The following is a 72,089-nucleotide window of genomic DNA, read 5'->3' as shown; positions in this document are numbered from 1 at the left end:
AGGAAACAATTCAAAGCTTACCAGGAACTTCTTATCTTATCCTCATTTAATTTTCCACCGATTGTCCCTGGCTTAGCTCTGCCAGGCTGGTCTGATAGGGTGTTTGGGGACCTGCTTAGCTCTGCCAGGCTGGTCTGATAGGGTGTTTGGGGACCTGCTTAGCTCTGCCAGGCTGGTCTGATAGGGTGTTTGGGGACCTGCTTAGCTCTGCCAGGCTGGTCTGATAGGGTGTTTGGGGACCTGCTTAGCTCTGCCAGGCTGGTCTGATAGGGTGTTTGGGGACCTGCTTAGCTCTGCCAGGCTGGTCTGATAGGGTGTTTGGGGACCTGCTTAGCTCTGCCAGGCTGGTCTGATAGGGTGTTTGGGGACCTGCTTAGCTCTGCCAGGCTGATCTGATAGGGTGTTTGGGGACCCCCTGCTGGCCAGTGATAGCCCATATGGCCCCCCTGCCTTCAGAGAGTCTGGGTGCATCTCAAATGGAATCCTATTCCCTATAGCCCTCAAACTCAACTCTAGACCTCCAAGCCAGTTCCACAGCATTTATTTCATTGTTCCCCTCTAATCAGGGACTGATTTAGACCTGGGACATCAGGTGGGTGCAATGGATTATCAGGTAGAACAGAAGACCTCATAGTGTAAGTGTTGAATACCCCTGCCCTATAGTGCACTGCTTTTGACCAGAGTCCTATGGGCCCTGGTCAAAAGTAGTGCACTATATAGGGAATAGGGTGCCATTTGGGACGCAGACAGTATCAGCTCTTTAAGTGGTGTAAGTGACGTTACTGATGTTCTTCTAGATGCTGTCTTTCTCCTTAATGTTGTTGTTGTTATAACAACACGGGTCTGTTCTCTCTCGGTCTCTGTGCGTGCAGAGCTGATTGGCAGCTTGTTCCGTGTAACAGCCATATCACTCCAAGAGGACAACCACCTGCCGATTACATTCTGAAGAGCACTGGATCACTAATGTTAGTCCATTTACATAGAGGACCATGCTTAAAATACACAAGGGAGAGTCTAGATATACCACTACCTCTCTTTATCTGAGATTGAATCACAGATCCCCATGGGACAGCTAATTGGTGAACAGTGTTATTCTAATTTCCCTCGTTAAGAAACGTCAATTGGCTTAAGAACAATTCATTAAATAATGTTACAAAAACTGGGAGTAATGTGTTAATTATTAAAATATAAAAATACCCTATATTTAAAACCACTGTCTGGATGTATAATGGTAAGATTAAACTACATTCCTATAAAATAGTGTTCACAGCGTGAAATGAAATATAATCGGAATTATTAGATACTCTGAATACCGTATATTAATTCAAAGCACAGGAAGCGTGTTTCCTCGACTAATCGTAGAAGCTGGACACAGGATTTGATTGAACAAAGACAGTAATTCAATTGATAGATATTCGAGACACGAGTCAGGAGGAGAACCAAAAGGAAGAGTGTTTAACTCTCTAACGATACAGTGTATGAACCACAGGAGGCTGCTGAGGGGAGGACGGCTCATAATATTTATTTTAATTTTTTTGTATTTAAAATATATATATATATATATATTTTGTCATTTAGCAGACGCTCTTATCCAGAGCGACTTACAGTTAGTGAGTGCATACATTATTTTTATATTTTTCATACTGGCCTCCCATGGGAATCGAACCCACAACCCTGGCGTTGCAAACGCCATGCTCTACCAACTGAGCTACATCCCTGCCGGCCATTCCCTCCCCTACCCTGGATAATGCTGGGCCAATTGTGCGCATAATGGCTGCAACAGAGAGAATGGAATGGCATCAAACACATGGAAACAATGCATCTGATGTACAGTGGGGAAAAAAGTATTTAGTCAGCCACCAATTGTGCAAGTTCTCCCACTTAAAAAGATGAGAATGGCCTGTAATTTTCCTCATAGGTACACGTCAACTATGACAGACAAATTGAGGAAAGAAAATCCAGAAAATCACATTGTAGGATTTTTTATGAATTTATTTGCAAATTATGGTGGAAAATAAGTATTTGGTCACCTACAAACAAGCAAGATTAATGGCTCTCAGTCTCAGGTCTGCTGTAACTTCTTCTTTAAGAGGCTCCTCTGTCCTCCACTCGTTACCTGTATTAATGGCACCAGTTTGAACTTGTTATCAGTATAAAAGACACCTGTCCACAACCTCAAACAGTCACACTCCAAACTCCACTATGGCCAAGACCAAAGAACAAAATTGTAGACCTGCACCAGGCTGGGAAGACTGAATCTGCAATAGGTAAGCAGCTTGGTTTGAAGAAATCAACTGTGGGAGCAATTATTAGGAAATGGAAGACATACAAGACCACTGATAATCTCCCTCGATCTGGGGCTCCATGCAAGATCTCACCCCGTGGGGTCAAAATGATCACAAGAACGGTGAGCAAAAATCCCAGAACAACACAGGGGGACCTAGTGAATGACCTGCAGAGAGCTGGGACCAAAGTAACAAAGCCTACCATCAGTAACACACTACGCCGCCAGGGACTCAGATCCTGCAGTGCCAGACGTGTCCCCCTGCTTAAGCCAGTACATGTCCAGGCCCGTCTGAAGTTTGCTAGAGTGCATTTGGATGATCCAGAAGAGGATTGGGAGAATGTCATATGGTCAGATGAAACCAAAATAGAACTTTTTGGTAAAAACTCAACTCGTCGTGTTTGGAGGACAAAGAATGCTGAGTTGCATCCAAAGAACACCATACCTACTGTGAAGCATGGGGGTGGAAACATCATGCTTTGGGGCTGTTTTTCTGCAAAGGGACCAGGACGACTGATCCGTGTAAAGGAAAGAATGAATGGGGCCATGTATCGTGAGATTTTGAGTGAAAACCTCCTTCCATCAGCAAGGGCATTGAAGATGAAACGTGGCTGGGTCTTTCAGCATGACAATGATCCCAAACACACCGCCTGGGCAACGAAGGAGTGGCTTCGTAAGAAGCATTTCAAGGTCCTGGAGTGGCCTAGCCAGTCTCCAGATCTAAACCCTATAGAAAATCTTTGGAGGGAGTTGAAAGTCCGTGTTGCCCAGCGACAGCCCCAAAACATCACTGCTCTAGAGGAGATCTGCATGGAGGAATGGGCCAAAATACCAGCAACAGTGTGTGAAAACCTTGTGAAGACTTACAGAAAATGTTTGACCTGTGTCATTGCCAACAAAGGGTATATAACAAAGTATTGAGAAACTTTTGTTATTGACCAAATACTTATTTTCCACCATAATTTGCAAATAAATTCATTAAAAATCCTACAATGTGATTTTCTGGATTATTTTTTCTCATTTTGTCTGTCATAGTTGACGTGTACCTATGATGAAAATTACAGGCCTCTCTCATCTTTTTAAGTGGGAGAACTTGCACAATTGGTGGCTGACTAAATGCTTTTTTCCCCACTGTATTTCATACCATTCCACATATACCGCTCTAGCCATTACCACGAGCCTGTCCTCCCCACCAACCTCTTGTGGTATGAATGTAATCAAGAAAAAACTATCTCCATGTCCTTCAGTTAGACAACTTTAAAAGACCTTTAAGATATCGTGCCTTGTGTTTCATTCCCAGGCACACAGCCAGACATGCATCCCCATATTAATCAGGCAGCAGCCTCTCTTATGAGGGAGAAGGATTAACCTATCACTGTCTGGAGACTGAGGCGGATGATGTGGGTGCTGTGGTGAGGCTGCTGACGGGTCTAGGAGAGGGGCTTACGTCTGGGTCACCTTCATTAGGAACCAAACGGAAGAAAATGGACTGAAACAATGAGGGATTATGCCTGAACATACCCAATAAGAAACTCTATTTTTCTTCTTCTAATGAATACGACCATGGGTTCCTTGTTTTGGGGGGAGTGGGGTGTGGGGGTTGGTTGGTATGACCTTTGACACCCTCCCCCTCTCGTTCCCTATTGCGTCAGCATCAGAGTAGAGGAGAGAGGAGCGTGGGGAGCGTAGTGGGTCCAGGGTGGTGCCCTGTCCCTCTCTGAGGGAGGCGGTGAGTGCGTCTATCCCTTTACTGCGTCATCGATGCACAATCACACGACAGGATGCGAAAGCTCCGCTCCGGGGACCAAGGGGCCGGCCCTCCCACTCCGGGTATATAAGGGTCACTCCTGCACCTTCAGGAGAAGTTTCCCTCTGTGTGTTCAGCCTGTACGCCCTCTACTGTATCCTACAGTCCTCCTCTTCTCCTCTACTGTTCTCCGACTGTTGAGCTCAGCCTGTGTGGACCGACTGAAGGTAAGTGAACTTCGCGTGGCTATTTATTTTTCTAATTTGTCTGCTGTGAGTTCACTGTGGTCAGTAAATAAGCTTAATGGACACTTGGAGCACGGTACTAATTCCATGGAACAATGGGTTCTATACAACTGAAGTTCTGGGTTTAAGTTCAGGTCAATGAGTGGAATAATTAGATTGGGTTCCAGTCAGTTATGTGAGGATGTTATTGTGTTTTTCATATGAAATCTGTCTTTAATTAATTTATTGACATTCATTCACTCTACATACAGTTTGAGAATTGATGGTGTCCTGACTCCTGTCTAATATCTGGTGTATTATCGCTGCTGGAGATGCTTTACTTCTGATTGACGTCCCTCTAGATTTGTTTTAATTCTATACAACCCAGAGAGTTCTTGTTTGTTAAATCTACATGAATTATTCACTAGTCCGTTGGTGGTGTGGTGGTGTGAAATCACAGACTCCTTCACCCTGGAGAGTACTTTTCCATGGCTCTTTAAACAGAGAAGAGTCAGTTTCTTTCTGCCTCTGAGGCATCTTGAGGTAGAAAAGTAAATTCTCCTGACTGGAAGCTGAAGAAGCCTAATTGTGTTGGTCCTTTCCTCCAGGATTATATTTCGACAGGAAAGACTCATCCATCAGTAGTACTACCCCACAACTTAGATGGATGGTCAATCCATATTGAGTGGGAAAGGGCACTTTGTTTTAGTTTTAACAAAATGTATTGTTTTGGATAATTGCCTTCTACCCCTGTGCTGAGTAATGCAACAAAAAGGTTTCAGCTGTGTCATGAGAAAAATATCATATGGTATTCCTTGATATGCTGGCATTGTTACCATTTCACATGAAAATTAGATAGAGAGAGATGGACGGAACATCAGAAAATATTAGCATTAAGCAAAAAACATTAATTAACACCTCTGCATAGATCTGTATTAAATGTGAATCTCTCTTTCTGTGCCTCCTCTCTCAGCAATGAATGCAGTTATCTGTGTATGTGTACTGCTGTCTGCGCTCTCTGGCAGCAGTTTGGGGCGCCTGTCGCACTCGCAGGATGAGGGAAAGCCTGAGCCCCCCCAGCTCGACAGCGTTATGTCTCCCCAACACACACGCCACACCCGCTCAGTGCCCCCCAGTGGCCAGCTCACCCCCTTCTCCAAACCGGCAGAGGACGAGGCAGAGGACAGCCGCACCAATCTGCGTGAACTACTGGCAAGATTGGTATCCAGGAAAGGTAAGACGTAAGATCTGTTAAACGTTTCTTAATTAAAGTAAAATAGAACATTGTTAAAGGTGAATACATTTCATATTCTAGGGTTGTATGTTATCACAATCCCAGTATCCCTCACTCATGAACTAAGTCACGAATTATATTAAGTCATCTATTTAGGCACCTTATTCTCTATGTAGTGCACTATTTTGAACAGGGCACATAGGGCTCTGAACAAAAGTAGTGCACAGGACAGTGACATTGTATGGGTTTTGGATTGGCATCATCTCCACTCTGATAGCTTTCCCATCTCTATAGTTAAAGCACCTTTCCTCTGGGAGGGAAGAGAAGTCCCACAGTAGGAGACAGACAGCCAGGGAGGAGATAGTTGATAGAGGGAATTATCCAGACTGAGAGGAGACCTCCAGTGGTTTTCATCATGTAACAGAGATGAAAAAACATGACATCGTTAGAGAAAGAAAGCCTCCCCCCATCCTTCCTCTCTCTTCGTGCTTCCTCCTCTGTCATCATCCATCTCTCTGGCTGTTGTCACAATCTACTGATGGCTTTGTCACGCTGCTGTTGACCTGCCCTGCTCAAACTGGAGTTTTTGAGTTTTATAAAGAATCAAATGAATTGCTATATTTTGTCATTTTTAATGGACCTCCACAAAAGTTGAGTGTGGGTTAATGCGGTTTGTAGATGATATCATTAACTCGTCTGAAGAGTGCCAGAACATTTACACACATATAAGAATAAACATTTACACACAGAGAAGTAAATGCCAAAGCATGGAACAGTCAGTATCTCCAGTGGATTGCTAATGACTGACCGCCATCAGTCCCTGGGATGATGCTGAGCGGATGTTGCTGAATGGTTCCATTAGATAAGCTAGCTGATGCTGATTTAGTCAATTAACAAGTGTTAATTTGTTTAAATCCAATAGGTCTTCCCTGAACCCTGAAACAAAAAATGGTTAAGAAACACTGTCTTAGTCAGCCATACGTAACATTATATTATATTATTATGTACCATCAATACACTTTCCATGTTATGTTCTGATCCAACATATCAAGAAGTTGTGTTATCATGATCCTGATCAGTCATAAGGACGGGATGCATTCCAGGAATAATTATATTATATTCTTTCATCTAATGATACATAATGATAATCATTTTAAACCAACAGAAAGACTCCAGTGCCCGATATAGTACAGATGATATGTGATGTCTGTCTCTGTTCCAGACATAGAGATATACATTATACCCATATACAGTGGGGAAAAAAAGTATTTAGTCAGCCACCAATTGTGCAAGTTCTCCCACTTAAAAAGATGAGAGAGGCCTGTAATTTTCATCATAAGTACACGTCAACTATGACAGACAAAATGAGATTTTTTTCTCTCCAGAAAATCACATTGTAGGATTTTTTATGAATTTATTTGCAAATTATGGTGGAAAATAAGTATTTGGTCAATAACAAAAGTTTCTCAATACTTTGTTATATACCCTTTGTTGGCAATGACACAGGTCAAACGTTTTCTGTAAGTCTTCACAAGGTTTTCACACACTGTTGCTGGTATTTTGGCCCATTCCTCCATGCAGATATCCTCTAGAGCAGTGATGTTTTGGGGCTGTCGCTGGGTAACACGGACTTTCAACTCCCTCCAAAGGTTTTCTATGGGGTTGAGATCTGGAGACTGGCTAGGTCACTCCAGGATCTTGAAATGCTTCTTACGAAGCCACTCCTTCGTTGCCCGGGCGGTGTGTTTGGGATCATTGTCATGCTGAAAGACCCAGCCACGTTTCATCTTCAATGCCCTTGCTGATGGAAGGAGGTTTTCACTCAAAATCTCACAATACATGGCCCCATTCATTCTTTCCTTTACACGGATCAGTCGTCCTGGTCCCTTTGCAGAAAAACAGCCCCAAAGCATGATGTTTCCACCCCCATGCTTCACAGTAGGTATGGTGTTCTTTGGATGCAACTCAGCATTCTTTGTCCTCCAAACATGACGAGTTGAGTTTTTACCAAAAAGTTATATTTTGGTTTCATCTGACCATATGACATTCTCCCAATCCTCTTCTGGATCATCCAAATGCACTCTAGCAAACTTCAGACGGGCCTGGACATGTACTGGCTTAAGCAGGGGGACACGTCTTGCACTGCAGGATTTGAGTCCCTGGCGGCGTAGTGTATTACTGATGGTAGGCTTTGTTACTTTGGTCCCAGCTCTCTGCAGGTCATTCACTAGGTCCCCCCGTGTTGTTCTGGGATTTTTGCTCACCGTTCTTGTGATCATTTTGACCCCACGGGGTGAGATATTGCGTGGAGCCCCAGATCGAGGGAGATTATCAGTGGTCTTGTATGTCTTCCATTTCCTAATAATTGCTCCCACAGTTTATTTCTTCAAACCAAGCTGCTTACCTATTGCAGATTCAGTCTTCCCAGCCTGGTGCAGGTCTACAATTTTGTTTCTGGTGTCCTTTGACAGCTCTTTGGTCTTGGCCATAGTGGAGTTTGGAGTGTGACTGTTTGAGGTTGTGGACAGGTGTCTTTTATACTGATAACAAGTTCAAACAGGTGCCATTAATACAGGTAACGAGTGGAGGACAGAGGAGCCTCTTAAAGAAGAAGTTACAGGTCTGTGAGAGCCAGAAATCTTGCTTGTTTGTAGGTGACCAAATACTTATTTTCCACCATAATTTGCAAATAAATTCATAAAAAATCCTACAATGTGATTTTCTGGAGAAACAAAATCTCAATTTGTCTGTCATAGTTGACGTGTACCTATGATGAAAATTACAGGCCTCTCATCTTTTTAAGTGGGAGAACTTGCACAATTGGTGGCTGACTAAATACTTTTTTTCCCCACTGTATTTGGCTAAGGTGTATGTAAACTTCTGACTTCAACTGTACATTATAATTAATATATATATATATATATATATATATATATATATATATATATATATATATATATATATACACATATATACATATACACACACATAGAATTAAAAAAAATATTATACCCATATACATTAGAATATATATATTATACACATATAAATTACATTAGAATATAATGTTCTGTATTTAAAGGGGCAATCTGGGATTCAAACAACGCAAAACCGCCACTTCTTTGGTAAACAGCTGAGGGATTGGGCTGGAGAAATGTAACCCCTCAAATTATCTGGTTCCAGGATCATTCCAGAGGAGCTCGTCCCTGAGCAGCAGAGCCAGCGGTCCGGGTCCCAGCCACAAGATAAAGGACAGAGACTACCTGGGCTGGATGGACTTCGGACGCCGCAGTGCAGAGGAGTACGAGGAATACTCCTCATAGAAACAGACGCACCACTACTAAATTCATCTCAATTATCACAATGTCATCATTGGAAAACAAAAAATCATTGTCCCCAAAAGCTATATTTATTATGACGTATTTGATGTAAATGTGTTTGTAAAACTGATATGAAGCAATATATATATACACAGTACGTATACAGATTTTTGAAGAAAACAAACAAAAGTTTCATGCTTTTCTTACATGTACCCTACACAAAGACCGATGTCCTTAAAAACAGAGAGAGATCTAATCAGACAGATTTTGTAGTAGAATAAACCAAGCCTGAATAATACACACACATCCTTTTCCATAGTGTTTCCAAACACTATGGCCTTGGGTTCATTTTAGTCCTAAGTGCCATGCAGTCTAGTGCATTCAGTGGGCTCACGGCTTGCTCTATTTGTCACTTACAAATAATGTTACATAACATCTCATCTGACTCATATTTGCTCTCCTATTATGCTGGATCACAGTTGCCACACATTGTTTGCAGCTCTAGTCATCACTGAGCCACAGAGATGCAGCAACATACAGCAAGATCTTCCTCTTAATGCAGAAGGTACAGAGAGGTTAGACAGTGAGAGACTACAGTGGGTGTATTAGCAGCACTTAATGAAATGTAGGTCTGAAAGTTATACCTCCCTGAGCATCTTGTCTTCTTATAGACCCACTGTACCTACAGCAGCCGAGCACATCACTCTGACAGCATTAAAGAGCAAGAGCATTTTTCTTAACGAGCCGTCCTCCAAAATCTACTTTTTCAGACACACGGTCTTAGGGGGTGATTGTAGCGGCAATAACAGAGGCAATATCACATCTCAGTCACTAAATAGAAAAACCAGAACACAGAGGAGACAAATAAAGCTTGGGTTTTTACATCAGACAACGCACGCAGCTTAACAAATATTGGATGGAGTACCACTTGGGTGTACTGGAGAGACAATGGCATGGCTTGGATTGCACTGTTGTGAGCATAAAGCTTGGCTAGAGCTGCACTAATGCTAGCACAGGTGTCCCTCAATGAGCTGATTTAATTATCTGAGACAGGTGTTTGTTGTGGGATGGGAGGCAGGAGGGGAGGAGAAGGGGAGGCGGAGGATGAGGGGAGGAGAGGATGAGGGGATGAGGGGAGGAGGAGAGAAGGAGGATGAGGGGAGAAGGAGGGGATGAGGAGAGGATGACGGGATGAGGGGAGAAGGAGAGGAGGAGGATGAGGGGAGGAGGGGATGAGGAGAGGATGAGGGGATGAGGGAAGAAGGAGAGGAGGAGGATGAGGGGAGAAGGAGGGGATGAGGTGAGGATGAGGGGATGTGGAGGATGAGGGGAGAAGGAGGAGAGGAGGATAGGAGGAGAGGATGAGGGGAGGAGGGGAGGAGGAGGATGAGGGTAGAAGGAGGGGATGAGGAGAGGAGGAGAGGATGAGGATGAGGTGGGAGTAGGGAGGGATCTGTTGCACAATAAAGCATTGCAATAAAATACAGAAAAACATGAAATGTCTGCTGCTGCTGGGGCAATGACATGTATTGTTGCCCATTTACAACAGACCGTGGCTGACTGCTGGGTCCACATTAGGCTCAATGAGATGTTAGAAGGTTGAGCTGGTGATGGGGTGAGACCCCACAGGGAGACAGTGATTTGACAGATCTAGAGAGAGATGGCAGGTACGGGGGATTTAGGCTACTAAAGATTATGTAGGACCATTAAACATTTTTGAAAACTTGTGTAGAGCCCAAAAAGGATGAATAATTTCAGTAGGTATGTCAATCAAAAATGTTTTGGCATCAACATTGTCTTTTGAAAACTATGATAAATGTACAGTAACAGTCAAAAGATTGGACACACCTACTCATTCAATGGTTTTTCTTTATTTTTTACTATTTTCTACATTGTAGAATAATAGTGAAGACATCAAAACTACGAAATAACACATATGGAATCATGTAGTAACCAAAAAAGTGTTAAACAAATCAAAATATATTTTATATTTGAGATTCTTCAAATAGCCACACTTTGCCTTGATGACAGCTTTGCACACTCTTGGCATTCTCTCAACCAGCTTCACCTGGAATTCTTTTCAAACAGTCTTAAAGGAGTTCCCACATATGCTGAGCACTTGTTGGCTGCTTTTCCTTCACTCTGCCGTCCGACTCATCCCAAAACATCTCAATTGGATTGAGGTCAGGGGATTGTGGAGGCCAGGTCATCTGACCAATTTGTAAGTCGCTCTGGATAAGAGCGTCTGCTAAATGACTTAAATGTAAATGTAAATGATGCAGCACTCCATCACTCTCCTTCTTGGTAAAATAGCCCTTACATAGCCTGGAGGTGTGTTGGGTCATTGTCCTGTTGAAAAACAAATGATAGTTCCACTAAGCTCACACCAGATGGGATGGTGTATCGCTGCAGAATGCTGTGGTAGCTATGCTGGTTAAGTGTGCCTTGAATTCTAAATAAATCACATACAATGTCACGAGCAAAGCACCCCCACACCATAACACCTCCTCCTCCATGCTTTACAGTGGGAAATACACATGCAGAGATTATCCGTTCACCCACACCACGTCTCACAAAGACACTGCGGATGGAACCAAAAATCTCCAATTTGGACTCCAGACCAAAGGACAAATTTCCACCGGTCTAATGTCCATTGCTCATGTTTCTTGGCCCAAGCAGGTCTCTTCTTCTTATTGGTGTCCTTTAGTAGTGGTTTCTTTGCAGCAAATCAACCATGAAGGCCTGATTCACTGTCCCCTCTGAACAGTTGATGTTGAGATCTGTCTGTTACTTGAACTCTGTGAAGCATTTATTTGGGCTGCAATTTCTGAGGCTGGTAACTCTATTGAACTTATCCTCTGCAGCAGAGGTAACTCTGGGTCTTCCATTCTTGTGGCAGTCCTCATGAGAGCCAGTTTCATCATAGCGCTTGATGGTTTTTGCGAATGCATCATCTTAAAGTAATGATGGACTGTCGTTTCTCTTTGCTTATTTGAGCTGTTCTTGCCATAATATGGACTTGGTCTTTTACCAAATAGGGCTATCTTCTGTATACCCCCCCCCCCCCACCTTGTCACAACACAACTAATTGGCTCAAATGCATTAAGAAGGAAAGAAATTCCACAAATTAACTTTTAAGAAGGCACACCTGTTAATTGAAATGCATTCCAGGTGACTACCTCATGAAGCTGGTTGAGAGAGTGCCAAGAGTGTGCAAAGCTGTCAAGACAAAAGGGTGGCTACTTTGAAGAATCTCAAATATAAAATATATTTGGATGTGTTTAACACTTTTTTGGTTACTACATGATTCCATATGTGTTATTTCATAGTTTTGATGTCTTCACTATTATTCTACAATGTAGAAAATAGTAAAAAATAATGAGTAGGTGTGTCCAAACTTTTGACTGGTACTGTAAGTCAAAGGTCAATTTGATCATCAGTCGGTTTGTAAGACACCAAAAATATAACAAAGAAAATGTGAACAGGTTGAACAGAATGACAGCTCCAGCATATTTAATTGAACGACCTTATAATAATGCAAATTTACATAAATAATTAATTAATTTGGGGGGGTGCTTGTATTTGTCCTTTTACACACAAGTGGGTAATGGAGATGTTTTTTTTGTTGCATATCCCAACTCCCCCTAAGACACCTGCAGGGAGTGGGATCCTGGCCAGGGTTGCCATTGTACAGCGCCCCTAGAGCAATTAGGGGTAAGTGCCTTGTTGAAGGGCACAGCGGCAGATAATTTCTCTCACCTTGTCGGCTCCGGTATTCGAACCAACAACATTTCGGTTACTGGCCCAACGCTTTAACCTCGAGGCTACCAGTTACGTTCTCTCATTTATGAATATCAAGTGGATTGTTTTTCCCCGTGGTGTGATCATGCCATATGTGCCCACTCATTACGAACAAAAGAGAGGACTTCCTTGAACATGGAGAAAAGGGCACTGAAAGAGCACTTAGGGGAACATTGCCAGCTGAATGAGTAGTGGGTTTATTTCTGCTGCTCGTCTGCCGTAATAGACCCTCAACACAATGCACTTTGTTCCAACAATGCTGAAATGCTCAAATAGTCATCTAATTGCATTAAACGGAGACCAAGATCTTTCACATGTGAACACGTGCTGTAGCTAGGTCCATATTGTCGTCATATGGCTGTGTGGGCACCAGTATGGTGAAACAGCATGTACGCTACTGTTGTCAAGTACATTTCTTAAAAAACGGTTCATTATCCTGACTTTTAATGATTAGTGCTCCAAGCATTATGTGTCATTACTTTGTCTTTAGTGAACTCCAACCAACAATAAATAGATGGATAAATAAAAGACATGAAGGCAAGCAGGTCATATCAATTGTTTTATTGATACGCCTTTTCTGCAAATAGGTGCTCTTGAAAATCCGGAACACAAAAACCCAGCTTGTTTTTAGACCAGTGTTCTGACCACTTCATTGCCTGAACAACATTTTTGTCCCTTATATATATATATATATTCTAGTTTATTAAAAAATAGTTAACATGGCTAAATTCATTGCATACATACCATTTACAATGTACACGTACTATAATAATAGTTCCCTTTGTGGTTGAAATGCAGTAAAACCCATCATTTAAATCAACATAGACATATGGACATAATATTTTCTGCTGTTAATCAATACATTCAAAGGATATTCAGGTTACACACAATGTCAGCGCGGACAAATCTCTACTTTTGTCAGAAGTAAATGATAAATAACAGGTGTGTCTTCTTCATTTCAACACATACACTGCAGCTCTCTCAAAATACAGATATCCAAGATCTAACGATATCTCATCTTCTCTGCAGTTCAAGTTAAAACCCCTACGAGGAGGATATCCTCAAAACACATTTGTAGTTAAACTGCTCATAGCAGGGTGGAATCTATTAGAGGAAGGCAGACCACACAATGGACAGACAGGTCAGTCAGTCAAACAACAATGAAACTATGTAAAGGATGAGGCACTAGGACGTATCCCTCCGTCTCTGCGTTTCACAACTTCATTTACAGTACAGTGGCTTTAGTTTAAAGCTAACAGTTCAGTCACCAAAGCTTTTTATCACAGAGAAAAACAATTGAAACTTGTATAATTTTTCTCTCATACAAGTCAATGGCGTCCCTCCCAGAGAACTCTCGTACACTGGTTTTGTATTGGGAGACAGCAGTTAGTGGGCTCTGGTTGAAATGTCCTGTATATCTGATTATCACTTTAACCAAATGACTCAAGTCTTTCTTAGACTATCTAGGCCTATAGGTCAATCTTTCAACAACTTTATACACACAAGTTCACATACTCACACTGCACACAAATGTCTAGAAATAATGTTGGTCTGTTACAATAAAGTGATTTTGTTTTCAAGTTCAAACCATAGCCTATTCATTCACGGCAAACATCCATGCATTCCTCTTAGCTTCAAGTGTGGCTCCTTCCCAGTCTTTATTTGGATAAAACGTTGAGGTGAATAACATGATGTGTTGTTGCCCAGTATTGTGCTAGCTAGTAGTTTGCATACCGTACCTCCAACATTTCATGGATGCCACTGAAAACCCTTAAATACCACTTAAGGTGCGTTCGTTGGTACTGTTTGCCACTCATTGGCTAATTAACAGGAAGATAATGTTTTTTTGTCTACATGTATACATTTAGACCTGGGAATAAAAAAAATAGATTTTTTAAATGAGTTTACCTGGGCTTGGAACCGCTCCTTTTTCTAAACAGATAACAGGTGCTACAGTACATGTTCTTCAGCCTACCGATCTGCCTGGCCAATCAGAAACAGAAAGAATAATACATCATGGTACTATTTACTGAGAGTTGTAAGGAGAGAGACAAAGAGAGAGAAAGAGAAGCAGAAGAGAGAGAGAAAGAAAAAGAGAGAGATAACGGAAGACAAAATAATTATCATTGATACAAAATGCACTGTACAAAGAAAGGGCATCTCTTTCAGGCACAGAGTTGATTTGTCACGGAAACGGGGGCCTCATACAGCAGCTATATATACATTCAACTCAAGGAAACCTTCATTCACTCATCATTGAGACTAGTCTGTCTGGGGAGCTTGGAGGAAGAAGCAAGGAGCATGTCTGTGGGGCTGTGGGGCCCTGGGCCCTTCATTGCCATGCCGGCCCCTACCATGGCTGGGTAGCTGCGGTTGCGGCGGATGCCTGCGTTCAGAGCGGGGCCGAGGCCCCCTATTGGACTGGCCACCACAGAGGGGCCGAAGTGGGAAGGGCAGTGGAGGCCGCTGAGGGGCCCCAGCATGGTGGGCCCCGTGGCCCCTGATAAAGAGGGGCTGGCCCCAGCCACGCTGAAGCGCTTCAGCTTGTCCACCAGCTTCAGGTTGTGGACGCTGACGTCAATCTGACACTCGCTGTCCGCTGACTCACTGCTCTGGGCCTCCGCCCTCACCTCCTTCAGGATGGAGCTGGCCGGCTTCGACGCCAGGAAGTTGTCATAGGGCAGGGCACTGGGGCTGAGGTCGAAGGGGCCGCTGGGTTTGGAGCGGAGGGAGTGGTGGGTTGGGGAGTTGGGCGGCGTGGAGGGTAGAGTGTCGGGGGGCCGAGGCGGTAGGAGCAACGGTGCCCCCCCAGTGGGGATGGAGGTGCTACAGTCTGCCCGGTCCCAGCTCTGAGGGTTGTAGACTGCTGCAGAGATGCCTCGCTCCTGGAGGAGCCGCACAAGACCTCCACTAGTGCTCATGGTCTTGGTGGAGTCTCTCAGGTTGGTGAAGGACTCGGCCGCCAGGCTGAGGCGGCGCGGGGTGCAGGGGGTGGAGCAGGGGGTGGATCTGACGCTGCTGCTGCTGGTCACGACGCAGGAGGCAGTAGGGCCCGACATAAGGCTGAAAGAGGGAGATGGAGAAGCACACACAGACAGTCACACACACATACTGCTATACAGTCAGCTATACAGTCAGCTATACAGTTAGCTATACTGCTATACAGTCAGCAACACAGTCAGCTATACTTCTATACAGTCAGCTATACAGCCAGCTATACTGCTACACAGTCAACTATACTGCTCTACAGTCGGCTATAAAGTCAGCTATACAGTCAGCTATACTGCTATACAGTCAGCAACACAGTCAGCTATACTTCTATACAGTCAGCTATACTGCTATACTGTGAGCTATACAGTCATCTATTCAGTCAGCTATACAGTCAGCTATACAGTCAGCTATACTGCTATACAGTCAGATATACAGTCAGCTATACTGCTATACAGTCAGCCATACAGTCAGCTATACTGCAACACAGTCAGCTATACTGCCAGCTATACAGTCAGATATACAGTCAGCTATGCTGCTCCAGTCAGCTATACTGCTATACAGTCAGCTATACAGTCAGCTATACAGTCAGCTATACAGTCAGCTATACAGTCAGCTATACAGCTACACAGTCAGATATACAGTCAGCTATACTGCTATATGGTCATCTATACAGTCAGATATAAGGTCAGCTATACTGCTATACAGTCAGCTATACTGTTATACAGTCAGATATACAGTCAGCTATACTGCTATACAGTCAGCTATACAGTCAGCTATACTGCTATATGGTCATCTATACAGTCAGATATAAGGTCAGCTATACTGCTATACAGTCAGATATACTGTTATACAGTCAGATATACAGTCAGCTATACTGCTATACAGTCAGCTATACAGTCAGCTATACAGTCAGCTACACTGCTATACAGTCAGTTATACTGCTATACAGTCAGTTATACAGTCAGCTATACAGTCAGCTATACAGTCAGTTATACAGTCAGCTATACAGTCAGCTATACTGCTATACAGTTAACTATACAGTCAGCCATACTGCTATACAGTCAGCCATAAAGTCTGCCATACAGCAATACAGTCAGCTATACTGTCAGCTATACAATCAACTATACAGCTATACATTCAGCTACACTGCTATACAGTCAGCTATGCAACTATACAGTCAGCTGTACTGCTATACAGTCAGATATTACAGTCAGCTATACAGTCAGCTATACTCCTCAGCTATGACAGACACAGCCAGTCAAGCTATACTGATGATTCAAGCTTTAATATTACTTGCTATTGATAACATCCACATGACAATATTTTATAAGAGTCAACACAGATGGAGTTAAAAGACCCCTCATTAGCTCCTTCTAGAGCCTTGACCACACAATAGCTATACAATAGGTTGATTTTAGTATGATCATTACTGATCATCAATGTTAGTTCCCTTTTTTAGTACACACACTGATGCAGACTAGTACAATAGAGAGGGACTTCCTGCTACAATGTACATGAACTAATCAATCACTGTCTATATCAATATCAGATCAAATACAAAATCTAATTTTATAATATTAATATTGAAATCTCACTGACCATTAAATTAATAAACAGACAAATCAATGAGACACTGACAAGGTTTTCTGAATGTTAACCCAAACACATGCAATTTCAACCCCAGATACCATTTCCTGGAAAACCACCAAAGGAAATTTGCTAATCAATTAGTATCAGAGACGCAGTGCTAACACACGTATACAAACCAGTGTCATGAACACTGTTCCAAACAAAGTTAAGTAAGCAATGAACACCCACAAGCTTAGCATCAATCATCAGACCACAATCAAGTTGTATTGTATGAATCAATGCCAGGGTCAGGACCAATCATTATATTATGCAAGACATTTTGATCTGATTGTCATTGATTAGAGTGTCTCAGCCCTTTGGTGAGGAGCGGTTCTAGATGTGTTTGACTGACAGTTGACAGGAGGGGGTTAGAGGGCTTAGAGATTGAAGGAAGCGGGATAGTTAGGAGACAGCGAGGCAGGAACACCCCCAAACTACTGAGTCAGACCCTGGACCCCCTACAACGAGGCCATGCTCCTAGTCATGTGACAGGTCTCACCCACGGGGCGGGAGGGGGCGTGGCTCAGTCAGCCCTAAGTCAGCCCTCAGAACAACATGATAGAGCGGCTTCCTCTTCCTCATCACATGACCTGGAGGGGAGGGGGGCAAGTCAACACAATTCAATCAACTTTAGTTATCCAAGAGGGGCAATAATAGCTGTCAGACAGCGGGTATGTGCTGAACACAGTATGGCTCAGCCAGGGCAAAGGAAAACGTACTTGTGAATGAAATCATGACTAACTTACTTTTTACATCAATATTAATTCATTTTTTAAATCGGAGTCAGTATTTCCTTCAGCAATATGGGCTGATTATTATCCTCTCTGTATTATCACCCTCAGCCCAACGCTGAAAGCCAAGGTTTCCATTGTCTGCAGTGATAGTGGTTCAGACAGACACTGCCACCTAGTGGCTACAGGGGTGCACTACAGTGTCAGGATGCATCCCAAATGGTACCCTATTCCCTATATACACTGTAGTGCACTTCTTTTGACCAGGGCCCATAGTGGATAGGGAAGCCATTTGGGACTCCACCAGTGTGGGGTAGAAGGGTTGTCTAACCTGGGGGTGACTCTGGTCAGCTCGTCTGATGGGTGCATGATCCGACAGGTGGTGAAGGTATAGGTGGAGCTGGTGTTGGACATACATTTACCAGGGTAGTGGGCTGTAGACAGGGAGAGAAGGGGAGAGAGGGAGAGAAGGGGAGAGAGGGAGAGAAGGGGAGAGAGGGAGAGAAGGGGAGAGAGGGAGAGAAGGGGAGAGAGGGAGAGAAGGAGAGAGTGGAGGGAGGGAGGGTTATTACTGGGAACAGAGGTACACATTTTTTTTAAACATAAAACTTCAAATCCAACACTCAAAGACACAGAGTGGATGGTTTAAAGCTGCTTCAATTGCAAAGATGAAACCGCTGTATTTTAGCCTGAAGATGCCGTTTTAAACCACTGAAAACATTTGATAGGCAGATAAAGGAATGACATATGACAGTTAATGAACAATGATTTCAGCAGATTCCTAACATCCCAGGCATGAATTAGTGTTCCACTCTACCATAGGGATTCTCCATAGGGAACACAATGCAGGGTTAAACTAAAAACACTGCAGATAAGTGGTGTGTTGACTGTTTGGAGCTGTGTGTGGACTCTGCAGTGTTGACTCAGAAGTGGTGTGTTGACTGGTTGTTTGGAGCTTTGTGTTGACTCTGCAGTGTTGACTGTTTGGAGATGTGTGGTGTGTGGACAGTGATGACTGTTTGGAGCTGTATGTGGACTCTGCAGTGTTGACTGTTTGGAGCTGTATGTGGACTCTGCAGTGTTGACTGTTTGGAGCTGTATGTGGACTCTGCAGTGTTGACTGTTTGGAGCTGTATGTGGACTCTGCAGTGTTGACTGTTTGGAGCTGTATGTGGACTCTGCAGTGATGACTGTTTGGAGCTGTGTGTGGACTCTGCAGCTCAATGTCAAAGGCAGGAGCTGAGGTGACATTCACACCACTTCACCCCATAATGATTCCTAGGAAACAGGGTCATGGACAGAACATTTGTCCCAAATGGCACCCTATTTGCTACGTAGTATACTACTTTTGACCAGAGCACTATGGGCCAAGGTCAAAAGTAGTGCACTATATAGGGAATAGGGTGCCATTTGGGACGCAGTCCCAGAGCCCCTATCTTTGACGGCAGTAGTGTCATGTGAGTTTCTGGGCAGCTGTGAGCATGGTGTTGTTAATAGATCACGGTCATCTGATACCACCACACCCAAACCACAGTGACCTGGACACTGGCCATAGGTTGTACATACTCAATCTGGAGTGTGTGACATTCGTATATGTAGGTTTATACTACGTCACTACATTACTATGTAGGTTTACACTAACACAGGACATCTCTAATAATTGGCTTTTTGAGTGAACTTCATGCCTTTGAGATTAAGAATGCTGTGATGGAAGATATTAACAAAATCACGACTTTCTCAGGAGTGACAATGATGATGATTTGACACCAGATTGGACACAAATTACTTGAGTGGCCGGAAGGGGTGATCAGAACTGGATTATTTAAATTAATCTGAATTCGTAAGGAAGGAAGGATCTTGAGATTTTAGGAAAAGTGTGAATGTGTGAGGTGGAGATTAAAGATGACACTGAAATAAATACAACTCAATATACTCAAAAGGGGCATGACAGTAGGACACCTCAGGATGAGGTGGGTGTGTCTGGACACGTCTGGATGAGGTGGGTGTGTCTGGACACGTCTGGATGAGGTGGGTGTGCCTGGAGATGTGTGCATGAGCGTGGAGGGATCGGGGGCCGACGGACAGGCAGGGAGGGGATGGCAATGGCCAATGAATGCCCCAACATCCTGTGGTAGAAGGGTGGGTTAGGGACGTCTGGTGCCTGTGTGACCCATTTAGAAGGCTCCCTCACCGGACAACCCATCAGCGGCTGCAGCCTGATCCTGGTTCTCCTGGTTCTCGCTGTCTGTAGGTGCGGGCGACAACAGTGGTGTGCTGCCTGGGCCCAATGTCTCGCCCTCTTCCCTGGCTTCTCCATCACCTCCAACCCCACCCTCTGGAAGGCTGTTGTTGATGGCTCTGCCGCTGCAGGTGGAGGAGCAGGAGGAGGAGCGGGTACGGAGGCCCTGCCGGCTGAGGATGGCGATGCCACTACAGCCTGAGGTAGAGAGGCTGTGGACAGACAGGTCGTCTGACTCCTCCACTACCTCAAAGTCCTCCTCCTCAAAGTCAGTGAACTGGTAGATGTGCTCCAGGTCTAGTTCCAGAGGACGGAAGCCCTTGGTGACCACACCAGGCCGCGTGTCCAGGATCCCACCCAGGTTGGGCTGGGCCAGCTGCTGCCACTGGTGCAGGGTGGCTGAGCCTGGGAGGGAGGGAGGGAAAATATCAAACGTTAAACACACATCTGCATTTGTTTTTGCTGCATTTCTATATAGGCTTCTATGTTAAATGGGTTTCTATGGTAATGGGTTTCTATGGTAATGCATCATAATATAGGTTTCTATGTTAAATGGGTTTCTATGGTAATGCGTCATAATATAGGCTTCTATGGTAATGGGTTTCTATGGTAATGCATCATAATATAGGCTTATATGGTAATGCATCATAATATAGGCTTCTATGTTAAATGGGTTTCTATGGTAATGCATCATAATATAGGCTTATATGTTAAATGGGTTTCTATGGTAATGCATCATAATATAGGCTTCTATGTTAAATGGGTTTCTATGGTAATGCATCATAATATAGGTTTCTATGTTAAATGGGTTTCTATGGTAATGCATCATAATATAGGCTTCTATGTTAAATGGGTTTCTATGGTAATGCGTCATAATATAGGCTTCTATGTTAAATGGGTTTCTATGGTAATGCATCATAATATAGGCTTATATGGTAATGCATCATAATATAGGCTTCTATGTTAAATGGGTTTCTATGGTAATGCATCATAATATAGGCTTATATGGTAATGCATCATAATATAGGCTTCTATGTTAAATGGGTTTCTATGGTAATGCATCATAATATAGGCTTCTATGTTAAATGGGTTTCTATGGTAATGCGTCATAATATAGGTTTCTATGTTAAATGGGTTTCTATGGTAATGCATCATAATATAGGCTTCTATGTTAAATGGGTTTCTATGGTAATGCGTCATAATATAGGCTTCTATGTTAAATGGGTTTCTATGGTAATGCATCATAATATAGGCTTATATGGTAATGCATCATAATATAGTCTTCTATGTTAAATGGGTTTCTATGGTAATGCATCATAATATAGGCTTCTATGTTAAATGGGTTTCTATGATAATGCATCATAATATAGGCTTCTATGTTAAATGGGTTTCTATGCTAATGCATCATAATATAGTATTCTATGTTAAATGGGTTTCTATGGTAATGCATCATAATATAGGCTTCTATGTTAAATGGGTTTCTATGGTAATGCATCATAATATAGGCTTCTATGTTAAATGGGTTTCTATGGTAATGCATCATAATATAGGCTTCTATGTTAAATGGGTTTCTATGGTAATGCGTCATAATATAGGCTTCTATGTTAAATGGGTTTCTATGGTAATGCATCATAATATAGGCTTATATGGTAATGCATCATAATATAGTCTATGTTAAATGGGTTTCTATGGTAATGCATCATAATATAGGCTTCTATGTTAAATGGGTTTCTATGATAATGCATCATAATATAGGCTGCTTCTATGTTAAATGGGTTTCTATGCTAATGCATCATAATATAGTATTCTATGTTAAATGGGTTTCTATGGTAATGCATCATAATATAGGCTTCTATGTTAAATGGGTTTCTATGGTAATGCGTCATAATATAGGTTTCTATGTTAAATGGGTTTCTATGGTAATGCATCATAATATAGGCTTCTATGTTAAATGGGTTTCTATGGTAATGCATCATAATATAGGCTTCTATGTTAAATGGGTTTCTATGATAATGCATCATAATATAGGCTTCTATGTTAAATGGGTTTCTATGCTAATGCATCATAATATAGTCTTCTATGTTAAATGGGTTTCTATGGTAATGCGTCATAATATAGGCTTCTATGTTAAATGGGTTTCTATGGTAATGCGTATAATATATCAGCTGCTATCATACATCATAAGATGGCTGGAGAAACGTAACAGAAATGGCCTTCCCTCTCTAGACCACTGATATAAATCTGGATGTGAACAGATACGGTAGAACATGAAGGGTGTTTAAGGGCATCTAAATATAGCCCCTTTACATTGCTCTCTACACATCCACATGCATACTCTATGAATCCAGGGAGGTCAGGGGTATCCATGTCCAACAACATGACTCTACTTTAGTAGTAGCGTTCCCTCCTTTCTAACAGACAGAGCTGCCTTTGTATGGCAGTTCATCCTGTAGGTCGTAAACCAAGTGACATCACCATTCAACTATTCCACATTGGGTTGAATTGAGCTAAATCTCAATGGGAAAGCCTGAGAAGAACAGTTAAGGGAAAGGCAGTGTAACTACACAGTAGGTCTGGTCTATGTGTGGAGAGGGGTGACGATTTGGACTTCAACATGCATTGATGGGAGTTGTGGAAGAGGTTGCCTTCACCCAGCTTTCACCCAATTCTAGGGTGTTTACACCAAGTTATATTATCTCACTTGCAAGTAAGATATCAGTGTGTATCGCCACTTCTAGCAGTGGTTTCTGAAATGTACCTTTATTTCAAGTCAAATCTGTGGTTCTCCCTGTCCCTTATCAATCAGATAGAGGAGTAAAGTCTTTCAAAAGGTTAGGTACAGGCAAATATGAACATAAAGAGAGAAAATTAGTAGATTTAATTGGAAGAGCTAATAATGTAATAAGATGCACTGTACCTACCGTCTCAAGTCCAAACAGACTGATAATGCCATGCAAATGACTGACTGGCGTCAAAATAAAATTGGTCGATTTTATTGGAAGAGCTACAGTTGAAGTCGGAAGTTTACATACGCTTAGGTTAGAGTCATTAAAACTCGTTTTTCAACCACTCCACAAATGTCTTGTTAACAAACTATAGTTTTGGCAAGTCAGTTAGGACATCTACTTTGTGCATGACACAAGTAATTTTTCCAACAATTGTCTACAGACAGATTATTTCACTGTATCACAATTCCAGTGGTTCAGAAGTTTACATACACTAAGTTGACTGTGCCTTTAAACAGCTTGGAAAATTCCAGAAAATGATGTCATGGCTTTAGAAGCTTCTGATAGGCTAATTGACATCATTTGAGTCAATTGGAGGTGTACCTGTGGATGTATTTCAAGGCCTATCTTCAAACTCAGTGCCTCTTTGCTTGACATCATGGGAAAATCAACAGAAATCAGCCAAGACCTCAGAAGAAAAAAAAATTGTAGACCTCCACAAGTCTGGTTCATCCTTGGGAGCAATTTCCAAACGCCTGAAGGTACCACGTTCATCTGTACAAACAATAGTACGCAAGTATAAACACCATGGGACCACGCAGTCGTCATACCGCTCAGGAAGGAGACATGTTCTGTCTCCTAGAGATTAACATACTTTGGTGCGAAAAGTGCAAATAAATCCCAGAACAACAGCAAAGGACCTTGTGAAGATGCTGGAGGAAACAGATACAAAAGTATCTATATCCACAGTAAAACGAGTCCTATATCAACATAACCTGAAAGGCCGCTCAGCAAGGAAGAAGCCACTGCTCCAAAACGGTCATAAAAAAGCCAGACTACGGTTTGCAACTGCACATGGGGACAACGATCGTACTTTTTGGAGAAATGTCCTCTGGTCTGATGAAACAAAAATAGAACTGTTTGGCCATAATGACCATCGTTATGTTTGGAGGAAAAAGGGGGTACTTGCAAGCCGAAGAACCCCATCCCAACCGTGAGGCACGGGGGTGGCAGCATCATGCTGTGGGGGTGCTTTGCTGCAGGAGGGACTGGTGCACTTCACAAAAAAGATGGCATCATGAGGAAGGAAAATTATGTGGATATATTGAAGCAACATCTCAAGACATCAGTCAGGAAGTTAAAGCTTGGTCGCAAATTAGTCTTCCAAATGGACAATGACCCCAAGCATACTTCCAAAGTTGTGGCAAAATGGCTTAAGGACAACAAAGTCAAGGTATTGGAGTGGCCATCACAAAGCCCTGACCTCAATCCTATAGAAAATGTATGGGCACAACTTAAAAAACGTGTGCGAGCAAGGAGGCCTACAAACCTGACTCAGTTACACCAGCTCTATCAGGACGAATGGGCCAAAATTCACCCAACCTATTGTGGGAAGCTTGTGGAAGGCTACCCGAAACGTTTGAGCCAAGTTAAACAATTTAAAGGCAATGCTACTACTATTATTCTGACATTTCACATTCTTAAAATAAAGTGGTGATCCTAACTGACCTAAGACAGGGAATTTTTACTAGGATTAAATGTCAGGAATTGTGAAAAACTGAGTTGAAATGTATTTGGCTAAGGTGTACGTAAACTTCCGACTTCAACTGTATATAAAACAAGCTGATAGAAGGTCAACAGAAACTGAAATTAATGAACACAGAATAGACAAGACACCAACTGAAAGAGACATGCGTAAGAAAGAAAAGGGTTGAAATTAGATGCACTGTACCTAACGTCTCAAGTCCAAACAGATTGATAATGTAATAAGATGCACTGTACCTAACGTCTCAAGTCCAAACAGATTGATAATGTAATAAGATGCACTGTACCTAACGTCTCAAGTCCAGATTGATAATGTAATAAGATGCACTGTACCTAACGTCTCAATTCCAAACAGACTGATAATGCCATGCAAATGACTGACTGGCGTCAAAAGATGCATAAAACATGTAGCAAAAAGAAGCAATAATTAGATTTGAACTAAATCTTAGTGTATATTATTATAGTGTAATGATAATGTAATAACAGTGTAATAATGTAATGAACAGGCAAGGTAAAGTGTTGATTCATTGTGCATGTTAATGGTGTTGTCACCAGGTGGCACTAGAGACCCAGATTAGATACTGTACTACTGTATAACCTGACCGTGGCCACGTCCCAAATGCCACCCTACATCCCTATATGGTGCACTACTTTTGACCAGGGCCCCTTGATCTCTGGTGATATTTCAATCAACCATTAAATCTGACTAAAAACATGTCAAAAACAACATTAGGAAAATAAATATATTTAGTATTTTAGCATAGGAAAATACTCTATGTAAGAAACATTTTGGTTAAACGTGTGCTTCATACCTGTAATATAACTGCGTCTATCAATTCAAACTAACACAGTTTCCAACTTGTATTTCAAACAGTTTCTTTCAGGTTCTTTCAGGAGATAACACAAATATGCAGCGAATCTCTTTTTAACTGCTTTTTGCGGATGCCTGATATGTTTGGAGATCATTTCACATGGACATTAGAGTAATGTGATCCCTCCTTGATAAAACATAGGATGAGTAGCACAGGGCCTCAATGTTGTTGTGGAAAAGACCAGCGACAGGTCTGGATTTGCTTTGCATGATGATAACATTGTAGGCTAAACTAATGTGTCAGGCAGGGCTAGTGGCAGTGGGCTGTTCTGACTCTAAGTCTGACTCTAAGGGCTCAGGCACACCAATACAGTTTGCTGGAACTTGGCTCCTCTGAACGTAATTTGCGAACCGAGTGCGTACCGATTTTACATGTAGAATCACTTAAAGATTTTAGTCAGACGTCTACAGCGGGTGGTCCCTAAAACACAGCACGCTGAACGACCGGCATACGAAAGCTAGATCCACATTAGGTACGATGTATGTGAGCCTCAACTCTAACTGTAGATCTGGAACCAGCAGCAGGGCTGGGTGTGTCTGAAGTAGGAGGAGTACTGAGAGGCTGCACTCGTCATGGTGCATTAGCTCCCACAGCGTGTCAACCAGCAGCAGGGTGAGAGGTCGCGGGGGTGGTGGGGGGAGTCACCTTCCAGTGGCTTGACGATCTGCAGCTTCTCCGGCAGGTAGGAGCGGGAGCAGAAGGAGTACCCAGACCAGACGGAAGAGGGGTGTGTTCCTCCCAGGGACATGATGCTCTCTGTGGGGGTCATACTGCCGCTGTACACCTCTCCCTTCTCCACCAGCCCCTGGAGCTTCCGATCCCTCTCCTCCTCGAAGAAGCGGCGCTCGCTCAGGCAGTTGTCCCGCCGCAGGGAGAGACGTCGGAGGGCTGCTTCCAGATCCTGAGAGCCCGGCGTTCCAGGGGTCCCTGGTTTCTTGTTGGAGTCATCCACACTGGTGGAGGGGGGGGGGGGGGGGGGGGGGGGTACATAGTATTTATTTATTAAATCTAGTCCTATTCAATGCTACAAGTCTAACAAAAGGTCCTATAACTGGTCTGCTGTATGACAGGCTCTGGTCCTTTACATAACAAAGTGCATAGCAACAAGACATGCTGATGACATCAACAAAACAAAAAAACGAGTCAACCGTTGTTATATGCGGTTGGCATTCCTAATAACCAATGGTCACTTGACATCAACACAAGAAGTTTTCACTTTCCAAGCATTTTTTATGAAGTGCCACAACATAATCAGTTCAACTGCAGTTACATGAGAAAGTACTGTTTGGCTTTATTGTACTGTGGTTGCTTTTGGGAACTAGTAAAGGCACACTTCCTCCTCTCCCTCTTGGTTTACCTAGCAAAGCCATGGACATTGCTGGCAGTGTTGTTGTATAGCCTGCAAAGTGCTTAGTAACCCTAACCCTGATCTATTCAAATTCCAACGATAGCAGACATGCATTCAGGAAACCATGTGCGCCATCTTGGTTTACACTGTTTATGCTCTGATAGACTTTACTGGACAACTACATGGATGGGACGACCTCTGAGCTGTTGTTACAGCCAGAACCTTACTAGATCAAGAAGAGAGAGAATGCGGGATAGAGAGAAATAAAGAGAAAGAGACAGGAAGAGGAGAGAGAGAAGTACAGAGGGCAGGGAGAGAGACAGACAGGTAGGGAGAGAGAGAAGTACAGAGGGCAGGGAGAGAGAGACAGACAGGTAGGGAGAGAGAGAAGTACAGAGGGCAGGGAGAGAGAGACAGACAGGTAGGGAGAGAGAGAAGTACAGAGGGCAGGGAGAGAGAGACAGACAGGTAGGGAGAGAGAGAAGTACAGAGGGCAGGGAGAGAGAGACAGACAGGTAGGGAGAGAGAGAAGTACAGAGGGCAGGGAGAGAGAGACAGACAGGTAGGGAGAGAGAGAAGTACAGAGGGCAGGGAGAGAGAGACAGACAGGTAGGGAGAGAGAGAAGTACAGAGGGCAGGGAGAGAGAGACAGACGGGTTGGGAGAGAGAGAAGTACAGAGGGCAGGGAGAGAGAGACAGACGGGTAGGGAGAGAGAGAAGTACAGAGGGCAGGGAGAGAGAGACAGACAGGTAGGGAGAGAGAGAAGTACAGAGGGCAGGGAGAGAGAGACAGACAGGTAGGGAGAGAGAGAAGTACAGAGGGCAGGGAGAGAGAGACAGACAGGTAGGGAGAGAGAGAAGTACAGAGGGCAGGGAGAGAGAGACAGGTAGGGAGAGAGAGAAGTACAGAGGGCAGGGAGAGAGAGAGACAGGAAGAGGAGAGAGAAATACTTCATGTTCAGCGAGAAAGAGAGAGTTCACATTCAGCGAGAGTTCTCATTTAGAGAGTTCACATTCAGAGAGCTCACATTTAGAGAGAGAGTGAGTTAGTTCACATTCAACAAGAGAGTTCACATTCAACAAGAGAGTTCACATTCAACAAGAGAGTTCACATTCAACAAGAGAGTTCACATTCAACAAGAGAGAAAGAGAGATTTCAAAGTGAAAGAGAGCCAGACAGCCAGTAGAGTCATGGCTCAGTCCCAGCACCTGTGGTCAGGCGTCTCCAGTATGAAGCTGTTGGTGCGGTTGTCTATGAGGATGCTCCCCATATCTCCTCCGTACAGGCTGGAGCGGGGCGTGGACAGGCAGCTGGAGCGGCCCGAGTTCAGACAGGACGACCGGTTGGAGCCGGGGATGTTCATGGGAGACGGGGCCAGAGAGGAGCGCTGACGCATCAGGTTAACGTTTTTCACGGTCTCAAACACACGCTTGGGGTGCAACCTACACACACACACACACATACCATGGACACACACACGGACACAATATCAGCGTAGCTCTAAAATGGGGTTAGGGTTAGATGTACTACAGTAGATATTGGTATTGAATAGAGATATTAGTATTGGATGAGGGTCTACTTCTGCTCTTCCACTTCCGGGTCATCCATAGCCAGCTCCTTCCTCATGGTGCCCTCAATCTCAGCAGCTAGAGAGTCCTGGGAGGACAGACAGACAGACAGACAATAGTAATGAGTACTATGTGACTAGTCTCTGAAGCCCCAGACCTAGGGCAGCAACAGCACGAGGTTAGGTCTGCGATTAATGACGGATTCTCTTGGTAACTTCGAAAAGGGGGGAGTCCTCTTCAGACAGACCACTCTCCCAACAAATCACGAGGCAGACATGCCAGAATGTAACGATTGGAAACCAAAGTTTGCAGGCAAAACCTTTGCAGTGGTTTAAGTGAAGGTAGTTGATGCAAACTAACCACTTGCATATATTTTTTTTATTTAACCTTTATTTAACCAGGTAAGCCAGTTGAGAACAAGTTCTCATTTACAACTGCGACCTGGCCAAGATAAAGCAAAGCAGTGCGATAAAAACAACAACACAGAGTTACATATGGGGTAAAACAAAACATAAAGTCAAAAATACAACAGAAAATATATATACAGTGTGTGCAAATGTAGCAAGTTATGGAGGTAAGGCAATAAATAGACTATAGTGCAAAATAATTACAATTAGTATTAACACTGGAATGATAGATGTGCAAGAGATGATGTGCAAATAGAGATACTGGGGTGCAAATTAGCAAAATAAATAACAATATAGGGATGAGGTAGTTGGGTGGGCTAATTTCAGATGGGCTGTGTACAGGTGCAGTGATCGGTAAGGTGCTCTGACAACTGATGCTTAAAGTTAGTGAGGGAGATAAGTGTCTCCAGCTTCAGAGATTTTTGCAATTTGTTCCAGTCATTGGCAGCAGAGAACTGGAAGGAATGGCGGCCAAAGGAGGTGTTGGCTTTGGGGATGACCAGTGAGATATACCTGCTGGAGCACATACTACGGGTGGGCGTAAATGCACTCATTAAAAATCACCATCTTTCTAGCTACTTATTTGTGTCCGGGGGATGTTTACGCTAGGACAACAAGCGGATGAGGCAGTGACGTAAGAAAGCTGGATGTCCCAACTCTGCCCTTCTCTCTATACCAAACTGACGTTGTATATGTCCAGCCGTGTTAAGCTGGAACATTGGTGCATTCTAGAGCAGGGCACTCCAACCCCATTCCTGGAGAGCTACCGCCCTGTAGGTTTTCACTCCAACCCTGTTCTTGGAGAGCTACCGCCCTGTAGGTTTTCACTCCAACCCTGTTCCTGGAGAGTACTGTCTTGTAGGTTTTCACTCCAACCCCGTTCCTGGAGAGCTACCGCCCTGTAGGTTTTCACTCCAACCCCGTTCCTGGAGAGCTACCGCCCTGTAGGTTTTCACTCCAACCCTGTTCCTGGAGAGTACTGTCTTGTAGGTTTTCACTCCAACCCCGTTCCTGGAGAGCTACCGCCCTGTAGGTTTTCACTCCAACCCCGTTCCTGGAGAGCTACCGCCCTGTAGGTTTTCACTCCAACCCTAATCTATCACACCTGATTCTAATAATTATCTGGTTGATAAGCAGAACCAGGTTAGTTACAACTGGGGTTGGAGTGAAAACCTACAGGAGGGTATCTCTCCAGGAACAGGGTTGGAGTGAAAACCTACAGGAGGGTATCTCTCCAGGAACAGGGTTGGAGTGAAAACCTACAGGAGGGTATCTCTCCAGGAACAGGGTTTGTGTGAAAACCTACAGGAGGGTTTCTCTCCAGGAACAGGATTGGAGACCCATGTTATAGAGAGACTATGTGACTGAATTGAATCTAGACACACATGGGTTAATTTGTTAGAGAATCTTCTGGGTCCCAAAACACAGCCGATTGATTCGGGACAAACAAAACAAGACAGGATCCATCACACAGACATAACAGGTTTACTATGGGAACCAACCCCAACCTGTTAATCCTACTGTAAACACCTCAAAACATGACTTCTCTCTACAGGGTCAATACCAGCCATCTCCTTCTCCCGGCAGACCACGTTCACTACAGCTAGACGCTAACACAGATAAGGTGTCTACCGCTCTCTGTGACTGTCTTTATGTTACAGTTACGTCACAGTTCTGGGGCAGGGCACGGCAGTTACGACGTGGCAAAGGCTGGGCCTGGGGCCAGGACATTAGGGTTACCTCCCTGCTCCTCACTGGTGGTGAGTGGCAACACATCATGCAGTCAGAGATGCAATAGACAGGGTCTCCACTCACCCCGTCGGCATAAACCATGCTGTTAACATCTGAGGAACGGGGTTGAAAACAAAACCTGATGAAAGGAAATCTCTCTGTATGTATACTGTTCATTGTCTGAAGAAGTTTTGCACCTGTGAATTCAGTTCTCCTTGACCTTGTACCCAGAGCCCATCCTCTTAGCTTTAGTGTTTTCAACAAACAGAATCTCTCTCTCTCTCCTCACCATAGGGAACAGGAAGTGTTGAAGTGTACTGAGGGGCAGCGTCTTATTACTCTGACTCCCTGTGTGTGTGTGTCTCACCATAGGGAACAGGAAGTGTTGAAGTGTACTGAGGGGCAGCGTTTTATTACTCTGACTCCCTGTGTGTGTGTGTCTCACCATAGGGAACAGGCCCAGGGAGTGGAAGCGTCGGGGTGTACTGAGGGGCAGTGATTTATTACTCTGACTCCCTGTGTGTGTGTGTCTCACCATAGGGAACAGGCCCAGGGAGTGGAAGCGTCGGGGTGTACTGAGAGGCAGTGATTTATTACTCTGACTCCCTGTGTGTGTGTGTCTCACCATAGGGAACAGGAAGTGTTGAAGTGTACTGAGGGGCAGCGTTTTATTACTCTGACTCCCTGTGTGTGTGTGTCTCACCATAGGGAACAGGCCCAGGGAGTGGAAGCGTCGGGGTGTACTGAGGGGCAGTGATTTATTACTCTGACTCCCTGTGTGTGTGTGTCTCACCATAGGGAACAGGCCCAGGGAGTGGAAGCGTCGGGGTGTACTGAGGGGCAGTGATTTATTCCGGAGGTTCTTCAGCTCTTCCTGGGCCTCATGGAGCATCTCCATACACTCTGCATATTTATCCTCCAACTCCCTCAGCTAGAGGAGGGGAGAGAGGAGAGAGAGCGAGAGAAGAGGAGCGAGAGAGATGAGGAAATGCTCAGAAAACGATATGGACTATATCACCATTCTAGATAATGTTAGTGACAGTGGTAATCATATGCTGTTGAAACAACCGGGGGACATCAAACACTATTCTATTTCAATTTGGTTAGCGATTGTATTGTATTGAATTATATAACCCAACTTCCACCAGCTGACGCAATAATGCACGTGTCAAACTCATTCCACGGAGGGCCGAATGTCTGCAGGTTTTCACTCCTCCCTTAAGGTCACTGATTAGTTAGGAACTCCCCTCACCTGGTTGTCTAGATTTAATGGAAAGGGAAAACAAATAGCAGCAGACACTAGGCCCTGCATGGAATGACTTGACACCCCTGAAATAATGGAAAACATCACTAGCGTGGTAATTGGGTCTCGTTAGGCAGTGCTTATTGTCCTCTGGGTAATTGATTAATGAGGCCTTACTGTACCTCAGCAGTGAGCTGGCGCTGGGCATCTTTGGCAGCCCCTAGATGCTGGGTGAGCTCCTCATTTTCCACTGCATACTGCGGAACATAAATGACTTAGTCTCTTAGGGTTATAGGCTCACACACGTCATCATAGACACACAGATAACAGCTATAAGACTAGTTGTGTTCCAGGTCGTCTTCTTTGCAGCTGTGCATCTCTGAAGATGGCTATATTATGAATATGGTTCTACTTCTCCAGGCGTTGTGATATCAGAAGAATCTGCAGAGCTGGACAGTAAGAAAGGCGACCTGGAACATGTCCATTGGCTTGGACCGTAGCAGGCAGTCTGGGTTATTACTGGCCTGGCCACTCACAGACTTGGACTTCTTCTGCAGGTCTACGATCTGGGACAGGAGGTGTGTGATCTCCTCCTGCTGGCGAGATGCGTCATCCGTCTTCCTCGCCAGCTCCTCCGCCAGGGTGGACATCTGGTGGTTGGCATCTCCTAGTGGGCACACGGGGCGAAATAAATGACATGAGCATCCACCATGAATCAATGTTGTTGACCTCTCCTAGGCCTCCTCCGTGGCAACACTTAGCGGCTAAATTTAGCTCCACTGAGATACATGAGGTTAACTGCCTAGGTAGGTGTAAGTAATATCTCCACCTAGTTCCCTCCATATTGCTTTCACATATCCAGTCCTATCAGATGTGTGAAGGGGAGTGAACGAGGGCAGAGGGGAGGGAACATCCTTATTGGAATGAAACACAGCCCTGTTTTGCTTTCTCGCAGGGAGACCAGGGGACGTGAGATGTGAACCGTGTGTGTGTGAACCGTGTGTGTGTGTGTGTGTGTGTGTGTGTGTGTTACTCACTCAGCTCTTTGACAACGTCGTTGACCAGCTGCTGTTCCTTCTCCTCGTACTCCTCTGTCTCAGTCTCCAGGTGACTGGCCTGGTGGGGGATGACAGGATGCAGCCACGCGTCATCATCAACATCATCATTTTCATTATCACACAGCAGGAGAGCTTGGTGTAAAGTATTGGCAACAGTACTTATTCCAGTCCTATTACCACTGGTACCTCTGGTTTACTATGAAAATACTCTACTGAATCTTTCTGGTAATGTCTGAAGTTATTCAATCAAATTCGCTAATTCTTGCTAACATCATGGTGTTTGTTATAATGAACTCCCATGTGACCAAGTAATAAGTATTTCATTATGCTGTTATGTAGTTTCTTTATTAGGTGACTATAAAATAAAGTGTTACCAAGTTTCCATCTCTTCACTGTCTTTAAGGTTTAGTCAATGTTTAGCAAGGTACAGTGTTGAGTGAATGGTATAAAATAAATCCCCCAGACTGTGTGATCTTAACCCCAGGGTTCAGAGCCATGATCGGTCCCCATAGCAGTGACATTAATATCTGATGAGCTCTCCTTCACAGTATGGTCAGTAGGACACAGAATGACACAGAGGGTTAGTTAGCTACATGACTTTACCTCTGATCTAAGAGAGATGTTCTCTGCCTCCAGGTCTTTGAGTTTCTTCTGCAGTGAGTCCAGGGGGAAGTAACTTGGCACCAACAGTGTGGAGTCATTGTGGCGGATGCTGTGTGGACGAGACACGGCGGCCGGTCGGTCAGTGACAAGAGACATAGTCTATGTTCCAAATGGTATCCTACTCCTTACCAATTGAACTACTTTTGACCACCAGGGCCCGTAGTTCAACATGTAGTGCACTACGTTTGACCAGAGCACTATTGGCCCTGGTCAAAAGTAGTGGATTACATAGGGAATAGGGTGCCATTTGGGACAAAGCCATACATTTGTAAGAACAGGGCATCATATCGCCCAAGGAGAAATTACTGGGCAGAGCTGGCAGAGGTTTAACATGATATACAGACCAGACTGGGAACATCTGCATAATTTAGACAACAAGGATAGATGGAACAGTCAATCAATGTTTTACCACCAGCGTAATAGGATGCCTGGTAGTGTCTGCCATTATGACACTAGTGGGAACGCCACTGTCTTGGTTTTCACCCGACTGCTCTGTATTTGAGGGGTAAGTGAAACAGGTCAGTTTGTGTATTTTCCTCCTGAGAGAGAGAACCAACCCCAGCCTACTGCCTCAGTCTGTCACACAGGGTCACAGTACCTCTGGAAAAAAGAGGGGTTTTTTCTAGACAAACGAATCAAAGGCTTTTATTCATCTTAAAGAAAACAGGCTTGAAGCCGTCCTTAAGCAGGAGACACAAAACATATCAAGTAGCTACCCTTTGGATGGACTTGTAGGACCAGTGAAATAAGAGCTTAAAGGCCCAGTGCAGTCAAAAACATGATCTTCTTGTGTTTTATATATATTTCCACACTAGGTTGGAATAATACTGTGAAATTGTGAAAATTATGATAATGCCCTTTTAGTGTAAGAGCTGTTTGAAAAGACCGCCTGAAATTTCAGCCTATTTTGGTGGGATGAAGTTTTAAATTTGTTATTAGACCAATAAGAGAGTTCCAAACCTCTCTGCCCATAACAGATCGTTTTCAGTTTCTCTCTCCCCACTCAGACCACTCCCAGACAGTCCTAGCTAAATTCTTGCCTGAGAAATTGCTCTTTGCTAAGTAGCCATTTTTGTTTCTTTTGACCATTTTAATTGAAAACAAATCACAGTAAGGTACTTAACTGTTCCCCAGAAATGATTTGATATCGAGATAGAAAACGTCTGCATTGGACCTTTAACTTGAATTGTTATACCAGTGTAAAAGGGGTGTAGCTACAATTGGGAGAAATAAGGGAAGCGAGACCTTACAGTACTGTAGGGACTAACCCCACCAGGACCACATACAGCAGTCACCTCCTCTAGCTAAATGCTTTCTCCTGAGTAACCTGAGCAATAGAGCATAGTGGGGGTATACTGACAACGGCAAAATGAAGGAGTTTTGCTTTAAGAGGAAAAAGTGGATGAGATGAGTGGAGGGGAACAGGGCCAGTTCTAGCCTTTAGCATAACAACGACCATAGGAGTTGGCTATAAACCACAAACAGCTCTCGGAACCAGGCTAATCTCACAGGCTATACAGTCCAAACAGATCTGGGACCAGGCTATGACTGAAGTGGGAGAGGAAGAGTGTAGGCCGGGATGACAGATAGACTCACGGGGTAGAGGTGGACGAATCTCCTTCACTCTCCTCTGCTGCACTAGTGTAGAACTGGAGAAGCTCATCTTTCATTGACAGATCATGGCGCAGCTGAGAAACCTGCAGAGGGAGAGAGGGTGACAGAGAGGGTGAGAAGGGAGAGAGATGAGAGAGGGAGATGAGCGAGAGAGAGGGAGAGAGATGAGAGAGGGAGAGAGATGAGCGAGAGAGAGGGAGAGAGATGAGAGAGGGAGAGAGATGAGAGAGGGAAAGAGATGAGAGAGGGAAAGAGATGAGAGAGGGAGAGAAGGGGACAGAGGGAGAGAGATGAGAGAGGGAGAGAGATGAGAGAGGGAGAGAGATGAGAGAGGGAGAGAGATGGGAGATGGAGAGAGAGGGACAGAGAGGGAGAGAAATTAGAGATAGTGAGAGAGAGGAGAGAGATAAAACATATTCTCCTGGTCCTGAGAGAGAAAAGCACATGTGCACATACACAAGATACACACACACACACACACACACACACACCTCCTCTCGAATGTGCTCCACTTGCTCCTCCAGGAATCCATTTCTCTCACTGAGGGTTTTGTTCTTCTTCAGCAGTGACTGGCCGATGCGGGCGGCGAGCTCCAAGTCCCGTTCTTTCTGCAGGGGAGGCAGAGTAGGCTGGTTAGAGGGTCTGAGTATCATACATCATGATCTAGGAATCAGGTAAAAGGGAAACAGTTGCTACTGTATGACAATGTTTGACATGTTCTATGACGTGGTTAACTTGGCATGGCAGAGAGACAGTCAAATCTGCTCTGACAATATTCAGACCTATCATCCAAACAGAGAGAGCATTGTAAATGAAAGTGCTCTAAGTGATAAGCCATGTTTTCTTACCTCTTCAAGCAGACGTGTAACAGCATCTATGTCATTGTACGTCTTAGTCATCTGGCCCACTCTTTCAGCACATAGAACTGTAGAGACAACAGAGAGGACAGAGAGAGTTAACAGCTGTAGAGAGAGAACAGAGAGGAGAGAGAGAGAGAGGAGAAACAGTTAGCTGTAGAGAGAACTGAGAGCTTTGGCAATGTTAACATACGTTTCCCATGCCAATAAAGCACTTAAATTGAATTGAAACTTAATTGAATTGAGAGGAGAAACACAGTAAACAGCTGGGCTTTATCTGAGTTCAGCCATGTACTGAACACTCTAAAAATTAGGGGTTCAACAAGGGTTCTTCTAAGATCCTCAAAGTTCTTTGAAGAACCTTAGGGTTCTTGGCACTGAAAATGTATCCCAAAAGGTTCTTCCAAGAACCCCATAGGAGGTGGGGTTCATCGAGGAACCTCATTAGGATTCAAGGAGAGGAAACGTGTTTGTAAGGTTCCTCAAAACCCTCTCCTCGTTTCCCTCTGAGGTTTTGAGAAATCGGAGAGACGACAGGAGAGGAGATGAGGAATCCAGGAAAGATGATTAAGACAGAGGAAGTGACAAGTGAGATGGTTCGGACTCTGACCTCACCTGAACCCCACCCCACCACAGCTGAGCTGATAACAGCACGTTGCCAAGGGGCAGTGTCATTCTCTGTTAATACAATGCTATGCTATTCCCAGCTGATCCACTGCAAAAACATGACTTAAAGTGTTTTCTGTATCCATATATAGCACTCAACCCTGAGCCTATTTCTAAGCAAACTGTTTATATTTCTACATATACAGTACCAGTCCAAAGTTTGGACACACCTACTCATTCAAGGGTTTTTCTTAATTTTTTACTATTTTCTACATTGTAGAATAATAGTGAAGACATCAAAACTATGAAATAACACATATGGAATCATGTAGTAACCAAAAAAGTGTTAAACAAATCCAAATATATTTTATATTTGAGATTCTTCAAATAGCCACCCTTTGCCTTGATGACAGCTTTGCACACTCTATAAAATATATTTGGATTTGTTTAACACTTTTTTGGTTACTACATGATTCCATATGTGTTATTTCATAGTTTTGATGTCTTCACTATTATTCTACAATGTAGAAAATAGTAAAAATAAAGAAAAACCCTTGAATGAGTAGGTGTGTCCAAACTTTGGACTGGTACTGTATGTACAGTGAGGGAAAAAAGTATTTGATCCCCTGCTGATTTGGTACGTTTGCCCACTGACAAAGAAATGATCAGTCTATAATTTTAAATGGTAGGTTTATTTGAACAGTGAGAGACAGAATAACAACAACAAAATCCAGAAAAACGCATGTCAAAAATGTTATAAATTGATTTGCATTTTAAATGGGGGAAATAAGTATTTGACCCCCTCTCAATCAGAAAGATTTCTGGCTCCCTGGTGTTTTTTATACAGGTAACGAGCTGAGATTAGGAGCACACTCTTAAAGGGAGTGCTCCTAATCTCAGCTTGTTACCTGTATAAAAGACACCTGTCCACAGAAGCAATCAATCAGATTCCAAACTCTCCACCATGGCCAAGACCAAAGAGCTCTCCAAGGATGTCAGGGACAAGATTGTAGACCTACACAAGGCTGGAATGGGCTACAAGACCATCGCCAAGCAGCTTGGTGAGAAGGTGACAACAGTTGGTGTGATTATTCGCAAATGGAAGAAACACAAAATACCTGTCAATCTCCCTCTGCCTGGGGCTCCATGCAAGATCTCACCTTGTGGAGTTGCGATGATCATGAGAACAGTGAGGAATCAGCCCAGAACTACACGGGAGGATCTTGTCAATGATCTCAAGGCAGCTGGGATCATAGTCACCAAGAAAACAATTGGTAACACACTACGTCGTGAAGGACTGAAATCCTGCAGCGCCCGCAAGGTCCCCCTGCTCAAGAAAGCACATATACATGCCCGTCTGAAGTTAGCCAATGAACATCTGAATGATTCAGAGGAGAACTGGGTGAAAGTGTTGTGTTCAGATGAGATCAAAATTGAGCTCTTTGGCATCAACTCAACTCACCGTGTTTGGAGGAGGAGGAATGCTGCCTATGACCCCAAGAACACCATCCCCACCATCGAACATGGAGGTGGAAACATTATGCTTTGGGGGTGTTTTTCTGCTAAGGGGACAGGACAACTTCACCGCATCAAAGGGACGATGGACGGGGCCATGTACCGTCAAATCTTGGGAGAGAACCTCCTTCCCTCAGCCAGGGCATTGAAAATGGGTTGTAGATGGGTATTCCAGCATGACAATGACCCAAAACACACGGCCAAGGCAACAAAGGAGTGGCTCAAGAAGAAGCACATTAAGGTCCTGGAGTGGCCTAGCCAGTCTCCAGACCTTAATCCCATAGAAAAAATGTGGAGGGGGCTGAAGGTTCGAGTTGCCAAACGTCAGCCTCGAAACCTTAATGACTTGGAAAAGATCTGCAAAGAGGAGTGGGACAAAATCCCTCCTGAGATGTGTGCAAACCTGGTGGCCAACTACAAGAAATGTCTGACCTCTGATTGCCAACAACGGTTTTGCCACCAAGTACTACGTCATGTTTTGTAGAGGGGTCAAATACTTATTTCCCTCATTAAAATGCAAATCAATTTATAAAAATTTTGACATGCGTTTTTCTGGATTTTGTTGTTGTTATTCTGTCTCTAACTGTTCAAATAAACCTACCATTAAAATTATAGACTGATCATTTCTTTGTCAGTGGGCAAAGGTACAAAATCAGCAAGGGATCAAATACTTTTTTCCCTCACTGTATGTATGCTGTCACGGTTCAGACAGACGACCAGAGGACCACAATTGCGTCACACCAGAAAGTTTATTAAAACTTAAGGGAAAAGGGAAGTAGGGAGTGAATGAAGGCTCCAGGGGTAACAGGGATGCCGTCCAATGTGCTGGGTCTGTGCCCCCCCCAGTGGCAGCGATGCGTCCTATGAAGCCGGTGGTGGGTGGTCCAGAAGTCCTGGGGGGGGGAGACACAGACACAACAGGGCGGAATGAAACAAGGCAGCAGTACAGTTCAAGGGAAATCCAAAATACGTAGTAGCAAGGCAGAAGGCTGGTCAGAGTTACCGGGATTGAAGAGTAGTCAGGAGTCGTAATGGCAGAAGCAGGTCTGGATCTCCTGGGGCAGAAGAGTATCCAAAAATCAGGCAGGTCCGGGGTCACAAAACCAGGGTGAGCCAGAAGCGCGAGCAAACAGGTTCCGGGTGTGAGCTTTGCAGACGATCTGACACCGGAGAGCTGAAAGACAGGGCCTTAAATACTGGGAGAGGTAGTGGGTAATGCAGCGCAGCTGGCAGAGTAATTAGAGCAGAGCAGAGCAGGGACAGGTGGAGCTAGTTAGGCTGAGTAGAGAGAGTGGTGAGCAGAGTGGAAGAAAATTAAGGTGGTAACCCGGTGGAGTGAGAGGCTCATGACAGAACCCCCCCCCCAAGGGACGGCCCCAGAAGTCCCAAGAGCAACACCACGCCGGGCGGGAGGAGGGGAGCCGGAGGAGGGCTAGAACTCCTCCGAACGGTCCGAGTGAACGTCCTCATCCTCGGAGGAAGCCGGAGGGCCGTGGTCGGGAGATGGGACAGGTCCCGAGACAGGATCAGGCACAGGACAGGAAGCCGAGCGGGCAGGACGGTTAGGGACCCCTCTGGGGCGGCCCCTACGGATTGCAGGTTGATCAGGATGCCGTTGGTGGAAAGCGGTGATGAGAGTCCTATCCACAATCCGACTAGCTGGCACCCAGGTCCTTTCCTCAGGTCCATAGCCCTCCCAGTCAATGAGGTACTGGAGACCCCTACCCCTCCGTCTGGACCGAAGCAGGCGGCGGACGGTGTAAACCAGACCACCATCGACGAGCCGTGGAGGAGGAGGACAAGGCGCAGCAGGGACCAGCGGACTCTCATGGATGGGCTTAATCTTAGACACATGGAAAGTGGGGTGCACCCTCAGGGAATTAGGCAGTTGGAGCCGGACAGCAGTTGGGCTAATCACTCTTATGATAGGGAATGGGCCAATGAACCGAGGTGCCAGCTTCTGCGACTCCACCCTGAGTGGCAGGTTCCTCGATGACAACCACACCCTTTGACCAACATGGTAGGTGGGAGCAGGAATTCTCCGACGGTTGGCCCCGGTAGTGTAGCTGGCAACGGATCTGAGGAGTGTGGCTCGGGCTTGTGACCAGGTGCGGCGACATCGACGGGCAAAAGCAAGTGCAGATGGGCAAGTAACCTCCTCTTCCTGGCTGGCAAATAGAGGAGGCTGGTATCCATAAACACATTGGAAAGGGGACATACCGATGGCAGAGCAGGTCAGAGAATTGTGTGCGTACTCCACCCATGTCAATTGCTGCGACCAGGAGTGGGGGTTGCGTGAAGTCATGCATCGCAGTGCCTTCTCGAGCTCCTGATTAGCCCGCTCTGACTGCCCATTGGATTGGGGATGGAATCCGGAAGTCAGACTGACTGTGGCTCCCAGCAGGTGACAGAACTCCTTCCAAAAAGCGGAGGAGAATTGTGGACCACGGTCAGAAACTATATCCTTAGGCAGTCCGTGGATCCGGAAGACGTGTTCCAGGACCACCTGGGCGGTCTCCTTGGCGGTTGGGAGCTTGGGGAGGGGAATGAAGTGTGCCATCTTGCTGAAACGGTCAACAATGGTGAGAATGACGGTCATGCCACTTGAAGGGGGCAGCCCCGTGACAAAGTCAAGGGCGATGTGAGACCAGGGACGTCTGGGCACAGGCAGGGGCTGCAGCAATCCGGCTGGGGGCTGGCAGGACGACTTGTGTTGGTTGCAGATGGGGCAGGCTTGGACGAATTCCCGTACATCCCTTCTCAGAGAGGGCCACCAGAACCTCTGGGCGAGCAGGTTGTAAGTGCGGGTGGAGCCAGGGTGACAAGCTAGGCGGGAGTCATGTCCCCACTGAACGACCTGGGACCTCAGGTCTTCGGGGACAAAAAGGCGGTCAGCTGGGCAAGTGCTGGGACCTGGCTGGTTACGGAGAGCCTCCAGCACCTGTTCCTCAACAGCCCAGGTCAGAGCTGCAACGATGCAGGGACTTGGCAGAATCGACACAGGGTCCTTGGAGGGGGTGTCATCCTTCTGGAATTGACGGGAGAGGGCGTCTGGCTTGGTGTTGCGTGATCCAGGCCGGTATGACAGAGTGAAATTAAACCTGGTGAAGAACAGGGCCCAGCGGGACTGCCTGGAGTTCAACCGTTTGGCCGTGCGGATGTACTCCAAGTTCTTATGATCGGTCCAAACGAGAAATGGAATGGTGGACCCCTCCAGCCAGTGACGCCACTCCTCCAAGGCAAGCTTCACAGCCAGCAGCTCACGGTTCCCTATGTCGTAATTGCACTCAGAGGGGGACAACCGACGTGAGAAAAAGGCACAGGGATGGAGCTTCCTATCCTCCGCAGCCCACTGAGAAATCACAGCACCAACTCCCACATCCGAGGCGTCCACCTCCACAATGAATTGCCGGTCCACATCAGGCATCTGGAGGATGGGAGCGGAGGTGAACCTCACCTTGAGGGTACTGAAGGCTTTGTCGGCTGCTGGGGTCCAGGTGAAGGGTTGCTTGGTGCTGGTTAGAGCAGTGAGAGGGGCAGCAACGGTACTGTAGTTCCGGATAAACTTTCTGTAGAAGTTAGCAAACCCCAGAAACTGTTGCAGCTTCTTTCTGTTCTCCGGAACTGGCCATGAAGTGACTGCTGATACTTTGGCAGGATCCATTTGGATACTTCCCTCTGCCACTATGTACCCCAGGAAGGCCACTGTCTTGACGTGAAACTCACATTTCTCTGCCTTGGCGTAGAGGGAATTCTCCAGAAGACGATGAAGGACTTGCTGGACATGGCGGGTGTGTTCAGACAGGTTTCTGGAGTAGATTAGGATGTCATCCAGGTAAACGAAGACAAACTTGTTTAACATGTCCCGCAGTACATCATTCACTAAAGCCTGGAACACAGCAGGAGCATTGGTGAGGCCAAAAGGCATAACCAGATACTCGTAGTGGCCTGTTGGTGTATTGAATGCGGTTTTCCATTCATCTCCCTCCCGGATCCGCACTAGGTGGTAAGCGTTTCTGAGATCCAACTTGGTAAAAACAGTGGCTCCCTGGAGCAACTCAAAAGCAGAGGTGAGCAGAGGCAGAGGGTAACGGTTTTTCACTGTGATGTCGTTGAGTCCCCTGTAGTCGATGCAGGGGCGAAGAGATCCGTCCTTCTTCCCCACAAAGAAGAAGCCAGCACCAGCAGGAGATGAAGATGAACGGATTAATCCTGCGGACAGAGAGCCATTGATGTAGTCCTCCATGGACTTTCTTTCAGGAGCAGACAATGAATAAAGACGACCCTTTGGAGGGGCTGTTCCAGGGAGGAGGTCGATGGCACAGTCGTACGGTCGGTGAGGGGGCAGAGATGTGGCTCTTGCTTTGTTAAACACCTCTCTGAGACCATGGTAGCATTCTGGGACATTGGAGAGGTCAGGAGCGGAGTTAGTAGGTACTGGCCGAGGGGGTAGTGCGGCAGCAAGCAGGCAGGTTCGGTGGCAGTCCTCTCCCCACTCCCTGATCACCCCGGTCACCCAGTCGAGCTGAGGGTTGTGCCGGCGGAGCCATGGGTAACCCAGGATGAGGGGTTGGCCTGGAGAGGGGAGCAGGTGAAACTGGATAGTTTCTTGATGGTTTCCGGACAGACCCATCGAGACCGGGGCCGTGACATGAGTGACCGATCCGAGTAAGTGTCCGTCCAGTGCCCGGGCAGGAATAGGAGGTGTCAAACGGAGGTTCTCCAGTCCCAGTTGGCGTGCCAGCTTGATGTCCATTATGTTGGCTTCGGCGCCAGAATCCACCAGAGCAGCCAGGGTGTGAGTTGAGTCAGAGAGGCGGAGGTGAACTTGCAGCAGGGGTTTGCGGTCGGAGGACTGGATGGTCATTGAACTCAACCGGACTCCCCCTATGCCCGGTGAGCTTCGGCCCTTTAAAGGGCAGGTTACCACACGATGTCCATCACCTCCACAATAGAGGCAGAGGTTTGAGGTGAAGCGGCGCTGGCGCTCTGCAGGAGTGAGAGAGGCTCGCCCAATCTCCATAGGCTCAGACTGATCAAACTGACCTGGGTGAGTGGCAGTAGATGACAGGAGCCCAGTCGGATCTCTCCGAATGCCGGTAGTAGGTGGACCTTGGCGCCCCCTCTCACGACGACGGGTCTGTATCCTTCTGTCGATCCTGACAGTCAGTGCGATGGCTTCATCAAGAGTGGAAGGCAGTTCATGGGAGACCAACTCGTCCTTGATATAGTCAGCCAAACTATGGAAGAACGCGTCCACCAACGATGGTGTGTTCCAAGAACTTCGTCTAGCCAGGGTTCGGAAGTCGATGGAATGGTCTGCGACTGTACGTCTGCCTTGTCGAATACTGAACAGTTCACGAGACGCCTCTGCGGTTGGTGAATCCAGGTCAAACACCTTCAGCATCTCCTCAGCAAACAGGTCGAAGGTTGCACATGCGGGGGTTTGACGTTCGAACTCTGCTGTTCCCCAGAGTCGAGCTCGGCCCGTCAGGTGAGTGATGGCATACCCAACTTTAGCCCCCTCCGTGGCGAAGGTCCTTGGCTGCAAGGAGAACTGAAGTCGGCAGCTAGTCAGGAATGGCCGGACCTGGGTTGAGTCGCCGTTGAACCGCTCGGGGTTTCCAATCTTGGGTTCCGGAGCAGCGGCTGCAATGACCGGGGCAGGTAACTCGGGGGCAGGGCTGGTGGGCAGACTGGCTGGGGTAAGGTTGGTGAGGAGTTGAATGATCATGGCGAGTTGTTGTTGCTGCTGCTGGAACTGCTGCTCATGCTCATCGGTTTCCATGTCGGGGAAAGTGTGCGCTGAGTCCATAATGGTCAGATCGTACTGTCACGGTTCAGACAGACGACCAGAGGACCACAATTGCGTCACACCAGAAAGTTTATTAAAACTTAAGGGAAAAGGGAAGTAGGGAGTGAATGAAGGCTCCAGGGGTAACAGGGATGCCGTCCAATGTGCTGGGTCTGTGCCCCCCCCAGTGGCAGCGATGCGTCCTATGAAGCCGGTGGTGGGTGGTCCAGAAGTCCTGGGGGGGGGAGACACAGACACAACAGGGCGGAATGAAACAAGGCAGCAGTACAGTTCAAGGGAAATCCAAAATACGTAGTAGCAAGGCAGAAGGCTGGTCAGAGTTACCGGGATTGAAGAGTAGTCAGGAGTCGTAATGGCAGAAGCAGGTCTGGATCTCCTGGGGCAGAAGAGTATCCAAAAATCAGGCAGGTCCGGGGTCACAAAACCAGGGTGAGCCAGAAGCGCGAGCAAACAGGTTCCGGGTGTGAGCTTTGCAGACGATCTGACACCGGAGAGCTGAAAGACAGGGCCTTAAATACTGGGAGAGGTAGTGGGTAATGCAGCGCAGCTGGCAGAGTAATTAGAGCAGAGCAGAGCAGGGACAGGTGGAGCTAGTTAGGCTGAGTAGAGAGAGTGGTGAGCAGAGTGGAAGAAAATTAAGGTGGTAACCCGGTGGAGTGAGAGGCTCATGACATATGCATGCCATGAGGTCGAAGGAATTGTCTGTAGAGCTCCGAGACAGGATTGTGTCGAGGCACAGATCTGGGGAAGTGTACCAAAAAAGTATCTGCAGCACTGAAGGTCCCCAATAACACACTGGCCTCCATAATTCTTAAATGGAAGAAGTTTGGAACCACCAAGCCTTCCTAGAGCTGGCCGCCCGGCCAAACTGAGCAATCGGGGGAGAAGGGCCTTGGTCAGGAAGGTGACCAAGAACCCGATGGTCACTCTGACAGAGCTCTAGAGTTCCTCTGTGGAGATGGGAGAACCTTCCAGAAGGACAACCATCTCTGCAGCACTCCACCAATCAGGCCTTTATGGTAGTGGCCAGACGGAAGCCACTCTTCAGTTAAAGGCACCTAACGGACTCTCAGACCATGAGAAACAAGATTCTCTGGTCTGATGAAACCAAGATTGAACTCTTTGGCCTGAATGCCAAGCTTCACGTCTGGAGGAAACCAGGCACCGCTCTTCACCTGGCCAATACCAACCCTACGGTGAAGCATGGTGGTGGCAGCATCATGCTGTGGGGATGTTTTTCAGCGGCAGGGACTGGGAGACTAGTCAGGATCGAGGGAAAGACAAATGGAGCAAAGTACAGAGAGATCCTTGATGAACATCTGCTTCAGAGCGCTCCAGACCTCAGACTGGGGCGAAGGTTCACCTTCCAACAGGACAACGACCCTAAGCACACAGCCAAGACAATGCAGGAGTGGCTTTGGGACAAGTCTCTGAATGTCCTTGAGTGCCTCAGCCAGAGGCCGGACTTGAACCCGATCTAACATCTCTGGAGAGACTTGAAAATAGCTATGCAGCGACGCTCCCCATCCATCCTGACAGAGCTTGAGAGGATCTGCAGAGAAGAATGGGAGAAACTCCCCAAATACAGGTGTGCCAAGCATGTAGCGTCATACCCAAGAAGACTCAAGGCTGTAATCACTGCCAAAGGTGCTTTAACAAAGTACTGAGTAAAGGGTCTGAATGCTTATGTGATTTCAGTTTTTTTATTTTGTATAAATATGCAAAATATCTAAAAACCTGTTTTTGCTTTGTCATTATGGGGTATTGTGTGTAGATTGATCAGGGGAAAAAAACTATTTAATCCATTTTAGAACAAGGCTGTAACGTAACAAAAACAATTATAAAACAAAGAAGAACTACACTGTATATTCAAATGATTGTTGAACTTCAACTGTAATCTAAAGGCATATTCTAAGAAGAAGCCTTGAACTCACTCCTGCCCTTTTCACTTCTCACTCAATCTTTCCAGCCACAGTTTGTTATCTACTAATGAGCAAGTCATCTCAGGTTCCCAAGACGTCAACAGAGGCAACACAGAGCTAGGAACAACAGAGTCCAACTTTAATCTGTGGTTACTCCTAACTAACCTTGTGGATGTTGACAAAAGGAAGACTTGTTTCTTCAGACAACTCCTATGTGTTATTTCTTTGGGGTTAAAGGGATACTTTGGGATTTTGGCAATGAGGCCCTTTATCTACTTTCCCAGAGTCAGATGAACTAGTGGATACCATTTTTATGTGTCTGCGTGCCGTTTGAAGGAAGACGCTAACTAGTTAGCAACTCCCTTTAAGGGAGAGTTGTTCTAATCTCAGATAGGTTTCTGTAGGGCAGCAAACACAGGTTTTGAACTCCAATGGTGGAAACTAATGTAAATGAGGAGTTAGATGCAGAGTACATATTTACATACATGTGCAGCCTGCAGCATCACAGTGTGAGGCATGATAGCGAATGGCCACTACAGTATAAAAGGGATATTGGCTGATAAAAAAACTTAATGTAGAGTAATTTAATCTGTGAACGGGGGTATTTAAACTGAAAGGTAGACATGTATACAAAGTCATGTTACATTACAAAACACATTCCATCCCCACCAATGAAAATGCAATATTCTAATGAGCACAACAAAAGAACAACAAATAACCAGGGTGTGGTGTCCACATTTTGAGGTGGACTGCAACCACGGAAACCAACCGACCAACCAGAGACTAATCAACAGCACACACATAGCATAGATCGGGATGTGATAGAATAGATATAGATCCAGTGGCGCGCCACACATCAGAGCTAACCCCGGCCCCATGTTACTGGGTAGGGTATAGGCAGACAGCTTCTCTCTGCTCCCACAGTGATACTGCTCATGTTAAATAACAGCAATTAACAGCAGTAGTAAACATCAGAAGCCTGATCTGACCTGCTGGCTGCCTTTCTGTTCTGTTGATGCTATCAGAAGCCTGATGACCTGCCGGCTGCCTGTTCTGTTGATGGTATCAGATGGGAGCATTCCATGTTTACTCTGAATACAAACAACGTACTAAATGTCCTTGCTGGTTCTCCTGGTATAATACAAATTTACATGACCTCCAGCCCTGAAAACCTTTCACATAAAGATCTAAAACCAATCAATGTCGTACAGACAGGGAGCAGGAGCAGCAGACAGCAGTCTAACAATGTGGTTCAAAACCACTACGTGAATGACAGGAGTAGCAAAGCTCCCATAATTCCAGTTAGTATACCTTCTTGCAGAGTACGCTGTTCTTCATCCTCCTCCTCCTCCTCCTCCTCTCCATCACAGTGGTCAGGTGAACAGACATACTCCAAGCTGTCCTCTGGGGTGCTGTGATAGGGCAGTGACATGCTAACACCAACACTAGGCTAGTGGCTAGTGGGGCCCAGCAGAGCCCAGCTGTCTCAAGTCCAAAGCCATGTCTCAGTGTGTGTGTGTGTGCGTGTCAGTCTCAGTCAGCGAGAGTGTGTGTGTCTCTAAATCAGTGTGTGTGTGTTTGTGTGAGGACAGCAAGGTGCGTCTGTCACCCAGTTACAGACAGCTCACCCAGTCAGACACTCCCTCCTCCTGCTCTCTGGTCCATGACTAGAGGACAGCTCACTGTGGAACCGGAGCAGGGGAGTGGCACTGAACTATTCTCAGACTGACAGGACTTTGAATGTTTAGATTAGAGCATGGCGTCAATTCAAAATGTCAGATATGTGACGAGGACTAATATAACCATATAGTAAGTTGAAGTTTTATCCCTATAATGCTGAAGTCTAAATGTCCATTTGCTCACCCCCCTTTTCAGGAGTTTAAATGGTATCTTCCACCGGACTTCCATGGAAGCAGTGCAAGGTGGAGCGCACCACAATATACATACACCTGTTGTAAGGGTGGGGCCCCAGCCTGCCTCACCACAGTCAAATCCACAGGTGACTCAATTTGCACACGCATACCTATTCAAAGCAGAAGCGACGTACTGAGAGTCAACTAATAGAATAGGACGCATCAGGAAATACAGAGCTTGATGAAATAGCGTATAGGAAGAACTGTATGTAGTAAAATGAGTACACTAACTAATGCTAGTTTAGCATATGAAAATAGAGGAGCAATCTAGTTTATGAACCAGTATGGGTTATTCCATCCTATAGAAAATAACATTTGACACTCAATGTTACACATTAGACCCCAAACAATACAGACCACAATTCTAATCAATCGACATGCACTGGCTTTAGCAAACTAGTCACATTGAGAGCAATGCAACAGTAAACAAATCATCAACATTCCAGTGACAAATGTTAACGGCTAGACAAACTATTATGGATGTGCAAGCCGGTTAGTCAGTTAACCGGTGACAAAAAATAAGAATTGTTATGCCCATAACGGCTGATAAAAACAGTTGACAAAAAACAACTGTGATGCCCATACATAGAAACTAGAACAGTTACAGCAAATATTTCACATAACTCTCCAATTAAACATGTTTCCTTCAATTATCCCATGTCCAAATCATTTTCATTCATCTCATTTCACTTCTGGTAATATCCTGGGCAGTACTGTATGCTAGTGTGGGCATACTGAATGCACCCACACATTCCTATTGAAACAATACAGCATCCACAATAGCTTGTGAATAACCCCCCACCTCACAGCCTCAGAGGCCCTTTTTGTGTGCACTGGTAAAGTTCCCAGCTTGGGGAGACTGGAGGAGGACAGCCCCTCTCACCTCCCTCCAACCCCCCCTCCCAGGTCAACAGAACTGTAAGCCCTGGGCTTTGTGAGGAGGGCGGAGATGGAGGGGGAGAGATGGAGGGGGAGAGATGGAGGGGGTAGCAGAGAGGAAGGATGAGAGGGGTACTGTAGGAGGAGGAGAGGGAAGGATTGGCTGGCAGCCAATGTACATGGTCCATGCCCTCCCCACTGCCGAAGTGATCAATATTCTGAGCATCACCCAGGGCTGTGTCCCTGCCAGACTCCCAGCCATGTGCTCATGGAGCTAGGCCCAACCAGCAGGCTCTGAGCATGGCCAGGCTGTCCATGGCTGCCCCTGGCCTTCTGGAGCCCTCTTCTGGCTCTCTGCAGTGCCAGGTTTAGGGAGCTGTAGCCCACTGATCCGCCAGTCTCCACAGCACACCCTCCCCTCCAAACCTTCCCCTGCTTACATGTACTGTCTGCTTCATTATGAGCCTCCATCTCTGGCCTCGTCCCATACGTCCGGTTAGTGCAGTAGTCAGCTCTTCTATCGGTGGTTTTCATATGGCGTGATAATGAACGATAGGAAGGTTGGCTACAGCACAAAGAGTATGGGACCAGGCTAGTGGCTAGGCCATTTCTGTCTGGCTGTCCAATCTTGATGTGGGAGGAGATCTCTAGAGACGTGTGGATAGTTGTAAAGAGACATCCACACTACAGCACTGCAGCATGTTTATCAATGATCTGAATATAAAACCATCTCATTTAGACTTGTTGGAACTGTTAGAATAGACCGGCAGTAGGTGAGGTGTATATTAAATGTCAAGAGGCCCTCGCAATACAATCTACTGTAGTAACTGAGTCATCGAACATCATCTATAACAGCATTACATAACACCATTACCAAAGAGATCTTATCCAACAGAACAGGCCTCGTCTCATAATATATATGGTCATCTTATATGACCATCATCAATCGAAACATATCTTCAGCCAAGGGCATAGGCCTAGTCGGGTGTTACATATATAGAGCCACTGATCATCTTTGATGGCTATAGGACTGTTACTCTGACTGTACAGGACTCAGATCTATAGGACTGTTGTTCTGACTGTACAGGACTCAAATCTATAGGACTGTTACTCTGACTGTACAGGACTCAGATCTATAGGACTGTTACTCTGACTGTACAGGACTCAGATCTATAGGACTGTTACTCTGACTGTACAGGACTCAGATCTATAGGACTGTTATTCTGACTGTACAGGACTCAGATCTATAGGACTGTTATTGACTGTACAGGACTCAAATCTATAGGACTGTTATTCTGACTGTACAGGACTCAGATCTATAGGACTGTTACTGACTGTACAGGACTCAGATCTATAGGACTGTTATTGACTGTACAGGACTCAGATCTATAGGACTGTTATTCTGACTGTACAGGACTCAGATCTATAGGACTGTTATTGACTGTACAGGACTCAGATCTATAGGACTGTTATTGACTGTACAGGACTCAGATATATAGGACTGTTATTCTGACTGTACAGGACTCAGATCTATAGGACTGTTACTGACTGTACAGGACTCAGATCTATAGGACTGTTACTGACTGTACAGGACTCAGATCTATAGGACTGTTACTGACTGTACAGGACTCAGATCTATAGGACTGTTACTGACTGTACAGGACTCAGATCTATAGGACTGTTACTGACTGTACAGGACTCAGATCTATAGGACTGTTACTCTGACTGTACAGGACTCAGATCTATAGGACTGTTACTGACTGTACAGGACTCAGATCTATAGGACTGTTATTCTGACTGTACAGGACTCAGATCTATAGGACTGTTATTCTGACTGTACAGGACTCAGATCTATAGGACTGTTATTCTGACTGTACAGGACTCAGATCTATAGGACTGTTGTTCTGACTGTACAGGACTCAGATCTATAGGACTGTTACTCTGACTGTACAGGACTCAGATCTATAGGACTGTTATTGACTGTACAGGACTCAGATCTATAGGACTGTTGTTCTGACTGTACAGGACTCAGATCTATAGGACTGTTACTCTGACTGTACAGGACTCAGATCTATAGGACTGTTACTGACTGTACAGGACTCAGATCTATAGGACTGTTACTCTGACTGTACAGGACTCAAATCTATAGGACTGTTATTCTGACTGTACAGGACTCAGATCTATAGGACTGTTATTGACTGTACAGGACTCAGATCTATAGGACTGTTACTGACTGTACAGGACTCAGATCTATAGGACTGTTACTGACTGTACAGGACTCAGATCTATAGGACTGTTATTGACTGTACAGGACTCAGATCTATAGGACTGTTATTCTGACTGTACAGGACTCAGATCTATAGGACTGTTACTGACTGTACAGGACTCAGATCTATAGGACTGTTATTGACTGTACAGGACTCAGATATATAGGACTGTTATTCTGACTGTACAGGACTCAGATCTATAGGACTGTTACTGACTGTACAGGACTCAGATCTATAGGACTGTTACTGACTGTACAGGACTCAGATCTATAGGACTGTTACTGACTGTACAGGACTCAGATCTATAGGACTGTTACTGACTGTACAGGACTCAGATCTATAGGACTGTTACTGACTGTACAGGACTCAGATCTATAGGACTGTTTTTCTGACTGTACAGGACTCAGATCTATAGGACTGTTACTGACTGTACAGGACTCAGATCTATAGGACTGTTATTCTGACTGTACAGGACTCAGATCTATAGGACTGTTACTGACTGTACAGGACTCAGATCTATAGGACTGTTATTCTGACTGTACAGGACTCAGATCTATAGGACTGTTATTCTGACTGTACAGGACTCAGATCTATAGGACTGTTACTCTGACTGTACAGGACTCAGATCTATAGGACTGTTACTCTGACTGTACAGGACTCAGATCTATAGGACTGTTACTCTGACTGTACAGGACTCAGATCTATAGGACTGTTATTGACTGTACAGGACTCAGATCTATAGGACTGTTATTCTGACTGTACAGGACTCAGATCTATAGGACTGTTACTGACTGTACAGGACTCAGATCTATATGACTGTTATTCTGACTGTACAGGACTCAGATCTATAGGACTGTTACTCTGACTGTACAGGACTCAGATCTATAGGACTGTTATACATCCCTCTACTCCCATTCTCTCTTCACATACACACACAATGGCAGGTCTATTCTAAAGCTCCATGGGTAGTCAGTCCGCTCTATGAAAAACCACCTTGTCATTCCCCTTCATTGCTACATTTACATAGCAGCCTTGTTTTGTGGTGCCACGGTTTCTGTTGTTCCTAATTCCCCCTGGTTACAATCAACAGAAGCTGATATCACATCCAACAGAACAAACTGATGGTAAGAGAAGAAACTATAGCCTCATCCTACAGCCATGGCCTCCTTGGCTGAGGTAAACTTTGTTAGATGCACCTGTTATCAGACAGACCAGAGCAGAGTGAAGCAACACAGCAGTCCCTGGCTCAGTGGTTCCACCATCATGTGACTGACGCAATAGATACTGGAGCGAAGAGCGAGACCGGCAGATTTAGACAGTCAATGGCATATAACCACCCTACCAGCAAAATCATCCCCTCTTCCTCCCTCCCTGTCCCTCTCTCTCCCTCTCTCTCTCTCCCTCCCTCTCCCTGTCCCTGTCCCTCTCCCTCCCCCCTCCCTGTCCCTCTCCCTCCCCCCTCCCTGTCCCTGTCCCTCTCCCTCCCCCCTCCCTGTCCCTCTCCCTCCCCCCTCCCTGTCCCTGTCCCTCTCCCTCCCTCCCTGTCCCTCTCCCTCCCCCTTCCTGTGCCTCTCCCTCCCTGTCCCTCTCCCTCCCCCCTCCCTGTCCCTCTCCCTCCCTGTCCCTCTCCCTCCCCCTCCCTGTCCCTCTCCCTCCCCCCTCCCTGTCCCTCTCCCTCCCCCCTCCCTGTCCCTGTCCCTCTCCCTCCCTCCCTCCCTCCCTCCCATTCCCCTGCCCACATACAGCCCCATTAACAGCAGAGTTAGATAACAGCTAGATAGATAACCATCCCCATCAGGCTTACCATCTGTGCATTCCTCATAGTACCAGTCTAGCTCATAGTAATCCGCCTCCACAAATTTCTGCATACTCAGTCCCCTTCAGTTGAGAGGAGCATCATCATCTTCTCCCATCCTGCTGCGGAGGTCACGAGAACACCTGCCCATCCTTTCATTACATACTCTGAGTTCTCTAGGAGTCTACCATGATAAGGAGACGACGTGGAACAGCACATTTTATCACTGGTACCAGAGCGGAAGGATGGGTGGGAGAGGAGTAGAGGAGAGGAGAGGAAAGAGAGAGAGAGAGAGATTTCCCAAAAAACAACGCAGCCCAAAACACAGTTATGCAGTAGGGATGTGTTGCTGTCTGGTGGTGAGTCAAGGTTGTATCACAAATGAGGGAGGGGCCTGGGGAGGGCCACGAGCGAATGAGGAAGGGCTATGTCAGAGGCATCCTCCTGGCTCTGAGCTGTTTCGTCAATAGCAACCTGCTTTCGCCCCTCCTCTCTCTCCTCGGCTCACCCTCCCTTTCTCCCAACAGTACGTCCTTCTGTGAGGTTGCCATGGAGACTGGCTCCCTACTCCAGCACTGAGTAGCATCTGAATGCAGGCTAGTGTTGCTACTGCTGCTGCCTCTGTATGTGACCAGCTCTCTGTTCATGTCTGCCTCGTCTGGTACGACACCTCTACTACAGGGCAGGGAGTTCACCTTGCTGAATGATATTAAGAAATCATTCAATAGGTTTATAGTGGGGAATATAGTTCTCTCCCCCACACTGATTCACAGCAGGATAATAACAGAGATGCTTCTACTTCTTTAACATCATATCCCCTTGACAAAATGCACAATGACTAATTCTAACACCACAAAAAAAGGACAGATGTCATTTTAGAGACTGCCATTAATTAAACAATGAGGATTATTATTCCAGCGATTATAGAAAAACACTTCATCAACCTGGCTACTGACTGATTCAACAGTGTATAACTCCATCAGTATTGCATCATATGGAGAGTGATGTGTGTGGTAGAAGATGCATCATCAGAGTAGGAGTGGCATATCAGGGATCAGCTGACTAGCCAGATGACCAATGAACCACCCTGCTGCCTATCCTCCTGGTGACATCACAATCACAGATGCAATCCTGGGTGACAAGACCGGAAATGACAAAACAAGATTGGTCATATAAATCACTATAGCCTAGTTCTGAATTTAAGCAAGGAGTAGAGTACAATATCTAAAACCCTCTATCAAAGAATATCAGTGTGAGAATAAAGTGGTCTTGTCTTGTGAGAACACTGTTGTCTATCCTTTGAGTCAGTATCAGTATGTATTTTGAACCAATGCGGCAGGACTGTGTCATTGCAGTCTACATCTGCCACAACGTAGTCAGAGAATTAAACAGCCACAGCATCTGTTATAACGGCATCCTACTGTGCTGTCTTCCAGACAACAGTACAGATACTGTAACAACGCAACACAGAACACATATCTGCTGACTGATGATGTCAAAGTTCCTGAGCTCTACAGTATGACCTACATTCACAATAGACAGCTGCTGACAACCAGTTGACATAAAGGTCATACACAAGGACAGATTAGTATGTGATTAGATCAGACCAGGCTATGACGGGAGCCAGAGTCATCAAACACACACAGCCTCGCGTCCACTGTCCAGCCTCGCGTCTACTGTCCAGCCTCGCGTCTACTGTCCAGCCTCGCGTCTACTGTCCAGCCTCGCGTCTACTGTCCAGCCTCGCGTCTACTGTCCAGCCTCGCGTCTACTGTCCAGCCTCGCGTCTACTGTCCAGCCTCGCGTCTACTGTCCAGCCTCGCGTCTACTGTCCAGCCTCGCGTCTCATGTCTGGTTGAGACACAGACAGACGTTAGAACAGACGTCCACCACTGAGCTGATAGGACCAGCAGCAGAGCAGACTGGCAGAGGGCAGAGCGTGGCGCTTCAGCCTGCCTGGCACCCACGGCCCAGCGGGTACGTTTGCTGTGGCAACCAGGCCCAGCTGTCTGTCGTTGACCCATATGGGCGCAGGGCCATTTTAAAAGGCCTTGCTCTCTGTCGGTCTATCTTTCATTCTCTTTCGCCCTTTCTTTCTTTCTCTTAATCTCTTTCTGTCTCTCTGTGTTTGTATCACTGTCTTCCTCTCCCTCACACACTATCTCAGACACACTTCCTCAGTCTCTCTCCGTCTCACTACTGCACCAAAATCTCAGCTGTTTGTCTTCCACCCCCATCACCCTCATTTTCTCGTTGATCTCGGCTCTAACCTGCACCATTTCCTAAAAGGCACTGCAATATGAGCTCAATACAATTACTACTAATGTCAAGGTGAAAGAGATGAACCAGTTGAATATCTCATCTGTCCCAGCGTACAACAGACCACATAAAAGGCTGAACAGAAAGCAGGGTAGTGAACAGCAGAGGGAGGGTGGGAGCCCTCGCCCCCCTGCCTGCATCATCTTAACAAAACAACCAAATACAAACGCTGCGCTTACGGAAATACTTCAGAGTCTCCTCAATCTGCTCGACGGTGAGGTCCAGGTTGGTATCGGGGGAGAGGAGAGGGGTGTGGAGCCAGTCGTCGTGGTCATACCCGTAGATGGTGTCTGCTCTCAGCTTGTAGTGAGGTAGCTGCTCCTGCAGTAGACTGATGATCTCCACCTCTGGAAGATCAGTACTGTTACACACATCTGGAGAGGAGAGGGGAGAGGAGGAGGAGAGGAGGAGAGGAGGAGAGGAAGAGGAGATGGGAAGGGAGAGAAGAGGAGGAGAGGGAGAGGAGCGGGAGAAACAAGAGGTTCGTTTTAGCCCCGTACAGCAGCAGGAGGTTTTGTAACAGGTGCGTGGTTGAAAAACACCAGAACAATGGCTGTTTATGTTTAAACTTCATCATCTAGAGCAGGGTTCCCCAACTGGCGGCCCGCGGGCAACTCAATATTGGGAAGGTGTTCTTAATGTTTTGTACACAGTGTATGTGATCGAATACAAATGTAAGCAAGGTTTGAAATGATTATGTTTTAGTGAAATGTTATATCTGTTTTGTCTTCTTATGGTCAATTTGCAGTCTACAAAGTTATATCTGTTTTGTCTTCTTATGGTCAATTTGCAGTCTACAAATTATTTGTAATTATGTTCCGGCCCACTGACCCAAGAAATTGTCCCTCGGCTGAATCTAGTTAATGATCCCTGATCTAGAGTGAGAACAACAACAACAGTGTTGCTCATCAAGATGTACACATACCTTTAGAAAAAGCATTTTTAGCTCCTCAGTAGGCTTTCCCTCGGAACAATCTGCTTTTCTAAACCATAAATCAAACAACAACCTCGGAACTATGGTCATAAGTGATGATATGTCATTGTATCTTGTTTACACATCAGAATCATCCTAGCAGTCTGTTTACATAAAGGGAGTGCAGCAAGAGCTACTGAAAGCAGTGTAGGAGGACCTCTTCTGGCAGATTGAGGAACTACAATCCTGCTGATGTCTATGTATCACAACAGTGCTACAGAACAACAAGATATGACAGTGATTTACAGAATAACTGATACTGGAGCTGCTTTATGACAATGAAGAGAGGGCATACAGTACACTATATAAACAAGGGGAATCTGCATAACAAACCACAGACAGCGGAACATATTGGCATGGGAACTGGGAAGAAGTTCTCCATCGAGGAACTAGTTTGCGACAGTCAACTCTGTGCTTCACTGGAACATAGTCATCTTACCAGCACTTCCTGCCATGGGATTCACTCCTTCCCTCAGCTGATCCAGATGTCCACCAAACTCCCATCCAAAGACTTATCACTGTAAAGCTCCTAAGAAAATCTCCAATAAAATGTCCAACAGTCACGACGATAACTTCACCAGAATCACACACACTAAGAAGTGACTGAGTTGTGAAAATGGAATGGAACATCTCAGTTTATGTGAGCAGGCGTGTTTCCAATCCATTTGTTCAACAGCTGCATACATAAGTCCTGCATATCTGAGGTAGTGAAGACGCTCCAGCAGACAATGGTGTCCCAGATAGCCTTAATCCAGACAGAATGGGTTGGCAGGCTGTGAAACAGGCTAAACTGGCAGACACCATGGTACTGACTGTCACCAGCAAAACCTAGCAGCATTAGCAGACTACAGCAAGGGAGTCTGTCACAGACAGTCACACACAGACTACAACATGTGGGACACACACTACTGTTATGGTCCATTGCTATCAATTAAAAAGTAGTAAAAACATGCAAATTCATTGTTAACTCCATAAATCTAATATTTTTGTTAAATAGAGCAGATTATAGACCTATTCTTCATATTCAGCTCAGATCTCCAAAGAGTAACTGGGACGACCAACTATACTCTGAGCTATAAAAAGCTCCTGAACAACACTCAACACCCAGGCCAATGCAAACCAAAATAACAACAATGTCTGGAAGTGTCAGATGAAGCGGATAAGGGCAGCCAGACATACTGTGTATCATCACAGGCATTAAACAGTCTCTACTATCCATCACAACAACATGAACTGATACAGTATGACAAAACCAACGTGTCATGCCTTCCTTATCACCATGCAACAGCTGGAACTAAGGGATGTTGTGTGAAGATTGCATAAATGTTGTATGAAGGTTGCAGAGAGCCTCTGAGTGCTGATAGCTACTAGACCATTTGCTGTTGATTATTCCTGGACTGTATTATATTTATCTGTAAGGCCCTGGCGCTCTGCTCTGCGCCCGCTGGCCCACTGTCCTTCCTGTCCCCTCTACCTCTCTGGCATTCACTTCTAATCCCCAGGCCACAGTACCCTAATGTAGCTCAGAGTCAATACTGGCTGAACCTACATACAACTACACAGAAAGCTAGAACCCATGGTGACAAACAGACAGACAGACAGACAGAGACAGAGAGAGCGAACGAGAGAGAGCGAGAGACAGACAGACATGGGGGCAGGACAACTACAAACTGTGTCTAACTCTAGTCTGGTTCACGTTCTAGTCTTCATATCCAACCCTATCATGTTTACTAAGAGATTACTAAAATAATGTGTGTACTTGAATAGGATCTATTTTGATAATCTATACCACTAAGATAATGTAAATCAGTTGGTGACCTCCTATTGTCCTAGTACTCCTCATTAAAAACCAGGCTACATAACCATCCCCTTCATAAAAACATGCTTAACAACAATTACATAATTTCCATAGGAACAATTATTCTTACTATTCCATAAAATGTTAAGAAATCAGACATTAAGTACGAAACTAAATCATAAAAATAACTTTGCTGCCATGAACAAACAAAAAATAAAGTCCAATAAAGTGAGGAATCCCAGTAGTTTTAAACACCAAACAACCCCATAGATCCAACCCAAAGTCACGGTGTCCAGTACTCACTCATGGCGCCTCTGCCCCTTGCTCTGTGTCCTCTCACCCAGACTTACATTTTCCGCTTCTCCAGGAAAAGGGCAGGGCGAAGAGGAGTGGGAGAGAAAAAAGGGAGAGAGGGGAGGGAGGGAGGAAGAGAGAGTGGGAGGGGAATCAGAAGGAGAGAGAGGGAATAAGAGAGGTAGTCGTAGGAAAGAGACCACAGCTACTCTGCTTTACCATCCTGGCATGCCACTGACGGTGGTCACATGGGGCCCCCAACCCCCACAACCTCCCCATTCTGTAGCTAGCCCCCCCCCCCCACACACCACCCAGCTACCTAAACATAGATGGTAACTGGATTACTGTTGGCCCAGAGAGTGCAGTGGACTGGACCACTCATTGTCCTGCATACTACAGGCTGGTCTCTTCCCACAGCTGCTGGATCTCCATGAGACTGACCAGTGAGACTAACAACAGGCAGGATATACTGTACTGCAGCTGGAAGCCAGCAGGGGAGAACATGGCCGCCTCAGACAGGATGACATCTAGCACAGACCACAGATCATAACAACAGCAAAGATCCACTGTAGGCACTCTGGGAACTTTTCCCTCTACAATTAGGAATGAAACAAATGATTATTATGATGTATTTATAAGTAGAAATTCAGATCGCTAGCCAGAGCCCTATATTGTTCTATATTCAGAGCCCGGGCTGTATATTCAGAGCCCTGGCTGTATATTCAGAGCCCTGGCTGTATATTCAGAGCCCTGGCTGCATATTCAGAGCCCTGGCTGCATATTCAGAGCCCTGGCTGCATATTCAGAGCCCTGGCTGCATATTCAGAGCCCTGGCTGCATATTCAGAGCCCTGGCTGCATATTCAGAGCCCTGGCTGCATATTCAGAGCCCTGGCTGCATATTCAGAGCCCTGGCTGTATATTCAGAGCCCTGGCTGTATATTCAGAGCCCTGGCTGTATATTCAGAGCCCTGGCTGTATATTCAGAGCTCTGGCTGTATATTCAGAGCCCTGGCTGTATATTCAGAGCCCGGGCTGTATATTCAGAGCCCTGGCTGTATATTCAGAGCCCTGGCTGTATATTCAGAGCCCTGGCTGTATATTCAGAGCCCTGGCTGTATATTCAGAGCCCGGGCTGTATATTCAGAGCCCGGGCTGTATATTCAGAGCCCTGGCTGTATATTCAGAGCCCGGGCTGTATATTCAGAGCCCTGGCTGTATATTCAGAGCCCTGGCTGTATATTCAGAGCCCGGGCTGTATATCAAAAACATTCAAAACATCTTGAGCCAAGCCACTACTAGCTGACTACGTTTCTCCAGGCTGTTGAACTTGGGAGCTAGTGTTTAAAGCAGCCGCTGGACTACCGTAGTCATAATGTCAAGGTGGACAAATGTCCCATCCTCCAGCAGGCTGACATGAAATAAGAGTTGAGAGGAGGAATGGAACTGCCTGGCCCTGGCTCTGGCCCCGCTGCAGTGACAACAGCTGAGCTATGCTAGCTAGCCTCACACATACAGTACTTTCTCCATCTCCATTAGAGGAACACTACTGTACAATGTGCTACCCCAACACATCTCCATTAGAGGAACACTACTGTACACTGTGCTACCCCAACACATCTCCATTAGAGGAACACTACTGTACACTGTGCTACCCCAACACATCTCCATTAGAGGAACACTACTGTACACTGTGCTACCCCAACACATCTCCATTAGAGGAACACTACTGTACACTGTGCTACCCCAACACATCTCCATTAGAGGAACACTACTGTACACTGTGCTACCTCAACACATCTCCATTAGAGGAACACTACTGTACACTGTGCTACCCCAACACATCTCCATTAGAGGAACACTACTGTACACTGTGCTACCCCAACACATCTCCATTAGAGGAACACTACTGTACACTGTGCTACCTCAACACATCTCCAGCGAGATCCAGCCAACACTCGCACCCACCCCCACCCCCACCCCCACACGGGCTAAAGCCAATTAACATTTGTGAGAACCCTAGAAATCTGAATTAAACCTGAATGAATAAAGCATATTAAAGTGTAAAACTCTTCTGTAGGACGTGGGCCACAGATGTAAACATGCTATTCCACATGTCAACAGTGCTGAGGGAGGGACAGAGGCAGAGAGCAGCATGTGATTCAGTGAGCAGGGTGGGCAGGGAGGGAGTCAGAAGGCTGCAGACACAACAGAGCAGAACAGCTGCTGAAATGAAATGTGACCGATAGTTCTTTCCCTCTTTCCTCTACATCAGGACAACCACTGTTCTCCATCTATCCATCCACCGCTGTGGTAGAGTAGCAACATGTCCACATGTATGATTAAAATGACAATTTTTCCACCTTTTTTCCCCAGTCGGGTCCTTCAGCTATTGAACGTCTGCCCGCTGCACTTAATAAGCCCCCTACATTACCCTGGCTATGGTTGTAATTCATGTGCTCTTGCCAAGAGGCTGGGTCTGTCACAGATCCACCACAGACGGATCACACTGCTCAACGGCTCCTGACGCCATGGCAACGGCCTGGGGCCAGAAACTGTGCTGTAGTGAGTGTTGGTCTGTCCCAAAGAAAAACAGAAACTCAGTGTGTGTGTTGATCCGTACCAGAGGAAAACCAGAACCTGGTGAATAGTGCGGGGCCGGGCTATGAGTCAGTCTCAGTCCGTTCTATTCAGCTGGCCTGACCACTGCTCACTGGACTAATGGAAAAGTAGCTCTGGCTGATTCCAACTGTTTTGTCCACCGACAAACTGGTCCCATGGATACATCATGCTGTGGGAATATCTGTGGTTTGGCTAAAACTGCATATCTGACAGAAAGAGAAGCCAAAAGAGAAGCCCATGACATCATGGGAAGACCTTAACAATATGTCCTGTTCAGTAACACCAGTCCAGAACAGTGATGTACAGAAATCTGTGCTGACTGAAACTAAAGGAGTGATGAAAAACACACTGTATGAGGTGATATCAAAACACAGCCTGTCCTACAAAACCCCTAAAAACTCAAAATACTAAAATGCTGCATGATAATTCTGAAGCATTATAGCATATTATCAAAATACACCACAAGATGAACACAGTTCCCACAGCACAGATCTAGGTTCAATCTTACCTGTGAGCAGAGTGACTGTGGGGAGCAACAATCTCAGTTAACCCGGAACTAAAGTCTTGCGTAACTGGTCAGCTGCTATGTTTACGTAGTCTCCCCACGAGAGATTATAGCAACAATGGCACGTGGACACATTGACACTGACAGACGTAATGACAAACAAACAAATCCACCGAGCTAGTCATCAACACTCACACAGCCCCCTGACATTAACTTTGGGTTCAGTTCACATGACAAAAGGTTAATATCTAAAGTTTCTAAAGTCCAAAACTGAACTACGATATAGCATCCGTTATCAACAGCTAACAGTACCGCATATATGTGTTAATGACTTCAACTTCCTGGATATCTTCTGGGCAGTAATATAGTAGCTGTATTTGCATGATATTTTTACCTCAGTGTGTGTGTACCTCAATAAGCCATATCTGGATCAATAAAATAGCCTTCTAATGCCACTACTGGAGAAGATTAAAAATGGTATACACATGTTGAACAAAATTCCTATTTACCCATATTTTGCCAGTGGGAAAAGGATGCACACTGGTGCAGAGTATCACCATGTTCTAGACTGGGTATCCTGCTTGTAATATAGACTAAAGTTAGCATGATATTGTTGAGGTGCTTCCAGACGATTTGATTAGCTAGATGAACACTAATGTTCTTTTGAGAACAGCCCAAGAAGAGCCCTAAGCATTGAAAACATCCCATGACCTTTAGTAACATCATATCATATGAATAGCCTTTTTTTCTATGGTCTTTGAAAGATGTCTCTGAGAGAAAGGAGCATGCTTAGCCACAAGATGGAGTTACAATACATCTCCTCTGTTCACTACAACCTTACTGAAGCCAACCTACCATAGCCTGGGTACCTACTATAGTTACAATACATCTCCTCTGTTCACTACAACCTTACTGAACCCAACCTACCATAGCCTGGGTACCTACTATAGTTACAATACATCTCCTCTGTTCACTACAACCTTACTGAACCCAACCTACCATAGCCTGGGTACCTACTATAGTTACAATACATCTCCTCTGTTCACTACAACCTTACTGAACCCAACCTACCATAGCCTGGGTACCTACTATAGTTACAATACATCTCCTCTGTTCACTACAACCTTACTGAACCCAACCTACCATAGCCTGGGTACCTACTATAGTTACAATACATCTCCTCTGTTCACTACAACCTTACTGAACCCAACCTACCATAGCCTGGGTACCTACTATAGTTACAATACATCTCCTCTGTTCACTACAACCTTACTGAACCCAACCTACCATAGCCTGGGTACCTACTATAGTTACAATACATCTCCTCTGTTCACTACAACCTTACTGAACCCAACCTACTATAGCCTGGGTACCTACTATAGTTACAATACATCTCTTCACTACAACCTTAATGAACCCAACCTACCATAGCCTGGGTACCTACTATAGTTACAATACATCTCTTCACTACAACCTTACTGAACCCAACCTACCATAGCCTGGGTACCTACTATATTTACAATACATCTCCTCTGTTCACTACAACCTTACTGAACCCAACCTACCATAGCCTGGGTACCTACTATAGTTACAATACATCTCCTCTGTTCACTACAACCTTACTGAACCCAACCTACTATAGCCTGGGTACCTACTATAGTTACAATACATATCCTCTGTTCACTACAACCTTACTGAACCCAACCTACTATAGCCTGGGTACCTACTATAGTTACAATACATCTCTTCACACTACAACCTTACTGAACCCAACCTACTATAGCCTGGGTACCTACTATAGTTACAATACATCTCCTCTGTTCACTACAACCTTACTGAAGCCAACCTACCATAGCCTGGGTACCTACTATAGTTACAATACATCTCCTCTGTTCACTACAACCTTAATGAACCCAACCTACCATAGCCTGGGTACCTACTATAGTTACAATACATCTCCTCTGTTCACTACAACCTTACTGAACCCAACCTACCATAGCCTGGGTACCTACTATAGTTACAATACATCTCTTCACACTACAACCTTACTGGACCCAACCTACCATAGCCTGGGTACCTACTATAGTTACAATACATCTCCTCTGTTCACTACAACCTTACTGAACCCAACCTACCATAGCCTGGGTACCTACTATAGTTACAATACATCTCCTCTGTTCACTACAACCTTACTGGACCCAACCTACCATAGCCTGGGTATGTACTACATTGCCCATCAGCATTATTTCAGACAGCCTAGTTAGTCTCAGATACCCTGGCTTCACTCACGAGGTGAAAGCCTGAGACAGAGGCTACAAACAGCCTAATGAATGATAATGAACCCAGTGTGTGGTTTGTTACCAAACCCCATTGATGTTACTTAATACTCTACATCACCACATTCAGAAGCATTGCAAATCCACGGCTCCTATGGCAACCACTGGGACACATGGGGAGCAGGGAAACCCACTGAGGTCTTTTGTACTCATTGATCCTCTGAGTGTAGCCAATCAGCAGAGAGGCACGCCCTACACAATGACATCATGGATGAGTCACAGTACAGGAAGAGGAAGTGGCTTATGAAGGTTGTGGAGGCTTCAGAATGGACTGAGGCTGTATCCCAAATTACACCCATTTGGGACACACAATGGGAGAGACAAAGGAGGGCTTGGTTCAGTAGCATCCACTGGTGTATGTTGCTATTACAACTGGAAGAATACAGCACTGTACCAATAAATGAAATCAGCATGGTATGAAACTAAGTAAAAGAGACAGAATTATAGGACATATGATTCTGATTGGATAAGCCTTACTACAATAAAAGGCAAAACAATCAGCTAATCCAGCCATGGAATATAATCTACCATATTGTGAATCCCTGCCTAGAAAACAAACATGAGGAAAGTATTTCATCTCCTCAGACAATCAACTGGCCTGGTGGTGAGACTGTCTGTCTGATGAGGAACAGAACAACAGAAGGGAAAATTACCCCTAGATGCTGATCTTGGGTCAGTTTAGCATTTTCCCAAATAATTGTTAAGGTTAGGATTGGGGGAGGGGAAATTAACCCTAGATCTGTACCTAGGGGAAACTTCACCCTACACCTAACAGAACAATGCCAGGGACCTAACCCCACCAGGGGGCAGCACTGTACCACAGCAGCACAGCTCGCAGTCCTTCAATGCCATTGAGCTGCTTCCTGTACTCATAGCAAGAGTCCAACTCCAGAGACTACAGGTTGAAATCTATTAATCAGAATAGAGGTAAAGGGTACAACAAACGTTTCCGTGTGGGTAACTCTTAGAGCTGCTTCCAACAGTTTGGTTGCAGTCAGTGTCACTGCCATACACTGCAGTCAGTCTCTGTATGCATTTCAGCTTGGCTGTCTTCAGCTGAAATACGGTTTGTGTGCTCATTGAACAAGTTTGGATACAGCATAGCACCTCCCTGTTTCACTCAGTTTCAAAACGTTTCTTCTCTACTGAACAGGACCTAGCAGAATGATGAGAAATGCAGTCGCACTGCCCCCCTGGGAGTTTGCTGAGTGTCCCAAATTACACCCTATTCCCTATTTAATGCACTTCTTTTCACTAAGGCCCATACGGCTCTAGTCAAACGTAGTGCACTATATAGGGAACAGGGTGGCATTTGGGATGTGCAGCCTGAGCCAGCAGCATAGTCTGGTCCCCTGACTGGCCTCATGACAGGAAGTGACAGTCAGAGGCACAATCAAGTTTGGTTTCTCCCCCACTACGGCCCGCTAAGCCCTCCCTCCCCCCAGCACCCTGCATTTCCTGGGTTACATCCCCAAATGACATCCTACTCTCTATATAGTGCACTACGTTTGACGCTATGGGCCCTGGTCAAAAGTAGTGCACTATAAAGGGAACAGGGTGCCATTTATGACGAGACCCTCTGTAACTCCCTCCTGAGATTTTAATGTACTCCGCAGAAGCCACAATAATGCAGCCGTTAGTTAGATGAAACTGTCATCACAGTGAATTGGAATATTTATTTCCCCATGGGCTCTTTTTGTCAGGTTGCCAATCCCGGTACTTACTGTTCAACAGAAATGCTGTTGAAACACCACCCAGAGCATATGATTTAACTCACGATGATCTTATAATTCACTGGTTCTATATGTAATTCTATGATTTTAGCCTTACAAAGCTAGGCCATAAAAAAGTGAGATGGGTACAGGCAAATAATAGAGCACAGGAGCATGGTCTGGTTGTGGTGAACAAGCGGATCTCTCCAGTGACTCCGACACTCCCCTGTTACCCACACAAAGGGACTGCTGGGTTTGTTCCCCTGATACCCACACAAAGGGACTGCTGGGTTTGTTCCCCTGATACCCACACAAAGGGACTGCTGGGTTTGTTCCCCTGATACCCACACAAAGGGGACTGCTGGGTTTGTTCCCCTGATACCCACACAAAGGGGACTGCTGGGTTTGTTCCCCTGATACCCACACAAAGGGACTGCTGGGTTTGTTCCCCTGATACCCACACAAAGGGACTGCTGGGTTTGTTCCCCTGATACCCACACAAAGGGACTGCTGGGTTTGTTCCCCTGATACCCACACAAAGGGACTGCTGGGTTTGTTCCCCTGATACCCACACAAAGGGACTGCTGGGTTTGTTCCCCTGATACCCACACAAAGGGGACTGCTGGGTTTGTTCCCCTAATACCCACACAAAGGGGACTGCTGGGTTTGTTCCCCTGATACCCACACAAAGGGGACTGCTGGGTTTGTTCCCCTGATACCCACACAAAGGGACTGCTGGGTTTGTTCCCCTGATACCCACACAAAGGGACTGCTGGGTTTGTTCCCCTGATACCCACACAAAGGGACTGCTGGGTTTGTTCCCCTGATACCCACACAAAGGGACTGCTGGGTTTGTTCCCCTGATACCCACACAAAGGGACTGCTGGTGCTGTGGGATTATTTAAAGATACTCTTCGAAGAGGTAGGGTTTCAGATGTTTTTGGAAGATGGGCAGGGTCTCTGCTGTCCTAGCTTCAGGGGGAAGCTGGTTCCACCATTGGGGTGCCAGGACAGAGAACAGCTTGGACTGGGCTGCCCTCCCGTAGGGGTGGGAGGGCCAAGAAACCTGATGTGGCAGAACGGAGTGCTCGGGTTGGGGTGTAGGGTTTGAGCATAGCCTGAAGGTAGGGAGGGGCAGTTCCTCTTGCTGTTCCGTAGGCATGTACCATGCTGTCTGCTGGCTCTGCCCAGTGAAGTGCTGTGCTCTGTCTGCTGGGCTCTATCCCTGCCAGTCCCCTGTGACTGAAACACTGACGCCACAACTTTATTCTTACATCTTGAGAAGCCACTTTTATTTAGAACTCTAGCCCAGCTCTCTGGCCCAGCCTGGGAAAAACTTATCAAGACGGTCCAGCCGGTCCAGCCAATTCAAACACAACTAAAAACATTTGGGCAGTAATGCATGAACTTTTATCCAAACATCCATAGAATGTATATTCACAGTTCACCATTTTATATTCACAGACGGAAGCATTGAGACGGTTTACATTAACGTGTTGTTTGCCTTGCAGCTGCATTATAACTGTCAATACCAGGCTTCAGTTTAATGGATACCGCCCTCTCTCGCTCTCTCATCCTGTAGTGTAGTTTATACAGACCATACAGAGAAGGGTTGTGTCCCAAATGGCACCCTATTCCCTATATAGTGCACTAATGTTGACCAGGGCCCTTTGCCATTAGGGAGTAGTGCACTAGAAAGGGAATATGGTGTCATTTAGGACGCAGCCAGTCATCCTGGGTGTTTGAATAATGGTTTGATTGATGCACCGCAGAGAGCCTGACCTAGAAATACTGCAACAATTCTCTACCTGAACAGTGATGAGTACACGGTCTATCTATGTTCATCTTCTAGAGAGAAACAAGGAGGGTAAGAAGAGGGGGAGCGAGAGAGAGAGAGGGAAGAGAGAGAGCGAGAGAGCGAGGGAAGAGAGAGCAAGAGAAGAGAGAGCGAGGGAAGAGAGAGAGAGCGGGAAAGAGAGTGGGAAAGAGAGAGAGCGGGAAAGAGAGTGGGAAAGAGAGAGAGTGGGAAAGAGAGAGAGCGGGAAGAGAGTGGGAAAGAGAGAGAGCGGGAAGAGAGTGGGAAAGAGAGAGAGCGGGAAGAGAGTGGGAAAGAGAGAGAGCGGGAAGAGAGAGCGGGAAGAGAGAGAGAGTGAAGAGAGAGCAAAGAGAGAGAGAGGAGAGAGCGAGAGAGAAGAGAGATCATATTCACTGTGCTGCGGAGAACCATTCTGATGATGAATAATACAAATTATTGGCAGATGTTCCTCTACTATAGCTTGTTTTTAAGTGCTTCTGTTGTACATCCCATCTCAATAACATACCCACTGACCACACAAATGAAATAACCAATTTGGGGTTCGTGTTCCATCAACATTTCAATTACAGAAGTAGCAACACTCTCAGGACATAAAGGTGTTCTGGAATAAGACTACAACTGCTCTTTGGAACATGTGTTCCATTCCAGATGGAGCTACTCTGAAGTTCTGAGAAGAAGTCTTTGTGTAGAGCTCTGCTGTAGTGTTGAGCAGAACACTGAAGCACCAGATGGGTGTGCAGGTAGGTACAGCAAGCTATTTCACAAACTGTTAGAAACTGGATCCAGTTCAGAGGGAATAGGGAGTGCTGCTTTGCTTCAGTAAGATACATTTTCTCTCAATCAGAAACGGATTTAGTCTTCTACTGTCAGGGATGTATGGTACGTACCAGTGATGGTCCCGGCATCTCTGTAGACGGTGGTGACATCATCGGGGGGCGCGACCTCACTCACATACTGCTCTTCGCGGGGGGCGCTGGGGTGGTCTGGCTGCGGATTGGAGGGTTCCCTGGGGGGAGGCGAGTAGGTGGAGGCAGAGGCCGACGTGTTGTGGTGCGAAGCTGTGGTGTCCAGCTTGCTGGATGAGTTTCACAGGAGAGCAGTATGTGCCATGGGCAGGGCCAGCCGCGGGCGGAGGGAGAGAAGCAGCAGCAGCTCCACACCCTGGACCACACCACACCACCAGACCAGATCACTTCCTGTAGAGGGAACCTGGGAGAAGAGAGACAATTCAAAAGTTAGGGCCTAGGGCTTGTTTCTGGAACGGGCCCATGTAAGACAGGTAGCAGCCAGCAGAATGTACTATGGGAGGGGTGAAGGAGGGTAAGGTACTGTTTTGCACTCAGAATATGAATGTTGGGTGGGCCTCAACTTTCTCTTTCACTGCCTGGTGCTTGCAGAAGTCTGTTAGAGTATTTATAGCCCTATCAAACCACCAATAGTATTGGCAGACTGGTAAGACATTTCAACAACAGTAAAAGTGTTGATGTCCTTTTCACACTTCAGGAGAAGTTACAACAAGACTTATATTAAGCTGTGAGAATAAGCATTTCTATTCATCTTAGGATGCAGTGATGCAGAGAAGAGTTTGAACCTCCCTGTCCCAGTTTTTCTAGTACTGAGAAACAGAACATCAACAGTGTGAAATTAGAAAATGCTTAATAAAATGTGGGTAATTATTAGAAACTTTGTGAAGAAGGTAACACGTCTGTTGGTCTTAAGGTGTCAGCATGCTTCAGTTCGGCTGGCGACTAGCCGAAGTCGGCTAGGCGAAATGAACAAGTGTGCTCGCATACTCCCTTAAAAGAACTTCGCTTGAAAAACAATAAAAAAGTGGCAATAGTACTGTTTGGCCATTTTTAGATGCCGTAGCCAGTAGACACTTCCTCAAAATAGTCAGAATTAATCGGAGACAACTCAAGAAAAATCGGTCATTCATTTTGCCGTTTTTGACGAGGAGATCTTAGTCGCACAAGTTTGGTGCAGTATTTCTCAATTAAATTTTTTGCATGAAAACTAGTTGTCTATCGTTGAATGACAAAAAATACTTTATTGAAGAATCCCTACAATTGACCAATCAAGGACGAAGTGGCGTACACGTCGGCTCCCGAAGATCGCCTGGGCACGAGTAAAATATTTTTTTTGTGCCCAAACAGCCGGAAAAAAAACCTTACCGAAGTACAAAACTAACATAAACATCACAAAATGTCATAATATATGCAGAAAGTCTTCTGAACTGTTTCAGCTGGGAAGCCTTTAGATAGACCACGACACAACAGGAAATCAAGTAAAAAGTGCAGAATCAGGTAGAATGGGTTTTTGGGCACATAGAGCACCTTGTATTGTTTGGTTTGGAATGAGGCCTATGCATGTAATTAGAGAATATATTGCTGATACTAGCTAGTAGTCTAAGGTATATCTTTTAAAAGGGTGTTTACCCAGGTTGGTGTCTGCTTTAGACAAGTCATTATGAGAATAGTGTATTATGGTTTTGTGCCAGTTTATATCTTTTTTCCTGTATAAATCAGATTTGTTCTCCTATATTCATTGTGGGCTACATTGGCTGTGTCTAAACGTAGCCATAGGTATGCTCCAAGGTGACGTGACCATGGAGCAGGTCCTATATTTACCCATGTAAGGACTGTAACTTTAGCCAGTGTTGGTAATGCTCATGGAGAGGCTGGACAGAGCCTTGTAGACCCCACCTGAGCCAAGTGAGTTGTATTGGCAGGAATGCCTGCTTAGGCCTAATCCTATTTCCATTATGCCTAGTCCGGTGTTGGTCCTTTTTAGATTTTGTACCCTTTCAGTGTTTTGCTTGTTTTGTCAGTCTTTTTTTGTCAACTTTAAAGTCGTATTACCTGTGCCCGCTAAATACTAACACGTGTTTGCGCGCGCACTAGAACACACAGCTGATCACGGGACCGGCCGGTGGAAGCACAGTAAAACAAACAAGCAAACGCACTTGAAAATGAAAAGCGATTAAATGAAATAAAGAAAACCTCGTAAGTCTTTGACAATGAGCTCTTAAACATCACAAAGGATCAAATAGCTGATCAATTAATTTAAAATGTATTTTAACAGGGAGTCATGCTGACACCAAGGTCTCTCCAGTACACATCAACACGTTCATATTACACACAATATCTACCGCCATACAGTAAGAGGTTACTGGCTAGCTAGGGGACATTAATATTACACACCATATCCCAGACTGAACTCAAGACCAGTGACGTTGAAAGGCTTGCTAGAAATAACAGACCACTTTGCTTTTTACTTCCCTCTTTCTTTCCTTCGCTCCTCTATTTCTCCCTGTTGTCTGTACTGAAAGCAGAGGTCAGGTTAAAGCAGGAGGCGTCATCTGTCTCTACTCCTGCTGGGTATCAACACTACATTGAGAGATTCTATTCACTTGAACTGCTGTGATGATTCGACCAAATACGTAGCTTGCTTTTTTTTTTGGGGGGGGGGTAAGTTTATAAAAGTCAAGACTCGACCAATAAATATAATGGATTACGATGTTTGCTTTCTTATCCCAACCCCACCCAAGAGTGGCGTTAGTTTTCCATTCTATGCTGCAGTGCTGTTCATTTCCTTACGGACTTCATTACAGCTTGCATCTGCCCACACTGCAATAGTGATGCACAGCGATAGGTCAGCCTCTCCCAGGTACTCATGTTCACCATGACCTGCTGGGCTTTGTGAGCTCTGCCAGAGAAAACAAGCATAGACACAGGAGCTTACTTGAGAAATGTAAGTTATTTCAATGTTAACACTGAGATGTGTTAAATATTACATTTACATTTTAGGTAATATAGTATGTATCCAGCCTACATCTTGCTATAGTTGTACTGTTTGAGGACAGCCCTGGTTTATACAGCACACAAGGCTGTGTGCCGTTCATTGTCACTCTTTTTTGCTGTAAATTGACATTTTTTACAGCTGCTACACCTGAACAAAGGGTCAACTGAGGTCATCATCCAGGCGTGTATGTGAAAGCAGATCTCTCTCTCTCTCTCTCTCTCTCTCTCTCTCTCTCACACACACTAAAAGAAAACAGAAAGCACTTAAAACTACCCCTAAAGGGCTCTTGCCATTGTAACGTGACCTCTAGAAAGCATGCAATATTATTCTACATCTCACGTCACGTGATATGACGCAACATCACCAAAAACCTACTACAATAGGTTGAAGTGCCTGAGCGTTAGGAATGGACACACCAGTCATAATACATTACACTTCTAACATACTGGACAACACATGGCAGTTGGAGGGCCTTTTTTCAATATAATTCACATTAAAATCCTACTGTATGTTTATTACCTCTTTAAGACCATTTGGTTATAGAGCCATTAACCTAACAAAGTGACCAATAAAAGCACAGCTCTGATTGGTCTTTGATGTAGATATCTGGCATCCAGGGTGATGGGTGGGTCATATTGGCGCTGTGCTTATTCACAGTGTTCCCATAGCAGATGTCTGAGAAGCTGACCTGGAAGTGAGAGAACTGTGGAGTCAGCGTGGTGGCTTAGGTTACTGACCTGAGAGAACTGTGGAGTCAGCGTGGTGGCTTAGGTTACTGACCTGATAGAACTGTGGAGTCAGCGTGGTGGCTTAGGTTACAGACCTGATCGAATTGTGGAGTCAGCGTGGTGGCTTAGGTTACTGACCTGATAGAACTGTGGAGTCAGCGTGGTGGCTTAGGTTACTGCCCTGATCGAACTGTGGAGTCAGCGTGGTGGCTTAGGTTACAGACCTGAGAGAACTGTGGAGTCAGCGTGGTGGCTTAGGTTACAGACCTGATCGAATTGTGGAGTCAGCGTGGTGGCTTAGGTTACTGACCTGATAGAACTGTGGAGTCAGCGTGGTGGCTTAGGTTACAGACCTGATCGAATTGTGGAGTCAGCGTGGTGGCTTAGGTTACTGACCTGAGAGAACTGTGGAGTCAGCGTGG

The 72,089-nt window shown here is 45.5% G+C and overlaps 2 protein-coding genes across 2 annotated transcripts; one reads left to right on the top strand and one right to left on the bottom strand.

Annotated features, from left to right (window-relative positions):
- Positions 1 to 5,230: 5,230 nt before the first annotated feature.
- Positions 5,231 to 8,812, top strand: LOC311139548 (cholecystokinin-like; the record flags this gene model as incomplete). Its single annotated transcript, XM_084174435.1, has 2 exons — positions 5,231 to 5,489; positions 8,673 to 8,812. 2 exons carry the CDS (start codon positions 5,231 to 5,233, stop codon positions 8,810 to 8,812), a joined length of 399 nt encoding a protein of 132 aa, XP_084030561.1.
- A 4,376-nt stretch (positions 8,813 to 13,188) lies between these two features.
- LOC311139314 (trafficking kinesin-binding protein 1-like) lies at positions 13,189 to 71,573 on the bottom strand (the record flags this gene model as incomplete). The annotated part of the gene is made up of 20 exons (XM_084174193.1): positions 13,189 to 15,673; positions 18,293 to 18,395; positions 20,153 to 20,605; positions 26,208 to 26,515; positions 28,120 to 28,353; positions 28,491 to 28,567; positions 31,063 to 31,125; positions 31,411 to 31,548; positions 32,043 to 32,117; positions 32,397 to 32,527; positions 32,898 to 32,976; positions 33,522 to 33,630; positions 35,178 to 35,278; positions 35,687 to 35,803; positions 36,044 to 36,120; positions 55,263 to 55,457; positions 68,026 to 68,144; positions 68,229 to 68,347; positions 70,735 to 70,843; positions 71,518 to 71,573. 20 exons carry the CDS (start codon positions 71,571 to 71,573, stop codon positions 14,857 to 14,859), a joined length of 3,480 nt encoding a protein of 1,159 aa, XP_084030319.1. The 3' UTR covers positions 13,189 to 14,856.
- Positions 71,574 to 72,089: the final 516 nt, after the last annotated feature.

This window comes from Coregonus lavaretus, assembly GCF_964263955.1.
Source record: "Coregonus lavaretus genome assembly, chromosome: 13".
Lineage (NCBI taxonomy): Eukaryota > Metazoa > Chordata > Actinopteri > Salmoniformes > Salmonidae > Coregonus > Coregonus lavaretus.
The sequence above is the reverse complement of the archived record's forward strand: the minus strand, read 5'-3'. Positions and strand labels throughout refer to the sequence as shown.